The sequence below is a fragment of the Gobius niger genome (assembly GCF_951799975.1).
Source record: "Gobius niger genome assembly, chromosome: 23".
Lineage (NCBI taxonomy): Eukaryota > Metazoa > Chordata > Actinopteri > Gobiiformes > Gobiidae > Gobius > Gobius niger.
The window spans coordinates 1,100,174-1,169,700 of NC_136874.1; the positions used below are offsets into that span (position 1 = coordinate 1,100,174).

General features: G+C 47.1%; 4 protein-coding genes and 2 long non-coding RNA genes across 6 annotated transcripts in view; 1 reads left to right on the forward strand and 5 right to left on the reverse strand.

Annotated features, from left to right (window-relative positions):
* The first annotated feature begins 3,260 nt into the window (after nt 1-3,260).
* On the forward strand, nt 3,261-44,849 carry LOC306981884 (CLIP-associating protein 1-B-like). Its single transcript, XM_079581614.1, has 39 exons — nt 3,261-3,477; nt 7,857-7,935; nt 18,537-18,640; nt 18,783-18,874; nt 19,895-19,970; nt 20,044-20,141; nt 20,219-20,289; nt 22,587-22,685; nt 22,759-22,880; nt 22,963-23,055; nt 23,149-23,294; nt 28,011-28,146; nt 28,637-28,707; nt 28,777-28,836; nt 28,903-28,980; nt 29,061-29,228; nt 29,372-29,415; nt 29,480-29,659; nt 30,461-30,541; nt 30,723-30,902; nt 31,357-31,461; nt 31,867-31,923; nt 32,002-32,099; nt 32,172-32,195; nt 34,112-34,380; nt 34,565-34,628; nt 34,992-35,155; nt 35,227-35,449; nt 35,682-35,771; nt 37,132-37,284; nt 37,482-37,567; nt 37,636-37,738; nt 37,818-37,947; nt 38,233-38,286; nt 38,359-38,561; nt 41,074-41,202; nt 41,290-41,496; nt 43,968-44,084; nt 44,749-44,849. Exons 1-39 carry the CDS (start codon nt 3,265-3,267, stop codon nt 44,830-44,832), a joined length of 4,551 nt encoding a protein of 1,516 aa, XP_079437740.1. The 5' UTR covers nt 3,261-3,264; the 3' UTR covers nt 44,833-44,849.
* On the reverse strand, nt 9,994-12,373 carry LOC306981886. Its single transcript, XR_013794154.1, has 3 exons — nt 12,217-12,373; nt 10,250-10,390; nt 9,994-10,150 (listed from the first exon to the last, which is right to left on the reverse strand). It is a non-coding gene; the product is annotated as an uncharacterized lncRNA (long non-coding RNA).
* LOC306981914 (zinc-binding protein A33-like) lies at nt 12,505-13,957 on the reverse strand (the record flags this gene model as incomplete). The annotated part of the gene is made up of 2 exons (XM_079581653.1): nt 13,834-13,957; nt 12,505-13,734 (listed from the first exon to the last, which is right to left on the reverse strand). The coding sequence occupies exons 1-2, from the start codon at nt 13,945-13,947 to the stop codon at nt 12,505-12,507; spliced, it is 1,344 nt and encodes a 447-aa protein (XP_079437779.1). The 5' UTR covers nt 13,948-13,957.
* On the reverse strand, nt 14,744-16,697 carry LOC306981915 (erythroid membrane-associated protein-like; the record flags this gene model as incomplete). Its single annotated transcript, XM_079581654.1, has 4 exons — nt 15,683-16,697; nt 15,213-15,366; nt 15,105-15,163; nt 14,744-14,981 (listed from the first exon to the last, which is right to left on the reverse strand). Exons 1-4 carry the CDS (start codon nt 16,240-16,242, stop codon nt 14,744-14,746), a joined length of 1,011 nt encoding a protein of 336 aa, XP_079437780.1. The 5' UTR covers nt 16,243-16,697.
* Nucleotides 16,776-17,962, reverse strand: LOC306981885. The gene is made up of 3 exons (XR_013794153.1): nt 17,940-17,962; nt 17,002-17,142; nt 16,776-16,902 (listed from the first exon to the last, which is right to left on the reverse strand). It is a non-coding gene; the product is annotated as an uncharacterized lncRNA (long non-coding RNA).
* An 18,539-nt stretch (nt 44,850-63,388) lies between the features above and the next one.
* The window catches only part of LOC306981945 (zinc finger protein GLI2-like), a gene marked incomplete at its 3' end in the record, with an annotated part of 25,699 nt that continues 19,560 nt past the window's right edge, over nt 63,389-69,527 (reverse strand). The window contains exons 9-13 of the mRNA XM_079581685.1: nt 68,761-68,904; nt 68,441-68,590; nt 66,779-66,943; nt 64,671-64,862; nt 63,389-63,403 (exon numbers count right to left, since the gene is read on the reverse strand). Of these exons, the coding sequence (XP_079437811.1) occupies nt 63,389-63,403; nt 64,671-64,862; nt 66,779-66,943; nt 68,441-68,590; nt 68,761-68,904 (666 nt within the window). The remainder of the gene's footprint in view (nt 63,404-64,670; nt 64,863-66,778; nt 66,944-68,440; nt 68,591-68,760; nt 68,905-69,527) is intronic.

The following is a 69,527-nucleotide window of genomic DNA, read 5'->3' on the forward strand; positions in this document are numbered from 1 at the left end:
TTATTGCCGAAATATCGGCTGAAGTTGTTGCTAAACTTGTTAACGACCTGAGCTTTGGCTAGTAGTATGTTGTCAATGTAATTATAAAGCATTTTTGTACATTTTATGAACTTTCAGGTTAATTTTTAGGCTAACTGAACTTTCAGGTTAATTTTCTTGCATTTCTGTGAAATAAACCCTGTCAGAAATGTTCATAGAAACTCCCTGTACCAGAAATATGTGCGGAGTGAATTCTGACATCAAGTAATATTTTAATTTATGAAGTGTCTGTGATCCTGGGACGGTTCCGGGTTTTATATATTAAAATATTAAATTACAAAAACAGGCAAACTTCCTCTTCATTTCCCACCTACATCTTCAGCCTCTGGTTTAAACAGTGTGACTCACTTCACCTGCAGCATCTCGCCTGAACCTGGTTCATCTTGGGTTTTATTCGGTTAATTTCTGGTTTAGACACTCATTCACACTATCTGTCTGTTACACAACCTTCCTTCAACAGATTCGTGATTTTATACCGTGTTTATGTGTTTTATTGTGCCTCTTTTGTCCCGTTATTTGCGCCTCAGATGCAGTTCCCTCCTCGGCCGCCAAGTGTTGTCGTTTCCCCCTGTTCACCTGCTGCATCTCACCTTCTGGTTCATCTTGGGTTTGGTTTTATTTGGTTAATTTCTGGTTTAGATACTTTCTGGTTTCTCTCAGCTGATTCTTGATTTTATACCTTATTTATGTGTGTTTTAACTCCTGCTTTTGTCCCGTTTTCTGCTGAATTGTTTTGTTTTTCCGCTTCAGGTGCAGTTCCCTCCTCGGCCGCCAGATGCCGTCGTTTCCCCGCTTCACTCTGCAGCTCTACGGCGCCCGCGCTGGGACATCCCGCATCTCCTGCAACAAATCGAGCCTTTTCTCCCTTTTTTCCCCGTCAAACCCTCGCTTTACGGCGGCGGAGTCTTAAATCTTCGGGATGAATGAGCCGTGGAGCCTCGGGCCGCGGTGTGACCCCCCCAGCGCCGGATTCCGGACCTAAAAACGCACATTCGTGGATTTTTTTTCGGGGTGTGAATTCCTGGTGAGTACAGCTGGATCGATAACTGATCAATTAGCAGCCAATCAGCGCGTGCAGGGCCAGGGCTCGTGGGCATATAGCCTGTAGCTTTCACTTTAGCCCCGTCCCAGATCCAGATGTGCGTCCAGATGAATGAGAAATAAAGGTTTTGCAGAGCTAGCACCGTGAGCTAACGGGCATTTATCACAGAACTGTTATAATTCTACGCATTTGGGATGTTTCTTGGAATATCCTTTATGTACCTTTATGTATTTAATCAGTTATTTTTCATTCGACAAGTCCATATTTTAGTCTCTCTTTGAGTCTCTCTATTATTGTTATTTCTATTGTGGCATTAAAGCAACATTTCTTGGGAAACAGTAATAAACCTCATACGTGTTTCCAGCACATGTTCATCTAAAACACAAAGAAAGATGATCCTGAAGTGATTCAGCTGCAGTTTTGGCTGAAATTGTTCACCTTTTTCCACTTAAAAGTTTCCCATTTGGTCATATTTGCTTTTGAATATTAAAATGTCCCCATATTCCTCCTAAGCAATTTATGATGGGCAGATTTATTTTGCATTTGTGGCATTCAAATGATAGTATTTGGCATTAAAGGGACATTTAAGCATCTGTGTAATACTTTGGCCATGCATGTGTAGTTAAACCTTTGTAACACCGGGTCTACGAAGGTCAGTAAATGAATAGTCATCATTAAACTGGATCCAAACTGGCATTGAATCTACTTTTTTGTGGAATATATTTGTGTGTTTGCAGAAAGCTGGACATGTGGCCCATGAGCCGCCGCGTCCCGTCGTCTCAGCGCGAATCACCTCCGTCCGCGGCGCTTCCTCCTCACAAATAAACGCCGCTGAGGGGAATCTCCCAGAGCTGCGGATCTGAGGCGACGCCATCTTGACTTCACCTGTTTTAGGGCAGAAAAGGTGAGAGCAAGTCGTGACGTGGTTATTGACGCCGCCCGTGGTTATTACACACTGATGTAGAGGGTGAGGCGTCGTCTACAAGATCACACGGAATTACAGCACATTTACAATATCGAGGTGATCTCACATGTCAAAAAATGCAGTGGAAAATGATGGTAAATTGAAAATAAATTGGGACAAATTTGGGGAAAAAAACAGGCAAAAAAGGGAGATTTTTAATAAACATGGCATGTCCTATCATTTCTATGCGGACGACTGTCAAATTTATATGCCAATTACCAAAAACAGCCACTGCCCCCTGACACCCCTGCTCGACTGCCTCGGTGACGTCAAGGCTTGGTTATCCCAAAATGTCTTAAAATTAAATGAGGGAAAGACAGAAATTGTTCTGTTTGGAAATGCCCTCACTGACTTGGGACCCCCAGAGCATTATGTGCGTCCCAAAGTCACCAGCCTTGGCGTCACCATAGACAGCGATTTTAAACTAGACAAGCAGGTCAATGGCGTTTTAAAATCAAGTTTTTATCAGCTTCGTCTTTTATCGAAAGTGAAGCCGTTTTTATCTTTTAATTTGCTTGAACAGGTCGTGCAGGCTTTTATTTCTTCTCGTCTGGACGACTGCAACGCCCTTTATTCAGGCATTGGCCTCAAAACACTTTCCCGATTGCAGCTAGTCCAGTGTCTTTATTTATTTTATCTTGTTGATTTTATTGTTTTATTCAATGTTTTTAATTATTTTATTGTTTTATCTATTTTATTTTTATTAATGTCTTTTACGGACTATTTATTGTTTTATGCAGGTTTTATTCTATTCTTTTTTTTTTTTTTTTTTTGAGCTAATAAGTATTGTATCTGTTTTTAGGATCTCATGTGCAGCACTTTGGAAACATCTTTGTTGGTTAAATGTGCGATACAAATAAAGTGGATTGGATTGGATTGAAAAAAGAAAAAAAACCTAGAAATTTGTTTTTATAAATTGGGGGAAAATAAGCAGAAAAAAAGCAGCAAAAATTGTTAAAAGAAAAAAAAAAAATTCAGAAAAAAAAAGAAATTGAGAAAAAAGTGTAAAGGTAAAAATGTAGGAAAAAAGTGGAAAGAAATGGGGGAAAAAAAGTGAATATATGTGTAAAGTGTTTTAATGTGCCGTTTTGTCGTCTGTTTTTAATCGACAAACTAAAGTCGAAGTTTGCAGCACGTTTTTGCATATTTCTGATGTTTTATAAGAATGTCGCTTCACCATGTCTGAAGCTCTCTCTGGCGGTCTCCTGCAGGCGCGCTCATGGAGCCACAGGGGGCGACGGAGCGCTCGGTGGAGGGGCTGCTGGATCTCCTGATGCAGAAGGACTTGGGGACCAGGACGCAGACCGGGCAGGAGATCATAGACCGCGTCCTGGACCCGGAGAAGAGCCCGGGTCTGGAGGACGACCAGAGTGCCATGGACCGCATCGTGGACACGGCGGTCTGCTCCTGGGTCAACTCCTCCAACTTCAAGGTCCGTCCACTTCATTCACTAATACTGGCATGTTTGGTGTCCACGTGTAGCAGGAAAGGCTGTGACCGAGATGACGCTGTAATCCAAATATGGTCATAAGACTCCACACTGGGATATTTAAACCTTTCCACTGTAATAGACTGATAACACGGATATTAAGCAGGTTGGACGTAAAGAAGTAGAAGATTAAACCAAAGTAACATCAGGGCGGGACTGAAACGTGATATTTCTGTTTGTCATTCATATAATCATGCGGTCAGGTGACGAGGAAGCGTCCAATCAGAGCTCAGGGTTCAGAAGCAGGTCAGGCTTATTTTTACCAAAGGCCCAGTTTCCTGTTCCTTGCAGTCTGTGTCGGACAGACTTCCTGTGACAGAAACTAAACCAGGTCGAAATGAAAGGAGAGCAGTGGAAAACAGCAGCCGGGTCTCGCTTTAGTCCCGGTTTAGACCAGCTTTAGTCCTGGTTTAGACCCGCTTTAGTCCTGGTTTAGACCAGCTTTAGTCCTGGTTTAGACCCGCTTTAGTCCTGGTTTAGACCCGCTTTAGTCCTGGTTTAGCCCCGCTTTAGTCCTGGTTTAGACCCGCTTTAGTCCTGGTTTAGCCCCACTTTAGTCCTGGTTTAGACCCGCTTTAGTCCTGGTTTAGACCCGCTTTAGTCCTGGTTTAGCCCCACTTTAGTCCTGGTTTAGACCCGCTTTAGTCCTGGTTTAGCCCCACTTTAGTCCTGGTTTAGACCCGCTTTAGTCCTGGTTTAGACCCACTTTAGTCCTGGTTTAGACCCGGTTTAGTCCTGGTTTAGACCCGCCTCAGTCCTGTTTGGTCCCGGTTTAGCCCCACTTTAGTCCCAGTTTAGACCCGCCTCAGTCCTGGTTTAGCCCCACTTTAGTCCTGGTTTAGCCCCACTTTAGTCCTGGTTTAGACCCACTTTAGTCCTGGTTTAGACCCGGTTTAGTCCTGGTTTAGACCCGCTTTAGTCCTGGTTTAGCCCCACTTTAGTCCTGGTTTAGCCCCACTTTAGTCCTGGTTTAGACCCACTTTAGTCCTGGTTTAGACCCGGTTTAGTCCTGGTTTAGACCCGCCTCAGTCCTGTTTGGTCCCGGTTTAGCCCCACTTTAGTCCCAGTTTAGACCCGCCTCAGTCCTGGTTTAGCCCCGCTTTAGTCCTGGTTTAGCCCCGCTTCAGTCCTGGTTTAGCCCCGCTTTAGTCCTGGTTTAGACCCGCTTTAGTCCTGGTTTAGCCCCACTTTAGTCCTGGTTTAGACCCGCTTTAGTCCTGGTTTAGCCCCGCCTCAGTCCTGTTTGGTCCCGGTTTAGCCCCGCTTCAGTCCTGTTTGGTCCCGGTTTAGACCCGCTTTAGTCCCAGTTTAGACCCGCCTCAGTCCTGGTTTAGCCCCGCTTTAGTCCTGGTTTAGCCCCGCTTCAGTCCTGGTTTAGCCCTGCTTTAGTCCTGGTTTAGCCCTGCTTTAGTCCTGGTTTAGCCCCGCTTCAGTCCTGGTTTAGACCCGCTTTAGTCCTGGTTTAGACCCGCTTCAGTCCTGGTTTAGCCCCGCTTTAGTCCTGGTTTAGCCCCGCTTCAGTCCTGGTTTAGCCCCGCTTCAGTCCTGGTTTAGCCCTGCTTTAGTCCTGGTTTAGCCCCGCTTCAGTCCTGGTTTAGACCCGCTTTAGTCCTGGTTTAGACCCGCTTCAGTCCTGGTTTAGCCCCGCTTTAGTCCTGGTTTAGGCCCGCTTTAGTCCCGGTTTAGGCCCACTTCAGTCCTGGTTTAGACCCGCTTTAGTCCTGGTTTAGGCCCACTTCAGTCCTGGTTTAGACCCGCTTTAGTCCTGGTTTAGCCCCGCTTCAGTCCTGGTTTAGACCCGCTTTAGTCCTGGTTTAGACCCACTTCAGTCCTGGTTTAGACCCGCTTTAGTCCTGGTTTAGGCCTGCTTCAGTCCCGGTTTAGACCCACTTCAGTCCTGGTTTAGACCCGCTTCAGTCCCGGTTTAGACCCACTTCAGTCCTGGTTTAGACCCGCTTTAGTCCTTGTTTGGACCCACTTCAGTCCTGGTTTAGACCCGCTTTAGTCCTTGTTTAGACCCGCTTCAGTCCTGGTTTAGACCCGCTTTAGTCCTGGTTTAGACCCACTTCAGTCCCGGTTTAGACCCACTTCAGTCCTGGTTTAGACCCGCTTCAGTCCCGGTTTAGACCCGCTTCAGTCCCGGTTTAGACCCACTTCAGTCCTGGTTTAGACCCGCTTTAGTCCTGGTTTAGACCCACTTCAGTCCTGGTTTAGACCCGCTTTAGTCCTTGTTTAGACCCACTTCAGTCCTGGTTTAGACCCGCTTTAGTCCTTGTTTAGACCCACTTCAGTCCTGGTTTAGACCCGCTTTAGTCCTTGTTTAGACCCACTTCAGTCCTGGTTTAGACCCGCTTTAGTCCTTGTTTAGACCCGCTTCAGTCCTGGTTTAGACCCGCTTTAGTCCTGGTTTAGACCCACTTCAGTCCCGGTTTAGACCCGCTTTAGTCCCGGTTTAGGCCTGCTTCAGTCCTGTTTAGTCCTGTTTTAGCCCTGCTTGGTCTGTAAGCAGTGATTCAGTGTCTGAGTAACAGGGAATCGAAGGCCGAGCTGTGAACAGTCGGAAACATAAATCCTCCTGAAGTGGAGCTGAATTCACCGAGACAAAGCATCAGCGACAGGAGCCAAAACCGTGTGTTACCGACTTTCAGACAATGAGTCTGAAACACACAGGGATTTTATTAAAAACCTTTTAAACATCAACAAAACAGAGGCAAGATTACACAGAGTTTATCCAGGCAGAAGCAGGTCAAATGTATTACCTGTTCTCCATCAGGCCTTTGCTCATTTCCAAAAATAAAAGATACAAAATCTAAATAATGTTCAGAGCCAGGTTTAAACAGGTGCTTTTCTTTTGTGACATATTAGTTCCAAAGATCAGAGGGATTTTGGATCTGGTTTAGATTTTGAATAAAGTCGTTATTCGTGAAACAGTGTGTCAACATTCCAGGCTCAATAAGTCCATCAGAATCTGTCTGTAAAAACCTTCCAGATGTGGCTGAGTGGAGTCTACTGAGCGACTCAAGTGCAGATGTTGTTAAAGTTTAGTCTCTTTGTTTGCACATGTGTACATTCCTCCCCGTCTCACACAAATGAAACTTTCGTGAAATCGAAGCCTTCACTTTTTTCATAGTTGTATTTTTTGGTGTTTTTTATAGTGATAATACAGACTTTGTACTGCATGTGGCTAATGTATAACACCACAAACATTTATATACTGTATATATATATATACATCACGTATCTCACAATATAGATATTTGGTGATGTGAACACGAGTGTTTGGTAAGTGGTTGTAATGTCCTGCAGGCTCCACTGTCGTCCACATTTTGACAGTATTTTAGTTTAGTTTAGTTTATTTATTTGAACAGGGATGTTGTACAATGTACATTAACCTCAAAAGGGAGATGCTTTGTACCAGGTTGTAGCACTTGTGCTATTTTCCACCTGTTTTTTATATTTATTAAATTATCTTATATGTTTACAGGTTAACATACAAAGAAAAATTATACTTATAAAACAAGAGGCAAAGATAAAATAAAACAATAGTAAGTGAAGTGCTCCCCTTAGTGGTTGTTAATGGTTTTGCACCCTCCTCTTTGACTGCCTGACAGGGTTTATTAGCTTTAGGTTTTCGTTTAGATGTTTCGCCCACACTTATTGATACTGATTAGTTTGAGGACACGGTAGTGCAGTGGTTAGCACTCTCGCTTCACAGCTAGAAGGTCCGGGTTCCATTCCCACCAGGGACGGGGCCTTTCTGTGTGGAGTTTGCATGTTCTCCCCGTATCTGCATAGGTTTCCTCTACCACTAAAAACATGTACAATAGGTGAATCCTCCAGCCAGGTGTTTCTGACCCACCAGCCTGGCTGCGCACCATGGAGATGGGTCCCTGAGCGCCGGCCCACGCTGGCTCCTACAGGTCACTCCAGCGGCATTGAGGATGGGTCAAATGCAGAGAATGAATGTCCCTAATAAAGTATACCTTAACCTTAACCTTAACTTACCGTAATATTCTTCTTTATTAAACTCTCACTGATATTAAGCCCAACATCGGCTGATTTTCAACACAATTTGTATTTCATTCAATACGTTTTCCCAGGTTATTGTTAAATATGGAAGTGCAGTTTGCTATTTCTCTCCAGAGAATCTTCAACATTTTGAGAGATTGAAGCCTTTATTTAACTGCATTTGGAAGATGGATAAAAGGCACGAGGCGAGCGCTCAGTTTGACTTTTTATTATCAATGCAAAAAGTACAACAGAATTTAAAGTGCGACGGTCATTCATCGATAAGAAACCAATCTGAAACCCTTGTGTTCCAGATCGTGCTGTGTGGGATGGACATTCTCTCGGCTCTCGTCACTCGCCTTCAGGAAACGTTCAGGACTCAAGTGGCGACCGGTAAGAACTCTCTTTAAGGAGCCGGTGTAAGAATGATAAATGATATGTTCTGTTTAATCCGTACCTTTCGCCTTTACTCAAAGTGCTTTCAAACAACTGTCACACGTTATTCAAGTCCTGTCATTGTTTATAAAATCTCATCCCTTTATCCACGTCCCTTTAAATAGTGTTAACCCCAGAATGTTTGAATGGTTTTCCACAATAGTTATTTATGAATCAACAAGAGGCAGGTCCTGAGCACGCGTTGAAATATTTACCAAAGTTAAAGGTCCTGTATCATGAGCAGTGAGCCAATCAAAACACAGCTCATGGTGATGATGATGTGTGTTATTTATGAAGCTGTGTTGCATAATGTCAACTCTCTCACAATGCGATGTCAGGAAGTACCGGAGAGAGGGGCAGAGTTAACTGAATACTTGTATTTCTAAAAAAAATGAGTACTCCGTAGTATTAGAGGTACAGTTTACCGTGTACATGCCTATGGTTTACTTTGGTAAGGCTCAAATAGCATGATAAAGGCTCTTTAAAACAATATCCATTAGGGCAAAAATTAATATCTCAATAACGATGATGAAGCGACGACAAAACAGCAGAAAAAACACTTTTTAAACTTTCAATTGTTTCCCCCAATTTTCACCCATTTGTTTAAATTTTTTAAAATATTTTTTTCAAAATTTTTTTTAATTTTTTTTCTAAATTTTTCCCAAATGATTCCCTCTGACTAAACTAATGTCGGCTCTAAGTCTAAGACACACTGGCGACGCTTCATGCGCGCGTGCTTCTGTGGTTCTGTGTTGAGGGATGCGTCGGGGGCGTTGCCCCGCGTTACACTCAGCTCAGTGCGGCCGCTCCATTTCACCTTCAATGAAATATATGAGAAAATGCATCAAAAAGCAAAGCTTTTAGGCAGAGCAGGGTCATAAACGCGGCTGAGGTGAACTCCCTCAGATGTGCAGACCCCACATGAAGGAGACAAACTCCCCCAGAGAGTTTGTCTCCTTCATGAGCTCAGATCTTCACAGACTTTGAGCTCTGTGGGTTTTCCGTTAAAGTCAGGTTCTACCCATAAATAAGGAAACAGCTTCTCGGTGAAGGAGCCGGTGTAGGAGCAGATGGGGGTCATGTGATCGGCGTCAGTGAAGGTCAGCCGACCCTCGTCGTAGTCCAGCGTGACTCGGACCTTCTGCGGACACCTCTTAGGGGTGAAGGTACTGTAGGAAACATCATGGTAGACTCCGCTGTAGAGTCCGAGGCACCAGTGTCCGTGGTCTGGTCCGAGCGTGTCCATGTCCACCTTCTCAAACGACTCTTTAACCACGCCCACCGCCCAGTCCTGGTGCCGTCCCACCTCCACGTCCCACTGATGGACCCCCGAGCTGAAGCCCTCGTGGCCCAGGACCGAGGCGTAGTTCTGGAAGCGCTCCGGGTTCAGAGGCAGATCTTCGTTCTCATCCGGTTCTACTCTCACGGTGCTCAGGTCGTCAGACAGACGCAGATATTTGCCGGCCGTGTTTGGATCCAGCACCACCGCTCTGTGCTTCACTTTGCTCCTCATGCTCCTCCACACTCTGAAGCCCAGGTTGCCCAGCACTTTGGCCTGGTCCAGGAGCAGGCCTGCTTTGGGCTGGAGGCGGGGCGGGACGGCCAGTGGTTGGTACTGGGTGTAGGCTCTGCTCTGCAGATGTTCCTCCAGCTCCTTGATGCTGTTGGACACAGAGGTCAGCGTCTCCTTGACCTTCCTCAGCTCTGGGCCCAGGCTCTGCTTCTGTCGGAGCTGCTCCTCTCTCAGAGCAGATAAGCTCCTCTGCTCCTCCTCCTGAAGGAACCCGTGCAGCTCCGAGAACACGGCCTTGATGCACCGCTCGCAGTGACCCGCCTGCTCCTCCTGGTGGCGCTGTATCTTCCCATAGATCTGTGAGAGCTGTTTACAGTGGAGTTTCTCCTCCTTCAGAGCCTGGAGCTGAGAGGAGATGAGCCCCTTCAGCCGCTCCTCAGCCTCCTCTTTGCTCTCCTGCTGTGGGGGCTCGGTCTCCTCTGAAGCTCTCACAGACTCCTCTGAGACTCTCACAGGCTCCTCAGAGCGAGGAGGAGGAGCCTGCGAGAGCCTCAGTCTGAACTGCTCACTCAGCTTCTTCAGAGCAGAGTTCACTCGTGGTTCTTCTTCAGACGATCTGCTGCAGACGGGGCAGGTCCTGCTGGGCTGCTGGCTCCAGAGCTGTGGAGACATTTGGGTCAAATAACGCTCAGTTAAGACGTGTGTAAAAAGGAAAGTCTTGAGGTCACAGATTGTGTGGATTAAAGGACAGAGTTGTACCTGCTGGAGGCAGCGGCTGCAGAAGCTGTGGTCACAGTCCAGAGACACAGGCTCGCTGTAGGTCTTCACACAGAGGAAGCAGGTCAGAAATGAATCCAGAAGAGTCTCAGCCATCACTGATCCAACAGGAGCTCACCACAGCTGCAGGATATGAGGAGGAGAGTTACCTTTAATATGATTACATATTATTACAATATATGACCAGGGAGGAGAGCGAGGGCAGAGTCCACCAGGGGCGGCATGACTCAGCTGTAATAAACAGGAAACAGAGGAAAGAAGGCGAAAGAATTAGGGAAAACCATGGGAAGAAATTGGGGGAAAAAGTGGGAAAAAATTGTGGTATAAAAATTGGGTAATAAATAAATAAAAATGTGAAAATGTAGTTCCTGCCCCTTTTTTCATCTGCTCAGGTCAGTTCTCTTCTTGAGTGACAAATCGATGTAAATGTCGATGTTTGCAACACATTTCTGCATATTTCTGATGGATTGCAAGAATATCACTTCATCATCGTTTTCTAGAAAGTGCCAAAACTATTGAGATATTCGTTTTTGTCAATATCCCGGCTGAGTTTCTGCACAGGATTGAAGCCACACTGCAGAATATTTAACTTTAAAGTTTATTTGGTTACGTGTTTGTGACTCATCTGCTGATTCTCCGCTGGGCTGGGCGGGTTTTAATTACACGACCAGAGAATACAACACTTGACCTTTGCTTTATTTTGGCCATAAACTTTTATCCTTATGTTGTAATACATTGAAATGACATACTGTAAGTGTGAAGGACACTTAAAATCACTCAGAATAAGGGACAAAATACAAAAATGCGAGAGCAAACGGACAGAGATATTTCAGAGAACATGGGAACATTTCTTCTTCCTTCTCAATTGATTATTTTATCATTTTAAAATACTTTTTCTGGTCACGGCTATTTTTTTTACCTGTGTTTAAGTACACTGCGGTGTCTATGGAAAAAGAACTTCATATCCACCCATTGCTGCATAAACTGTTTTTTATTACGTTGCGTCATCATAGAAGGTGATCACACCCTTTATACAGAATACACAGTCTTTTTTTTCAACAATATTTCGTAAATGGGAAACTCGGGAAGGAAATATGTTGGATGTGTAATGTCAAACAAGAAGATTACTCGTAGTATTTCATGTGTAATGTGTGCTTTACAGAATAGACTCTGTCGTTCTGACTCTATCGTGCTGAATCAGAAATGTAAAGGTTAATTACATTGATTACGGTGAGTCAACTCCTTTTGAGCTTCTATAACTGGATAATGTGAATGTTGTAAAAAGTTAAACTGCTCAACTAAACTAAACTACATTTTAGCGATAATTAAAGACAGGTTAACTTGCCAGTGTGACCAAATCCTTTTTATAAATCATTACGGAGCGGAAGACGATGTCACAGTTAGGCTTTGAGGACTTTCTCTAACATTGATTATCTGCCATGTTTTTTGTTTTTTCCCCACCCACGATTTCTTTAAAATCCACTTTCTTTTCCCCAGGTTTTGGCCCATTTTTTCTCAACTTTTTTTTATTTTTTTTAACTTTTTTTTTACTAATTCTTTACCCTTTCCCCACATTTCTTGACTTTATAGATACACTAGATATATTGTACATTTACATATCTTCCAAATCTGATCTTTAGACTAAACATTGTCCAGATCTAATCACAGTTTGTTTGTTTTGCTCCTTTTTCTTCAAGATCTTTTCAGGTTTGGCTTTCAGAGACACTTTACTAAACCGTTTCTACTCATAAACATACATGTGCAGAAGTTTGTTGTCTAATGTTTCCATATCCACACTTTGTTTATATTTTGTGAGCCCTTTAGTCCTCTGGCTCACAGCCCGGTTACTCTCACTGTCAGCTGCTCGGAAGTAACAGGACCCCTCTCTAAACCTAAACTCCAAACCTGAACTAACCCTAGTGTAAATGTTTTAAGTAAAGCAGACTCACGGCAGCAGGATCCGTCTGAAGAGGTGCTTTAGAAAGACCAACGTCCAAAATGCAGCCACTCCCGTGTTCACAAATACTAAAGTCATTCTTCCTGTTTGAGTCACTCCCAGGGCGTGTTTTGCAGCTCTCCAGCAGAGGGAGCAGTTTCCTCATGCACACGTCAGTCTGTTTCACCCCCTCAGGGAATGGGGAAAAATGGGAAAATTAAGAAAAATAAGGAAAAAATTGGGGGGGAAATGTGGAGGAATTGGGAAAAAAATAAGTCAAATAAAATACTTTCTGCTTGATCTACTCTGATTCTTCTCTGAGAGTCAGGTCTTCGCAGACTCTGAGCTCTGTGGGGTTGGAGTCCAAGAGACATTCCAGCCAAAAAAAAGGAAACATCTTCTCGGTGAAGGAGCCGGTGTAGGAGCAGATGGGGGTCATGTGATCGGCGTCAGTGAAGGTCAGCTGACCCCCGTCGTAGTCCAGAGTGACTCGGACCTTCTGCGGGCGCCTCTGAGGGGTGAAGGTTTTGCTGTGAACATTGAAGTATTCTCTGCCGTAGAATCCGAGGCACCAGTGTCCGTATTCCGGTCCAACTCCCCCCACCACCCCCCTCCAATACGACTCATTAACCACACCCACCGCCCAGTCCTGGGGCCCTTGCACCACCTCCACGTCCCACTGATGGAGCCCCGAGCTGAAGCCCTCGTGGCCCAGGACTGAGCCTTCGTACTGGAAGCGCTCCGGGTTCAGAGGTAGATTTTCGTCCTCCTCTTCTACTCTCACGGTGCTCAGGTCGTCAGACAGACGCAGAGATCTTTCAGCCGTGTTTGGATCCAGCACCACCGCTCTGTGCTTCACTTTGCTCCTCATGCTCCTCCACACTCTGAAGCCCAGGTTGCCCAGCACTTTGGCCTGGTCCAGGAGCAGGCCTGCTTTGGGCTGGAGGCGGGGCGGGACGGCCAGTGGTTGGTACTGGGTGTAGGCTCTGCTCTGCAGATGTTCCTCCAGCTCCTTGATGCTGTTGGACACAGAGGTCAGCGTCTCCTTGACCTTCCTCAGCTCTGGGCCCAGGCTCTGCTTCTGTCGGAGCTGCTCCTCTCTCAGAGCAGATAAGCTCCTCTGCTCCTCCTCCTGAAGGAACCCGTGCAGCTCCGAGAACACGGCCTTGATGCACCGCTCGCAGTGACCCGCCTGCTCCTCCTGGTGGCGCTGTATCTTCCCATAGATCTGTGAGAGCTGTTTACAGTGGAGTTTCTCCTCCTTCTGAGCCTGGAGCTGAGAGGAGATGAGCCCCTTAGGCGGCTCCTCAGCCTCCTCTTTGCTCTCCTGCTGTGGAGGCTCGGTCTCCTCTGAAGCTCTCACAGGCTCCTCTGAGGCTCTCACAGGCTCCTCAGAGCGAGGAGGAGGAGCCTGTGAGAGCCTCAGTCTGAACTGCTCACTCAGCTTCTTCAGAGCAGAGTTCACTCGTGGTTCTTCTTCAGATGATCTGCTGCAGACGGGGCAGGTCCTGCTGGGCTGCTGGCTCCAGAGCTGTGGAGACATTTGGGTCAAATAACGCTCAGTTAAGACGTGTGTAAAAAGGAAAGTCTTGAGGTCACAGATTGTGTGGATTAAAGGACAGAGTTGTACCTGCTGGAGGCAGCGGCTGCAGAAGCTGTGGTCACAGTCCAGAGACACAGGCTCGCTGTAGGTCTTCACACAAAGGAAGCAGGTCAGAAATGAATCCAGAAGAGTCTCAGCCATCACTGATCCAACAGGAGCTCACCACAGCTGCAGGATATGAGGAGGAGAGTTACCTTTAACATGATTACATATTATCACAAACATTTCCACATAAAAAAAAAAAATCCACTTTTTTGTTCCAATTTCCCCCCAATTTTTGTCAACCCTTTTTTTTAATAATTATAATTTTTTCCCCCTTTTACAGTGAATCTCGATATTGTCAATTTGCATATCTTCCAAATAGCGCTTTTGTATGATTTTTCAACAAAATATTGTCCAGATGTAATCACAGAATCGTCAGTTTTAGAGTTTTGAGAGACACTTTGTTAAACCGTTTCCACTCAGTGCATTCCATTAGATTTTAACAAAAATCTACAGCGTTTTCTTCATATGAGCCTTTGATCCTCTGGCTCACAGCCCAGTTACACTCTCACTGTCAGCTGCTCGCAAGTAACAAGACCCCTCTCTAAACAAGAACCCTAGTGTAAATGTTTTAAGTAAAGCAGACTCACAGCAGCAGGATCCGTCTGAAGTGGTGCTTTAGAAAGACCAATGTCAAAATGCAGCCACTCCCGTGTTCACAGATACTAATGTTATTCTTCCTGTTTGAGTCACTCCCAGGGCGTGTTCTGCAGCTCTCCAGCAGAGGGAGCAGTTTCCTCATGCACACGTCAGTCTGTTTCACCCCCTCAGGGAATGGGGAAAAATGGAAAGTAAAAGGGGGAAAACATGGAAAAGAAAATGTGAATAATGGGGAAATAAATTGGAAAAATAAGGAACGAATTGGGAATAAATTGGGGGGAAATAGGAACGACTCTCATAGAGTCAGGTCTTCGCAGACTCTGAGCTCTGTGGGGTTGGAGTCAAAGAGACATTCCAGCCATAAATAAGGAAACAGCTTCTCGGTGAAGGAGCCGACGTAGGAGCAGATGAGAGTCATGTGATCTACGTCTGTGAAGGTCAGCTGACCCTCATCGTAGTCCAGCGTGACTCGGACCTTTTTCGGACGGCTCTTAGGGGTGAAGATTCCGTGGGAAACATCGAAATAAAGTCCACTGTAGAATGTGAGGCACCAACGTCCGTGATCCGGGCCGACCCCAACCCGCTCCCCCTTACAATATGTCTCTTTAACCACGCCCACGGCCCAGTCCTGGGGCCCTTCCACCTCCACGGCTCACTGATGGAGCCCCGAGCTGAAGCCCTCGTGGTCCAGGATGGTGCCTTCTGTCTGGAAGCTCTGGATTAAGGGGCACATTCTCACCCATTATGGGTTCTGTTCTCATAACACTCAGGTCGTCAGACAGATGCAGATATTTGCCGGCCGTGTTTGGATCCAACACCACCGCTCTGTGCTTCACCACGCTCCTCATGCTCCTCATGCTCCTCATGCTCCTCATGCTCCTCCACACTCTGAAGCCCAGGGTGCCCAGCACTTTGCAGCTTCACCCACTCAGGAAATGGGGAAAATCGTTAAAACTGGAACCAATTGTCTCTGATTAAACGACTCTCTGATTAAACGACTCTGATTAAACGACTTCCTGATTAAACGACTGATTAAACAACTCTGATTAAATGACTCTGATTAAACGACTTCCTGATTAAACGACTGATTAAACGACTCTGATTAAACGACTCTGATTAAACGACTCTGATTAAACGACTGATTAAACGACTCTGATTAAACGACTCTGATTAAACGACTCTGATTAAACGACTCTGATTAAATGACTCTGATTAAACGACTCCCTGATTAAACGACTCTCTGAGAGTCAGATCTTCACAGACTCTGAGCTCTGTGGGTTTTCCGTTAACGTCACATTTCAGCCATAAATAAGGAAACAGCTTCTCGGTGAAGGAGCCGGTGTAGGAGCAGATGGGGGTCATGTGATCGGCGTCCGTGAAGGTCAGCCGACCCTCGTCGTAGTCCAGCGTGACTCGGACCTTCTGCGGACACCTCTTAGGGGTGAAGGTACTGTAGGAAACATCATGGTAGACTCCGCTGTAGAGTCCGAGGCACCAGTGTCCGTGATCTGGTCCGAGCGTGTCCATGTCCACCTTCTCAAACGACTCTTTAACCACGCCCACCGCCCAGTCCCGGTGCCGTCCCACCTCCACGTCCCACTGATGGAGCCCCGAGCTGAAGCCCTCGTGGCCCAGGACCGAGGCGTAGTTCTGGAAGCGCTCCGGGTTCAGAGGCAGATCTTCGTTCTCATCCGGTTCTACTCTCATGGTGCTCAGGTCGTCAGACAGACGCAGATATTTGCTGGCCGTGTTTGGATCCAGCACCACCGCTCTGTGCTTCACTTTGCTCCTCATGCTCCTCCACACTCTGAAGCCCAGGTTGCCCAGCACTTTGGCCTGGTCCAGGAGCAGGCCTGCTTTGGGCTGGAGGCGGGGCGGGACGGCCAGTGGTTGGTACTGGGTGTAGGCTCTGCTCTGCAGATGTTCCTCCAGCTCCTTGATGCTGTTGGACACAGAGGTCAGCGTCTCCTTGACCTTCCTCAGCTCTGGGCCCAGGCTCTGCTTCTGTCGGAGCTGCTCCTCTCTCAGAGCAGATAAGCTCCTCTGCTCCTCCTCCTGAAGGAACCCGTGCAGCTCCGAGAACACGGCCTTGATGCACCGCTCGCAGTGACCCGCCTGCTCCTCCTGGTGGCGCTGTATCTTCCCATAGATCTGTGAGAGCTGTTTACAGTGGAGTTTCTCCTCCTTCAGAGCCTGGAGCTGAGAGGAGATGAGCCCCTTCAGCCGCTCCTCAGCCTCCTCTTTGCTCTCCTGCTGTGGAGGCTCGGTCTCCTCTGAAGCTCTCACAGACTCCTCTGAGGCTCTCACAGGCTCCTCAGAGCGAGGAGGAGGAGCCTGTGAGAGCCTCAGTCTGAACTGCTCACTCAGCTTCTTCAGAGCAGAGTTCACTCGTGGTTCTTCTTCAGATGATCTGCTGCAGACGGGGCAGGTCCTGCTGGGCTGCTGGCTCCAGAGCTGTGGAGACATTTGGGTCAAATAACGCTCAGTTAAGACGTGTGTAAAAAGGAAAGTCTTGAGGTCACAGATTGTGTGGATTGAAGGACAGAGTTGTACCTGCTGGAGGCAGCGGCTGCAGAAGCTGTGGTCACAGTCCAGAGACACAGGCTCGCTGTAGGTCTTCACACAGAGGAAGCAGGTCAGAAATGAATCCAGGAGAGTCTCAGCCATCACTGATCCAACAGGAGCTCACCACAGCTGCAGGATATGAGGAGGAGAGTTACCTTTAACATGATTACATATTATTACAATATATGACCAGGGAGGAGAGCGAGGGCAGAGTCCACCAGGGGCGGAGTTTAATAACCAGAAAATAAAACACTTTACCTTTGCCTTATCTTGGTTTGGCAACAACTACAGTAGCTGATACACTTAAAATCAGAAACTATCACTCAAAATAAGTGACACAATACACAAATTCAGAGAAAATGGGAATTTTTCTTTTCATGTGTTTTTTTCTGGTCTGAACTAATTGTACCTGTGTTTAATAAGCAATAATAAAAGGCAGGTTAACTTGCCAAGTTTTGGAGCGGATGACTGCATACGCCTATGATGAACAATGATCAAGCATTTTTTGCGCCCCCACCCATATTATTTCTATTTTATCCCCCCAAAAATTTCCCTATCATTTTTTTTTAGACCTTTTAAAAAGCTTTTATCATTATTTATTCCATACACATTACAGCTAAACTGACATTACAGTTAAACTCGATTTTGTAAATTAGCATATCTTCCAGTAATTTCATCATGATCTTTAGACTAAACATTGGCCAGATCTAATCACAGAATCACAGAATGTTTTACTTTAACATCTTTTGAGGTTTAGCTTTGAGAGACTCTTTACTAAACCATTTCCACTCAGTGCGTTCCTTTAGATTTAAACAAAAATCTGTCTTCTTCATAGCCTTTGATCGGTTACTCTCTCGCTCTGGAGTAACAGGACCCCTCTCTAAACCTAAACCCTAGTGTAAATGTTTTAGGTAAAGCCGACTCACAGCAGCAGAATCCGTCTGAAGAGTGACCTGTGTGAAAGACTTCCTGTTTGAGTCACTCCCAGGGCGCGTTGTGCAGCTCTCCAGCAGGGGGAGCTCGTTCCTCATGCTCATGGTCAGACTCAAGAAATGGGAAAAAATTAGAGGATGAAATGGGGGGAAATATACAGGAAAAAATAGGGACAAATTAGAGCAAATAATGAAGAATCTTTGGGGAAAATTGGGGAGAAAAAAAAAGAAAATAATGAGGAACAAATAAGGAAAGATTTGTGAAAAAAATTGGGAAAAATTAGGAAAAATAATCGAGGAAGTGATATGGAAAGATTGGGGGAAACAATAACGTAAATATCACGAAAATAAAGATTTTTTTTTTTGAAAAATGGGGAAATTGCAGAAAAAAGTACAGGAAACAAGGAAGGGACAAACGAGGAGCGGAGGGAGCTGACCAGTGCAGGACACCACGCTCTTAATTTTTGTGACGTTCTCCTGAATGTGTATCATAACAGGTGTTTGTAACATGTAGCTGTGGGGTTGTGTGTCGTGGCTGTGTGCTCCTGGAATGTTCCGCATTGTTCCACTCTGTTCTTCTCTGTGTCTCAGTTCTGCCGAGCCTCATGGATCGTCTGGGAGACTCCAAAGACCAGGTCAGAGAACAAGACCAGGCTCTGCTGCTGAAGATCATGGACCAGGCGGCCAACCCTCAGGTATTTACCAACTCAGGGCTTTTTAATGATATTTAAGGCCTTCATTTAAAAAAGACATTGATTTTCGGTAGTTTTAACCGAGTAAAAAACGGAGCAAACTCTCCCTTTCCGATGTTTATTCTCTGACGTCTTGATGTTTCAGTTTGTGTGGGAGCGGATGATGGGAGGCTTCAAACATAAAAACAGCCGAACCAGAGAAGGCCTGTGCCTCTGCCTCATCGCCACGCTCAATGTGTGAGTCTCCTTCTCCCCGACGCCCCCCCCCTCTTCCTGTGCTCCTGTTTATGACTCTGTTTCTGCCTCCTTCTTCTTGTAATTGACTCTGTCTCCTCCTATTGTTTCTGACTCTGTGTCTGTCTCCTCCTCCTCCTCCTGTTACTGACTGTTTCTGTCTCCTGTTACTTACTCTGTCTCCTCCTCCTGTTTCTGACTCTGTGTCTGTCTCCTCCTGTTACTAACTCTGTGTCTGTCTCCTCCTGTTACTGATGCTGTTTCTGTCTGTCTCCTCCTCTCCCCCTCCTCCGTTTACTGACTGTTTCTGTCTGTCTCTTCCTCTCCTCCTCCTCCTCCTGTTACTGACTGTTGCTGTCTCCTGTTACTGACTCTGTGTCTGTCTCCTCCTCCTGTTACTGACTCTGTGTCTGTCTCCTCGTCCTGTTACTGACTCTGTGTCTGTCTCCTCCTGTTACTGACTCTGTGTCTGTCTCCTCCTGTTACTGGCTCTGTGTCTGTCTCCTCCTCCTGTTACTGGCTCTGTGTCTGTCTCCTCCTCCTGTTACTGACTCTGTGTCTGTCTCCTCCTCCTGTTACTGATGCTGTTTCTGTCTGTCTCCTCCGCTCCTCCTCCTGTTACTGACTCTGTGTCTGTCTCCTCCTGTTACTGACTCTGTGTCTGTCTCCTCCTGTTACTGGCTCTGTGTCTGTCTCCTCCTCCTGTTACTGGCTCTGTGTCTGTCTCCTCCTCCTGTTACTGACTCTGTGTCTGTCTCCTCCTCCTGTTACTGGCTCTGTGTCTGTCTCCTCCTCCTGTTACTGACTCTGTGTCTGTCTCCTCCTCCTGTTACTGATGCTGTTTCTGTCTGTCTCCTCCGCTCCTCCTCCTGTTACTGACTCTGTGTCTGTCTCCTCCGCTCCTCCTCCTGTTACTGACTCTGTCTCCTCCTCCTGTTTCTGACTCTGTGTGAGTCTCCTCCTCCTCTCCACCTCCTCCTCTCCACGTCCTCCTGTCCATGAGTCTGCTTGTGTCTCCTGCAGGTTTGGATCTCAGAGTCTGACTCTGAGTAAGATCGTCCCTCACATCTGTAACCTGCTGGGAGACCCCACGAGCCAGGCAAGAGGAAACCCCTGAACGTGTCATGAAAGCTCTGAAACGCTCTTTAATGCGCTGCTGTTTCCACATTCAGGTGCGGGACGTGGCGCTCAACTGTTTGGTGGAGATTTATCGTCACGTCGGGGAAAAAGTGCGGATCGATTTGGGCAAAAAGGGCCTCCCCCAGTCCAGGTGAGGGGCGGGACCCACAGCGATTCAGGACGGCGCTCACTGTAGCTTCATGGTCCTGATTTAATCCTCTGTCACAGGTTAAACGTCATCTTCAGCCGCTTTGACGAAGTGCAAAGGTCCGGGACCATGGTGCTGTCTCCGCTCTCTGGTAAAACATATCATGTTTTATACTAGTGTCAAGAAACTACTACAAAATAATGTAGGGAAATAAGTGTGCACAAAGGTAAGCACTGAGGGGAGCATTCTGGGCAAAAGTGGAAAAAATAGGAGGAAACTTAGTAAGGGAGAAAATGTATTATTGTTGTGAAATCAGAGGTGCTTTTATTGTGAAAGCAGAGTTTTTATTGTGAAAGCAGAGGTTTTTATTGTGAAAGTAGAGGGGCTTTTATTGTGAAAGCAGAGGTTTTTATTGTGAAAGCAGAGTTTTATTGTGAAAGCAGAGGGGCTTTTATTGTGAAAGCAGAGGGGCTTTTATTGTGAAAGCAGAGGGGCTTTTATTGTGAAAGCAGAGTTTTATTGTGGAAGCAGAGGGGCTTTTATTGTGAATGCAGAGGGGCTTTTATTGTGAAAGCAGAGGGGCTTTTATTGTGAAAGCAGAGGGGCTTTTATTGTGAATGCAGAGGGGCTATTATTGTGAAAGCAGAGGGGCTTTTATTGTGAAAGCAGAGGGGCTTTTATTGTGAAAGCAGAGTTTTATTGTGGAAGCAGAGTTTTATTGTGAAAGCAGAGTTTTATTGTGAAAGCAGAGGGGCTTTTATTGTGAAAGCAGAGGGGCTTTTATTGTGAAAGCAGAGGGGCTTTTATTGTGAAAGCAGAGGGGCTTTTATTGTGAAAGCAGAGGGGCTTTTATTGTGAAAGCAGAGGGGCTTTTATTGTGAAAGCAGAGTTTTATTGTGGAAGCAGAGGTTTTTATTGTGAAAGCAGAGTTTTATTGTGAAAGCAGAGGGGCTTTTATTGTGAAAGCAGAGTTTTATTGTGGAAGCAGAGGGGCTTTTATTGTGAAAGCAGAGTTTTATTGTGGAAGCAGAGGGGCTTTTATTGTGAAAGCAGAGGGGCTTTTATTGTGAAAGCAGAGGGGCTTTTATTGTGAAAGCAGAGGGGCTTTTATTGTGAAAGCAGAGTTTTATTGTGAAAGCAGAGGGGCTTTTATTGTGAAAGCAGAGGGGCTTTTATTGTGAAAGCAGAGGGGCTTTTATTGTGAAAGCAGAGGGGCTTTTATTGTGAAAGCAGAGTTTTATTGTGGAAGCAGAGGGGCTTTTATTGTGAAAGCAGAGGGGCTTTTATTGTGAAAGCAGAGGGGCTTTTATTGTGAAAGGCCTGTGTCAGCGCAGCACAGAGGCGCGTGTATCGAGCTGTGCTTCCTGCAGTCACAAGACCCGTTTGTGGACAGTCAGGGATCTCTGGGAGTGTTCACGGCTCAAGGTAAAGCTCAGAATAATGAAGATTTTTACATTTTCACAGGTTTAGTCTTTGCTAAATATCAGTTACAGAATAGTTTATGCATCGATGCTTTTATGTTGAAGTTGGGATGAGAAGTTCTTATTTAAATCTGATGTTTTTAATGCAGTGTTGTGAATGAAAACGTGCAGCAGTTGTAGTATTTGTGTACATGCTATTTCTTGCTCTGTAGTATTAAAACGTCACAGTATTTGTACATTTACTCCAGTGCTTTGACTTTTGTGGGAACCTGAACTTTAGCTCGTCGCGCCTCATTTGAGCCAAACGAAGCGGAGTTAATCCGGGAATCCTCATCATTAGGGCAATTATAAACCAAAGACCTGACTCTGACCAGGCTCAAATCAGGAGGAAACCGACGCTTTTAATCAGCTGTTAGAGCAAAAACGATCTTATGGGAATCACTGTTTGGAGAAAAACTCAATATGTATAAGAACTACATGTCTTCCAATCCCAAGAAATGTGGAAAAATGTTTTAACAAAAGTGATATATTGGAGGAAAATGTGGGGGAATAGGGGAGGAATTAGGGAGAAAGGTGAGTAAATAATTGGGAAAATATTGGGAAAAATATTGGAGACATTTTGAGGAAAATTTGAAAAAATAGGGGAAAAATTGGGTAAAATAGTGTAATAACTGGAGAAAAGAGACGGGAAAATTGGGGTAAAAAATAGAAAAATAGGGAGAATTTTTTTTGTATGAAAGACACTTTATAAATAAAGTTCGAATTGATTTGATGAGAGAAAAATTTGTGATCATTGTGAAATATGTTCCTGTACTGGAGAAGTTTGTGCTTCATTATCGCCCAGCCCTGTATTTGAGAAAGCGTCTTATTTGAGATGAGAATCGTGGTTCAGGTTTAGACGCTGCTTCAGTGGAGTCGTGTTGGTGAATAATGAGCAGTCGGACACAGAGCGGCTCTTTGTCTTTGGTCTTACTATACTATAAACCATCCCCCTGCTCCGTCATCACCTTCTCCTTGTGGTTTGCAGATAAAACGTTTGAGGATGAGGACTCGTCTTCGTCTCGGGGTCTGTCTCTGGGTAAAAAGTCTCTGAGTATGGGCTCCTTCAGACGCTCCACAAAAGCAGGTGGGACTCGTGGGATTCCTACGGTGCAGTTGCTCTTTTCACTGGGAACTTAACCCTGTGATCTTCATCTCAGGGCGCGATGGCGGAGCAGCCGGAGCCGCCGGAGCCGCCGGAGCCGCCGGAGCCGCCGGAGCCGCCGGAGCCGTGGATGAGGAGGACTTCATCCAGGCGTTTGAGGACGTCCCCACGGTGCAGGTAAGACTCCGCCTGCTCTGCGTCTGAGGGAGGCTCAGCTCCCGTGACAGGTCAGGGAAGTCTGATCTTAATCCTGTTTCAGATCCAGTCCAACCGAGAGCTGGAGGAGGCCATGTCCAAAATCAGAGACGTTCTTTCAGACGACAAGCGCGACTGGGAGCTGCGAGTGGCCGCGGTGAGAGACAGCTCCACAGTTTCTTTGTATGAATTAAGAAAGTTTAAGAAGAGCTGTTGGATTGAGGGGCTGTTCTCTTATCTCTCTCTGCAGCTGAAGAAGGTTCGCTCGTTGCTCCTGGCCGGAGTCGCAGACCTGGACACATTCCTTCCTCAGCTGAAGCTCCTGGAGGCGCCGTTCAAACTGTCGGCCAAAGACCTGCGCTCTCAGGTCGTCAGAGAGCTCTGCATCACCGTGGGGTCAGTCACACACAGACTAAACTATAGAGAGCTCTGCATCACCGTGGGGTCAGTCACACACAGACTAAACTATAGAGAGCTCTGCATCACCGTGGGGTCAGTCACACACACAGACTAAACTATAGAGAGCTCTGCATCACTGTGGTGTCAGTCACACACAGACTAAACTATAGGAGCTCTGCATCACTGTGGGGTCAGTCACACACACAGACTAAACTATAGAGAGCTCTGCATCACTGTGGTGTCAGTCACACACACAGACTAAACTATAGGAGCTCTGCATCACCGTGGGGTCAGTCACACACACAGACTAAACTATAGGAGCTCTGCATCACCGTGGGGTCAGTCACACACACAGACTAAACTATAGAGAGCTCTGCATCACTGTGGGGTCAGTCACACACACAGACTAAACTATAGGAGCTCTGCATCACCGTGGGGTCAGTCACACACACAGACTAAACTATAGAGAGCTCTGCATCACTGTGGGGTCAGTCACACACACAGACTAAACTATAGGAGCTCTGCATCACCGTGGGGTCAGTCACACACAGACTAAACTATAGAGAGCTCTGCATCACCGTGGGGTCAGTCACACACACAGACTAAACTATAGAGAGCTCTGCATCACCGTGGGGTCAGTCACACACAGACTAAACTATAGGAGCTCTGCATCACCGTGGGGTCAGTCACACACACAGACTAAACTATAGGAGCTCTGCATCACCGTGGGGTCAGTCACACACACAGACTAAACTATAGGAGCTCTGCATCACCGTGGGGTCAGTCACACACACAGACTAAACTATAGAGAGCTCTGCATCACCGTGGGGTCAGTCACACACACAGACTAAACTATAGGAGCTCTGCATCACCGTGGGGTCAGTCACACACAGACTAAACTATAGAGAGCTCTGCATCACCGTGGGGTCAGTCACACACACAGACTAAACTATAGGAGCTCTGCATCACCGTGGGGTCAGTCACACACACAGACTAAACTATAGAGAGCTCTGCATCACCGTGGGGTCAGTCACACACAGACTAAACTATAGGAGCTCTGCATCACCGTGGGGTCAGTCACACACACAGACTAAACTATAGGAGCTCTGCATCACTGTGGGGTCAGTCACACACACAGACTAAACTATAGAGAGCTCTGCATCACCGTGGGGTCAGTCACACACAGACTAAACTATAGAGAGCTCTGCATCACTGTGGGGTCAGTCACACACAGACTAAACTATAGGAGCTCTGCATCACCGTGGGGTCAGTCACACACAGACTAAACTATAGAGAGCTCTGCATCACTGTGGGGTCAGTCACACACAGACTAAACTATAGGAGCTCTGCATCACCGTGGGGTCAGTCACACACAGACTAAACTATAGGAGCTCTGCATCACCGTGGGGTCAGTCACACACAGACTAAACTATAGAGAGCTCTGCATCACTGTGGGGTCAGTCACACACAGACTAAACTATAGGAGCTCTGCATCACCGTGGGGTCAGTCACACACAGACTAAACTATAGGAGCTCTGCATCACCGTGGGGTCAGTCACACACACAGACTAAACTATAGAGAGCTCTGCATCACGTGGGGTCAGTCACACACAGACTAAACTATAGAGAGCTCTGCATCACCGTGGGGTCAGTCACACACAGACTAAACTATAGAGAGCTCTGCATCACGTGGGGTCAGTCACACACAGACTAAACTATAGAGAGCTCTGCATCACTGTGGGGTCAGTCACACACAGACTAAACTATAGAGAGCTCTGCATCACCGTGGGGTCAGTCACACACAGACTAAACTATAGAGAGCTCTGCATCACCGTGGGGTCAGTCACACACAGACTAAACTATAGGAGCTCTGCATCACCGTGGGGTCAGTCACACACACAGACTAAACTATAGGAGCTCTGCATCACCGTGGGGTCAGTCACACACAGACTAAACTATAGAGAGCTCTGCATCACCGTGGGGTCAGTCACACACAGACTAAACTATAGAGAGCTCTGCATCACCGTGGGGTCAGTCACACACAGACTAAACTATAGGAGCTCTGCATCACTGTGGGGTCAGTCACACACAGACTAAACTATAGGAGCTCTGCATCACCGTGGGGTCAGTCACACACAGACTAAACTATAGAGAGCTCTGCATCACCGTGGGGTCAGTCACACACACAGACTAAACTATAGGAGCTCTGCATCACCGTGGGGTCAGTCACACACAGACTAAACTATAGGAGCTCTGCATCACCGTGGGGTCAGTCACACACAGACTAAACTATAGGAGCTCTGCATCACTGTGGGGTCAGTCACACACAGACTAAACTATAGGAGCTCTGCATCACCGTGGGGTCAGTCACACACAGACTAAACTATAGGAGCTCTGCATCACTGTGGGGTCAGTCACACACACAGACTAAACTATAGGAGCTCTGCATCACCGTGGGGTCAATCACACACAGACTAAACTATAGAGAGCTCTGCATCACTGTGGGGTCAGTCACACACAGACTAAACTATAGGAGCTCTGCATCACTGTGGGGTCAGTCACACACAGACTAAACTATAGGAGCTCTGCATCACCGTGGGGTCAATCACACACAGACTAAACTATAGAGAGCTCTGCATCACCGTGGGGTCAGTCACACACAGACTAAACTATAGGAGCTCTGCATCACTGTGGGGTCAGTCACACACAGACTAAACTATAGGAGCTCTGCATCACCGTGGGGTCAGTCACACACAGACTAAACTATAGGAGCTCTGCATCACCGTGGGGTCAGTCACACACAGACTAAACTATAGAGAGCTCTGCATCACGTGGGGTCAGTCACACACAGACTAAACTATAGAGAGCTCTGCATCACTGTGGGGTCAGTCACACACAGACTAAACTATAGGAGCTCTGCATCACCGTGGGGTCAGTCACACACACAGACTAAACTATAGGAGCTCTGCATCACCGTGGGGTCAGTCACACACAGACTAAACTATAGAGAGCTCTGCATCACCGTGGGGTCAGTCACACACAGACTAAACTATAGAGAGCTCTGCATCACCGTGGGGTCAGTCACACACAGACTAAACTATAGGAGCTCTGCATCACCGTGGGGTCAGTCACACACACAGACTAAACTATAGGAGCTCTGCATCACTGTGGGGTCAGTCACACACAGACTAAACTATAGAGAGCTCTGCATCACTGTGGGGTCAGTCACACACACAGACTAAACTATAGAGAGCTCTGCATCACCGTGGGGTCAGTCACACACACAGACTAAATTATAGGAGCTCTGCATCACTGTGGGGTCAGTCACACACAGACTAAACTATAGGAGCTCTGCATCACCGTGGGGTCAGTCACACACACAGACTAAACTATAGAGAGCTCTGCATCACCGTGGGGTCAGTCACACACACAGACTAAACTATAGAGAGCTCTGCATCACTGTGGGGTCAGTCACACACACAGACTAAACTATAGGAGCTCTGCATCACTGTGGGGTCAGTCACACACACAGACTAAACTATAGAGAGCTCTGCATCACTGTGGGGTCAGTCACACACACAGACTAAACTATAGAGAGCTCTGCATCACCGTGGGGTCAGTCACACACACAGACTAAACTATAGGAGCTCTGCATCACCGTGGGGTCAGTCACACACAGACTAAACTATAGAGAGCTCTGCATCACCGTGGGGTCAGTCACACACACAGACTAAACTATAGGAGCTCTGCATCACTGTGGGGTCAGTCACACACAGACTAAACTATAGGAGCTCTGCATCACCGTGGGGTCAGTCACACACACAGACTAAACTATAGAGAGCTCTGCATCACCGTGGGGTCAGTCACACACACAGACTAAACTATAGGAGCTCTGCATCACTGTGGGGTCAGTCACACACAGACTAAACTATAGGAGCTCTGCATCACTGTGGGGTCAGTCACACACACAGACTAAACTATAGGAGCTCTGCATCACTGTGGGGTCAGTCACACACACAGACTAAACTATAGAGAGCTCTGCATCACTGTGGGGTCAGTCACACACACAGACTAAACTATAGAGAGCTCTGCATCACCGTGGGGTCAGTCACACACACAGACTAAACTATAGAGAGCTCTGCATCACTGTGGGGTCAGTCACACACACAGACTAAACTATAGAGAGCTCTGCATCACCGTGGGGTCAGTCACACACACAGACTAAACTATAGGAGCTCTGCATCACCGTGGGGTCAGTCACACACACAGACTAAACTATAGAGAGCTCTGCATCACCGTGGGGTCAGTCACACACACAGACTAAACTATAGAGAGCTCTGCATCACCGTGGGGTCAGTCACACACAGACTAAACTATAGGAGCTCTGCATCACCGTGGGGTCAGTCACACACAGACTAAACTATAGAGAGCTCTGCATCACCGTGGGGTCAGTCACACACAGACTAAACTATAGAGAGCTCTGCATCACCGTGGGGTCAGTCACACACACAGACTAAACTATAGGAGCTCTGCATCACTGTGGGGTCAGTCACACACAGACTAAACTATAGGAGCTCTGCATCACCGTGGGGTCAGTCACACACACAGACTAAACTAAATTTGGAAAACTAGGGAAACATTTGGGGGAAAATGGTAAAAGTCTGAAAGGTTTTAAAGTCGGCGTTAACCTGTTTTATCCTCTTGTCTCCGCAGTTACCTGTCGTCTCTGCTGCGTCTCCGCTTCGACCACGCGGCGGAGACGCTCCTGCCTTCGCTCCTCAACCTCGTGCCCAACAGCGCCAAGATCATGGCCACGTCCGGAGTGGCCGCCATCCGCCTCATCCTGCGGGTACGGGAAGACCACACAGGCCAAATGAAGGATTAGATCAAAACCTTTTCTCTCATTAAAGTCATTCAGCTGCAGCTCTGGCTGAAATAAGACTGAAAGAGGAAAATCTAGTGTTTGGGCACTTAACGACCTGCTGTAGCCTGGATAAACCCTGTTATCAGGTCATGTTTATATATTCTCCTCCTCTTTTGATCGAATTATCTTCAGAATACGGAGAATCAGAACATTTCTAAGTTTTCTCTGAACGCCACGAGTGCAGCACACTCTTCCAGAAGCGCCGCAATAAAGTTAACTCTGAACAATTTGGGTTTAACAAATCTAATTTAACACGGAGCTAATTCAATAAACATGTCACTGACTTTAGGAGAAGAGGAAGCCCTGACGAGGAGTTTATGAGAGGCATATCTTTGTCTTTCATGTTTGATATTCTTTCCTTGATTAAAGAGGTTTCTATGGGCTGCCCCATTGATCGATGTATCTGTGTTTTCAGCACACTCATTTCCATCGCCTGGTTCCCATCATCGCCGGCAGCTGCTCGTCTAAATCCGTGGCTGTTCGCCGGTAAGTGTGTGTTGTAGTACTTTATACTGCGCAGTACTTTTGCAGTGACTGGTGCGTGTTCATCCCCAGGCGCTCGTTTGAGTTCATGGATCTGCAGTTGGAGCAGTGGCAGACGTCGGCTCTGGAGCGGTGAGGGAATGTGTATGATGTGTCTCGCTGTAAACAGAAATGTGACATGTTGGTGTTTGTTTTCAGACACAGCGCGGTTCTGTCGGAGACCATAAAGAAGGGGATCCACGACGCCGACTCCGAGGTTCGATCCGTGGCCAGGAAGTGAGTACGGGGTTTGGATTTGTGTTTTAAGGCCTCATTAAAAGTCATTATTGAATTGTTTTTGTCTCCTCTCTTCGCAGGTGTTACTGGTCCTTTCACTCGCACTTCGCTCGGGAGGCGGAGCAGATGTTCCACGGCCTGGAGTCGTCCTATCAGAGAGCTCTGCAGGCCCATCTCCGCGGCAACGACAGCGTCACGTCACTTCCTGCTTCAGACCGCTCCTCGTCTTCCTCCCAGGAGAGTCTCAGGTCAGAACTGCGGTTACTACAACTATTTGTACTACTTTCTTACTCCATTAGTTCATAAAGATAAACCCTGTGCTTCCCCTGTACTTCCTGCTGCAGCTGATCTGAATCCTAAACATATCTGTAAACTGTTTCCTCTGTTCCAGTCGCCCGTTCTCCGCCAAGAGCTCTGCTGCTCCGCCGCGCTGCTGTAAGTCTCTCTAAAGTGAATCGAAACTCTGCGTCTCCTGAACTCACGTCCTGCTCTTGTTCAGCCAAAGCCTCGCGCTCGTCCTCGGGCCTCTCTCCCGCCGCTCTCAACCGCTCCCGCTCCGACGTGGACGTGAACGCCGCCGCCACCGCCTCCAACAGGAACAAGATGGCCGCCGCGCCGTCCTCGCTGCACAGCTTCGGCGCCGCGTCCGCTCTGCCGCCGGGATCCTACGCCTCGCTGGGTGAGGAAACGAGGAGAGCAGAGCTGGGCCATAATGACAACCCAGTCTGAGATATTTGCATTTACTTTGTCCTGAACAGACGACAAAAGGCCAGAAATTTGCCACAAATTTCCCCAAATTTTTTCTCCCCCAATTTCCCCACATTTCTCTCCATTATTTCTACACTTTTTCCCCCCAATGTTTTCCATTTTTCCTTGAATTTGTTGTTAATTTTGCTCCTTTTTCCATTGTTTCTCACTTTTCCACAAATTTATATATAAATAAACCTTCCCCAATTTTTCCCAATGTTTTCCCCTTCGCTTCCCTGGCTTTTTGCTTGTTGCTGCTTTTTCCTCCCATTTTTCCACGTTTCTTGACATTGGAGATAAACTGGATGTTGTACATTTGCAGATCCTCCAAACAGCTGTTTCGATATGATCTTGTAGATGAAATATGGCCCAGCTCGAGATACTCGTTATGCTAAATGTGCAAAAAGAGTTTGTGAACAAAAAGCAGGTTCAGGACCATGGACAGCTAACACATTTAAGGATCACAGCTGAACTTTTGGACTTCATTAACAATATTTGCTCCTCTAACTAATTTAACTAACTAACTAACCCTCTGTGCGCTTTCTTTCCACTAACCTCTGACCTCTGCGTCTCCACTTCCTGTCAGAAACTTCCTGGGGGCTCAACTCCGACGGTAAGACTTTCACAATAAAAGTCTTCATTTCAACCTTTTCAACTCGCTCCGTCTCTGTCTTTGAACGTAAACCTGTAGCGGATTATTCACTGAGCGATAATGGATTTGTTTCTGCCTCAGGGCGAGTGCGGACGGTCCGGACCAGCTCTGGCTCTGACAGCAGGGGGCGCTGCCGAGGCAAGCCCAACTCACAGTCACAGCGTAAGACATTTCAGCTTTTATCACAGAAATGCAGGTGTTTTATGGGAGGGACGCTCGACAGTGAGGCTTAGAGCGCCCTCTACTGGCTGCAGGGGGATTACAAATGATGACAATAAGATACAAGCTTTCATTTTCAGATCAGTTTTAACTTTTGATTCTCTGACGTGTTGTGTTCTCTCAGCTGGCAGCAGGTCTGGTTCTCCCGGGCGCTTACTGGGCTCCACTTACGCCAGAGTCCAGAGGAGCACCATCTCCTCCGCCTCCTCCACCTCCATGCAGCACGCGAGCGAGCAGACCCCAGGGAGAGGCCACCGCAGTCAGGGCTGCAGCCGCGAGACCAGCCCCTCCAGGAGCGCCGGAGGTGAGGAGAGCCAAAGCATCGTCTCACTCACAGGGCTTAAAGCTCCACTTCAGTTTTACCCAAATCTAAATGGTTACAACCTACAGGCCGGTGCAACAAAACTGATCTAAACTCATCTTTTTCCTTGCATTGTCACAACCTTTTGCAGCGTTTTTGTAACTTTTTCATTGCGTTTTTGTCACTATTTCGCTGCTGCTCGACATCTGAATGCTTAAGATCTCACACCTGGCTGCACCTCTTTGTATTTGGACAGGTGTATGTGCACTTCGGTACCGGACGCCGTGAAGTTCAGTTAGTTCAAAACAACTTTCTGTCAGATGGAAATGTCTTTAACCCCTGCACTAACTTTGTCTGTCGCTCTGAAGCCTAACTCTCTAACTCACTCTTGCTTCCTCTCTCCTTGTCTCCTTCCTCCTTGTCTCCTCGTCTCCTCCTCCTGGCGTCCCGTCGTCAGTGCGCAGTAAGATCCCTCGGCCCAGTCTGAGTCAGGGCTGCTCCCGGGAGAACAGCCGCGAGAGCAGCCGAGACACGAGTCCCACCACAGGCCTGTCCCCCAACAGTGAGTCAGCCCTGTTTGGAGAAGGAAACGGCTCCTACAGGCTCCTCACTTTACCATCTCAGGCTCCACACTTTACCGGCTCAAACTCCACACTTTACCGGCTCAGACTCCACATGTTACCAGCTCAGACTCCACACTTTACCGGCTCAGGCTCCACACTTTACCGGCTCAGACTCCACACTTTACCATCTCAGACTCCACACTTTACCATCTCAGACTCCACACTTTACCATCTCAGACTCCACACTTTACCGTCTCAGACTCCACACTTTACCGGCTCAGACTCCACACTTTACCGGCTCAGGCTCCACACTTTACCGGCTCAGGCTCCACACTTTACCGGCTCAGGCTCCACCACATCAGGAAGGATTATCACAAATCTAACGTCATGTTTTTCTGTTGCAGCGTCGCGGCGTGTTTCCCGTTCCACCAGTGCTTTGACCTCCACAGACGGATACGCAGGTGACAGATGGATTTACACATTTACATTAGTCTTTAGTCATTTCCATCGTCAGAAAGTGAATGAATCTTTGTTTTCAGAGCGGTATTCGCAGCAGGCTCGAATCTCCGCCTCCGTCAACGCCATGAGGATCCTGAACACGGGCACCGAGGTGGAGGCGGCGGTGGCGGACGCTCTGGTGAGGACCAGGATGTACAGATGCTCAGTTATAAAGAGCTGCTGTTCTTAATCCCTGTGTCTGTGTTTGCAGCTCCTGGGAGACTCCAGGACTAAGGTACGGCTGCTCCTCACACGTTCACAGATCCAACAGTGGAGCAGAACAAAAGATGATCAAATCCTCTGGGGCATAGATGACAGAAGGAGGAGTTTTTCCATCTTTTTCTTTTTTTTTTTCACTTCTTTCCCAATTTTTGGGCATTTTACCCCCAAATTTCAGCCCATATTTCCACCCCCCATTGCTTTCTACTTTTGTTTCCCATTTATTTCCCCATCCAACCCCCCCTTTTTTTCTCCCCCTTTCTCTTAAGTTTACCCCCCAGTGTTTCTTCTACATCCCTCCTTGAAAACACTTGACCCGTGAAAAGAAGTTAATGTAACTTCAAAGCTTCCTGTCTCTCCTCTGTCTCACCTCCTCTGTCTCTCCTCTGTCTGTCCTCTGTCTCACCTCCTCTGTCTCACCTCCTCTGTCTCACCTCCTCTGTCTCACCTCCTCTGTCTCTCCTCTGTCTCACCTCCTCTGTCTCTCCTCTGTCTCACCTCCTCTGTCTCTCCTCTGTCTGTCCTCTGTCTCACTTCTGTCTCACCTCCTCTGTCTCTCCTCTGTCTTACCTCCTCTGTCTCACCTCCTCTGTCTCACCTCTGTCTCACCTCCTCTGTCTCACCTCCTCTGTCTCACCTCTGTCTTACCTCCTCTGTCTCACCTCCTCTGTCTCACCTCCTCTGTCTCACCTCCTCTGTCTCACCTCTGTCTCACCTCCTCTGTCTCACCTCCTCTGTCTCACCTCCTCTGTCTCTCCCTTGTCTCACCTCTGTCTCACCTCTGTCTCTCCTCTGTCTCACCTCCTCTGTCTCGCCTCTTCTGTCTCACCTCCTCTGTCTCTCCTCCTCTGTCTCACCTCCTCTGTCTCGCCTCTTCTGTCTCACCTCCTCTGTCTCTCCTCCTCTGTCTCACCTCCTCTGTCTCACCTCCTCTGTCTCTCCTCTGTCTTACCTCCTCTGTCTCACCTCCTCTGTCTCACCTCTGTCTCACCTCCTCTGTCTCACCTCCTCTGTCTCACCTCTGTCTTACCTCCTCTGTCTCACCTCCTCTGTCTCACCTCCTCTGTCTCACCTCCTCTGTCTCACCTCTGTCTCACCTCCTCTGTCTCACCTCCTCTGTCTCACCTCTGTCTCTCCCTTGTCTCACCTCTGTCTCACCTCTGTCTCACCTCCTCTGTCTCACCTCCTCTGTCTCACCTCTGTCTCTCCCTTGTCTCACCTCTGTCTCACCTCTGTCTCTCCTCTGTCTCACCTCTGTCTCACCTCCTCTGTCTCACCTCCTCTGTGTCTCCTCTGTCTGTCCTCTGTCTCACCTCCTCTGTCTCTCCTCTGTCTCTCCCTTGTCTCACCTCTGTCTCACCTCTGTCTCACCTCTGTCTCACCTCTGTCTCACCTCCTCTGTCTCACCTCCTCTGTCTCTCCTCTGTCTCTCCCTTGTCTCACCTCTGTCTCACCTCTGTCTCACCTCTGTCTCACCTCTGTCTCACCTCCTCTGTCTCACCTCCTCTGTCTCACCTCTGTCTCTCCCTTGTCTCACCTCTGTCTCACCTCTGTCTCTCCTCTGTCTCACCTCTGTCTCACCTCCTCTGTCTCACCTCCTCTGTGTCTCCTCTGTCTGTCCTCTGTCTCACCTCCTCTGTCTCACCTCTGTCTCTCCCTTGTCTCACCTCTGTCTCACCTCTGTCTCACCTCTGTCTCACCTCTGTCTCACCTCCTCTGTCTCACCTCCTCTGTGTCTCCTCTGTCTGTCCTCTGTCTCACCTCCTCTGTCTGTCCTCTGTCTCGCCTCCTCTGTCTCACCTCCTCTGTGTCTCCTCTGTCTGTCCTCTGTCTCACCTCCTCTGTCTGTCCTCTGTCTCGCCTCCTCTGTCTCACCTCCTCTGTGTCTCCTCTGTCTCTCCTCTGTCTCACCTCCTCTGTCCCTCCTCTCAGACCCGGCCGGTGCGGCGCAGGTTTGACTCCCCGGGCCTGGGACACTCGGACGACGAGGGGAACAGCGACGCGTCCAGCGCCTGCTCCGACCGCTCCTACAGCTCACGTAACGGCTCCGCGCATCACTTCCTGCGCCAGAGCGACGACTTCCTGCGGCAGACCGAGGACGTGGCGGACATTTTGAACCGCTGTGCGAGCGCCAACTGGACGGAGAGGAAGGAGGGGCTTCAGGGACTGCAACTGCTGCTGCACCACAACAGGATCCTCAGGTTTTCACTTTGAATACGTTTATTCCAAAACCAGATCCAAAAAAAACCGTCTGAGCAAATCTTTGGAAGTAATATGTCACAGAATAAAACATTACACCCGGCTTTTTAAAGGTTCATTTTCTTTTTTTTTTTATCTTGTTTGAATTCCGTCTCCTGCTGTGCTGAGGTTGTTCCTGTGTTTCAGCCGCGTGGAGCTGAAGAGACTGTGTGAGATCTTCACTCGGATGTTCGCAGACCCTCACAGTAAGGTACGTGTCCTTTCTTCTTCTTCCCGTGTAAACGTGTAAACGATATAAAAGTGTGAATCCTCTGCATGTGCACAGACTAACTCTCCGCTCTGACACTCACATGTTTCTCTGTCCTTCCGCATGGCCTTCCTCCTGCTGCCGACTCACGCAGAGAGTAAGTGTTTCATCCACTGTCTTACATTTGAATCTTTGTGGTATTTGACCTGCAGTCTAGAGCTGAGTAATAAACTCCCAAAGAGCCTCATGTTGCTTGGTTTGTTTTAAAAATCGTCTCCACTTTTGGACGCCTTCATGAGACTGTTGTGAGCGAAGGTTTGGCCCAGTTCTCAGTCTGATAATAACCAGGCTGTGTGTGTGGGTCAGGTGTTCAGCATGTTCCTGGAGACGCTGGTGGACTTCATCGCGCTGCACAGAGACGACCTTCACGACTGGCTCTTCGTGCTCCTCACGCAGCTCCTGAAGAAGATGGGAGCCGACCTGCTGGGCTCCGTCCAGGCCAAGGTCCAGAGGGCGCTGGAGGTCACCAGGTCTGGACGCCTCACATATACTTTCTTAAACACAAATGACATCAGTGACATGTCTCTTGTCTCTTTTGCAGAGAGTCGTTCCCGTGCGAGCTGCAGTTCAACATCCTGATGCGCTTCATCGTGGACCAGACGCAGACGCCGAGCCTGAAGGTGAAGGTGGCCATCCTGAAGTACATCCAGGGCCTGGCGGCGCTCATGGACCCCTCGGACTTCAGCAACAGCAGCGAGACCAGGCTGGCCGTGTCCCGCATCATCACGTGGACCACGGAGCCGCGCAGCGCCGACGTACGCAAGGTAATCCAGAACTAAAGCATGTTAGTGCGGGGAGGGGGGTCATGGGAGTAAATTTACCCAGTTTTTCCTCATATCCAGATGTTGGGTTACAAACGAGTCACGGCGAAACGCTGCAAGTGAGACAAATGAACGTAGAGAGATGTTTAGGCAGAATGTTTTCACTGGCAGCGTCTCGACGATAAAGTGTGAGGAGAAGCGTAAAGTGATTGATGTGACATTTTGTGGACCGCAGTTCTATAACACTTGGTCTGGGGAGGAGCACCGGCCGAGCATCGTGTCCTCTCTGCCAGGAGAGGGCAACCTGGAGCAGAGGTGCAAACAGGTACAGCAGAATAAACCGAGGGATAACTTCACCTCCCTGACTCTGGACTAACTGCAGCTCTCTCTTCTAACCCGGGATAACTTCACCTCCCTGACTCTGGACTAACCTGCAGCTCTCTCTTCTAACCGGGATAACTTCACCTCCCTGACTCTGGACTAACCTGCAGCTCTCTCTTCTAACCCGGGATAACTTCACCTCCCTGACTCTGGACTAACCTGCAGCTCTCTCTTCTAACCCGGGATAACTTCACTTCCCTGACTCTGGACTAACCTGCAGCTCTCTCTTCTCACCCGGGATAACTTCACCTCCCTGACTCTGGACTAACCTGCAGCTCTCACTTCTAACCCGGGATAACTTCACCTCCCTGACTCTGGACTAACCTGCAGCTCTCTCTTCTAACCCGGGATAACTTCACCTCCCTGACTCTGGACTAACCTGCAGCTCTCTCTTCTAACCCGGGATAACTTCACCTCCCTGACTCTGGACTAACCTGCAGCTCTCTCTTCTAACCCGGGATAACTTCACCTCCCTGACTCTGGACTAACCTGCAGCTCTCTCTTCTAACCCGGGATAACTTCACCTCCCTGACTCTGGACTAACCTGCAGCTCTCTCTTCTAACCCGGGATAACTTCACCTCCCTGACTCTGGACTAACCTGCAGCTCTCTCTTCTAACCCGGGATAACTTCACCTCCCTGACTCTGGACTAACCTGCAGCTCTCTCTTCTAACCCGGGATAACTTCACCTCCCTGACTCTGGACTAACCTGCAGCTCTCTCTTCTAACCCGGGATAACTTCACCTCCCTGACTCCGGACTAACCTGCAGCTCTCTCTTCTAACCCGGGATAACTTCACCTCTCTGGGCGATATATCGTCTGCAAGATAAAATGGCTGTTTGGAAGATCTGCAAATTTGCAATATTGAGTTTATCTACAATGTCAAGAAATGGGGGTGAATATTACGGAAAAAATAGAAATAATGAGGAAAAAATTGTGTGAGTGTTTCTTTCTTCCCATTTTGTCGTCTGTTCAGGGCAATTATTTTTCGGAGCAACAAATGTATGTAAATTCAGATGTTTCATCATCGTTATCGAGAAAGTCCCAAAAAACATTGAAACATGATTTTTTCTTTGTCGATATCGCTCAGCTCTACCAACATTCATCTGTCAAACGTCTTCTTCACTTTCCTAACACATTTGTAACATCATGCCTTTAATCTGAAGACACTCCTCCTCAGCTCTGCTCTGACCTCACCTCCTCCTCCTCAGCTCTGCTCTGACCTCACCTCCTCCTCCTCAGCTGTGCTCTGACCTCACCTCCTCCTCCTCAGGTCTAAACCGTGTTTTGTCTCGTCTCCACAGGCGGCGCAGGTCGTGCTGATCGCGCTGTTCGAGCTCAACACGCCTGAGTTCTCCATGTTACTGGGAGCTCTGCCCAAAACCTTTCAGGACGGCACCACCAAACTGCTGCACCACCACCTGAGGAGCAGCAGCGCCACCACGGGGATCCCACCGGTACTGCACTCACACAGTAACAGGACAATAAGGCCTTTAATGTCCACACGGAGCAGGGGATTTAGAAAACCTAAAGGTTTTGTTGCTCCTTTAACAGTACCCAGCTCTGTTTGTGATACTCTGCTCTGTGTGGACACGGCCTAAAGCTTTTCTAACGCCTGAGTCTCTGAACTTTCCTCTGGTTTGTGGCTGTGCAGACGTCCAGCTCCTCAGGACGAGCTCCTCTGCAGAGACCTGGGAGCAGAGGGAGTCCGCTCCTGTCCCCCACCAACCACTCACACAAGTACAGCAGCTTTATATTCATATTTATACTTCTGCTCTGGCTCTTACTCTGCTCCTGTTTGTGTCCAGTGTGACGTTTGAGTCTGACCCCGAGAACCTGAACTGTGACGAAGCGTACGGCTCCAAGAGTCCAGACGACGACAACAGACGGGAGCCCAGCAGGGACACAGCGGTGAGGAGGGCACTTCTATTATTCACTCTCTGGCTCTCAGCTCTTCAGACTGGCACTAGATCTAAATTCCCTCCTGCAGTTCTCTCAGGGCGGGTCATGGGACGCCTCTCTTCCACCTCGCGCTCTGATCGGTCCACGCTTCAAAGACTACAACCCCCAGAACTACAGCGACGGCTCCTCCCCCGACCGCAGCCACGAGGGCGAGGAGGGTGAGTCACCGCCGCTTTAAGTCTCATTTAAGGCTGAGTTAAGTCTCATTTAAGTCTGAGTTAAGTCTGAGTTAAGTCTGATTTAAGTCTGAGTGAAGTCTGATTTAAGTCTGATTTAAGTCTGAGTCAAGTCTGAGTTAAGTCTGAGTTAAGTCTGATTTAAGTCTGATTTAAGTCTGATTTAAGTCTCATTTAAGTCTGAGTAAAGTCTGAGTTAAGTCTGAGTTATGTCTGAGTGAAGTCTGAGTGAAGTCTGCTGTGCCGCGTTAAACCTGGTGTTTTCAGGTCAGAAAGACGACGCTGGAGAAAACCGGCTCCCGAGTCCTAAAGGATTCCCAGGTACCACCACAGATCATGAAACCCCCCCTGCTGTTTGTGCGTCATGTGAACGTGATGTTGTGTTTGTGTCAGCGTCGCCGTCGGAGCAGCTGGAGCTGGTGGGGGGTCTGCTGAAGACTCTGGCCCAGGCCGAGGCCGGAGAGCGGGGCCTGGAGCACAGGAGGAGCAGCCTCCTGGAGCTGCTGAAGGTCTGCAGAGAAGAGAACTGTGCCGTGTGGGAGGAGCACTTCAAGACCACACTGCTGCTGCTGCTGGAGACGCTCGGGCACAATGAGGTACTAATACTACTACTATAACTATTACTACAACTACTACTACCACTATAGCCACTGCTGCTGCTGCTGCTGGAGACGCTCGGGCACAATGAGGTACTAATATAACTACTATAACTATTACTACAACTACTACTACCACTATAGCCACTGCTGCTGCTGCTGCTGGAGACGCTCGGGCACAATGAGGTACTAATATAACTACTATAACTACTACAACTACTACTACTACTACTGCTGCTGGAGACGCTCGGGCACAATGAGGTACTAATACTACTACTATAACTATTACTACAACTACTACTACCACTATAGCCACTGCTGCTGCTGCTGCTGGAGACGCTCGGGCACAATGAGGTACTAATACTACTACTATAACTATTACTACAACTACTACTACTGCTGCTGCTGGAGACCCTGGGACATAACGAGGTACTAATACTACTATAACTACAACTACTACTATTATAGCTACTGCTGCTGTTATCTCTGTGTTGCAGCCGTCTGTCAGAGCCCTGTCTCTGCTGTAGTTAGTAGTATTAGTAGTATTTGTAGTATTTGAAGTATCTCTGTCCGCAGCCGTCCGTCAGAGCCCTGTCTCTGCTGGAGTTAGTAGTATTATTAGTATTTGTAGTATTTGAAGTGTCTCTGTCTGCAGCCGTCCGTCAGAGCCCTGTCTCTGCTGTAGTTAGTAGTATTAGTAGTATTTGTAGTATTTGAAGTATCTCTGTCCGCAGCCGTCCGTCAGAGCCCTGTCTCTGCTGTAGTTAGTAGTATTAGTAGTATTTGTAGTATTTGAAGTATCTCTGTCCGCAGCCGTCCGTCAGAGCCCTGTCTCTGCTGTAGTTAGTAGTATTAGTAGTATTTGTAGTATTTGAAGTATCTCTGTCCGCAGCCGTCCGTCAGAGCCCTGTCTCTGCTGTAGTTAGTAGTATTATTAGTATTTGTAGTATTTGAAGTATCTCTGTCCACAGCTGTCCGTCAGAGCCCTGTCTCTGCTGTAGTTAGTAGTATTAGTAGTATTTGTAGTATTTGAAGTATCTCTGTCCACAGCCGTCCGTCAGAGCCCTGTCTCTGCTGTAGTTAGTAGTATTATTAGTATTTGTAGTATTTGAAGTATCTCTGTCCGCAGCCGTCCGTCAGAGCCCTGTCTCTGCTGTAGTTAGTAGTATTATTAGTATTTGTAGTATTTGAAGTATCTCTGTCCGCAGCCGTCCGTCAGAGCCCTGTCTCTGCTGTAGTTAGTAGTATTATTAGTATTTGTAGTATTTGAAGTATCTCTGTCCGCAGCCGTCCGTCAGAGCCCTGTCTCTGCTGGAGTTAGTAGTATTATTAGTATTTGTAGTATTTGAAGTATCTCTGTCCGCAGCTGTCCGTCAGAGCCCTGTCTCTGCTGTAGTTAGTAGTATTATTAGTATTTGTAGTATTTGAAGTATCTCTGTCCGCAGCCGTCCGTCAGAGCCCTGTCTCTGCTGTAGTTAGTAGTATTATTAGTATTTGTAGTATTTGAAGTATCTCTGTCCGCAGCCGTCCGTCAGAGCCCTGTCTCTGCTGTAGTTAGTAGTATTATTAGTATTTGTAGTATTTGAAGTATCTCTGTCCACAGCCGTCCGTCAGAACCCTGTCTCTGCTGTAGTTAGTAGTATTAGTAGTATTTGTAGTATTTGAAGTGTCTCTGTCCACAGCCGTCCGTCAGAGCCCTGTCTCTGCTGTAGTTAGTAGTATTAGTAGTATTTGTAGTATTTGAAGTGTCTCTGTCCACAGCCGTCCGTCAGAGCCCTGTCTCTGCTGTAGTTAGTAGTATTTATTTGTAGTATTTGTAGTATTTGAAGTATCTCTGTCCGCAGCCGTCCGTCAGAGCCCTGTCTCTGCTGTAGTTAGTAGTATTTGTAGTATTTGAAGTATCTCTGTCCACAGTCGTCCGTCAGAGCCCTGTCTCTGCTGTAGTTAGTAGTATTTATTAGTAGTATTTGTAGTATTGCTGGGTTGCAGGTGACATCACAGCGTTCTAAAGGCCTATACTATTATATAGAGGAAAAATTATTTTGTTTTTGAGGAAATTTTTGGTCTTGTACAGAGAGATCTTGGACCCAGTGACTGATATTAAAGATCATTTTTTAAATTCATATATTTTCTTTTTAGCTATGACTTGTGAAAGTGTAATGTTATTAATAGGAAAAACTGGCTCTTGCCCCCCGCTGGGTCCGATGACATCATCACATTCTAGAACCTGCAACCCAGCAATTTGAAGTGTCTCTGTCCGCAGCCGTCCGTCAGAGCCCTGTCTCTGCTGTAGTTAGTAGTATTTATTAGTAGTATTTGTAGTATTTGAAGTATCTCTGTCCACAGTCGTCCGTCAGAGCCCTGTCTCTGCTGTAGTTAGTAGTATTTATTTGTAGTATTTGTAGTATTTGAAGTGTCTCTGTCCACAGCCGTCCGTCAGAGCCCTGTCTCTGCTGTAGTTAGTAGTATTTATTTGTAGTATTTGTAGTATTTGAAGTATCTCTGTCCACAGCCGTCCGTCAGAGCCCTGTCTCTGCGCGTCATGAAGGAGCTGCTGAGGAACCAGCCGCTGCGTTTCAACAACTACACGGAGCTGACCGTCATGAAGACGCTGGAGGCCCACAAGGACTCGCACAAAGAGGTCAGATGCCCTTCCTCAGTTTGGAATGTGAAAGACTTCATGAGGACTTTCATCTTTGTTGCTGAGGGTTTGGTTCTTCTGTGGCAGGTGGTCCGCGCTGCAGAGGAGGCGGCCTGTACTCTGGCCTCGTCCCTCGTCCCGGAGCAGTGTCTGAAGGTCCTGTGTCCCATCGTCCAAACGGCCGACTTCCCCGTCAACATGGCCGCCATCAAGATGCAGACGAGAGCCGTGGACCGAACGAACCGCGAGACGCTACTGCTGCTACTGCCAGACCTCATACCAGGACTACTGCAGGTACTACTACTGCTACTGCTACTGCCAGACCTCATACCAGGACTACTGCAGGTACTACTACTGCTACTGCTACTGCCAGACCTCATACCGGGACTACTGCAGGTACTACTACTACTGCTGCTACTGCCAGACCTCATACCAGGACTACTGCAGGTACTACTACTACTGCTGCTACTGCCAGACCTCATACCAGGACTACTGCAGGTACTACTACTACTGCTGCTACTGCCAGACCTCATACCAGGACTACTGCAGGTACTACTGCTACTGCTGCTACTGCCAGACCTCATACCAGGACTACTGCAGGTACTACTACTACTGCTGCTACTGCCAGACCTCATACCAGGACTACTGCAGGTACTACTACTGCTACTGCTACTGCCAGACCTCATACCAGGACTACTGCAGGTACTACTACTACTGCTGCTACTGCCAGACCTCATACCAGGACTACTGCAGGTACTACTACTACTACTGCTGCTACTGCCAGACCTCATACCGGGACTACTGCAGGTACTGCTACTGCTACTGCCAGACCTCATACCGGGACTACTGCAGGTACTACTACTACTACTGCTACTGCTGCTACTGCCAGACCTCATACCGGGACTACTCCAGGTACTACTGCTACTACTGCTACTGCCAGACCTCATACCAGGACTACTGCAGGTACTACTACTACTGCTGCTACTGCCAGACCTCATACCAGGACTACTGCACGTACTACTACTGCTACTGCTACTGCCAGACCTCATACCAGGACTACTGCAGGTACTACTGCTACTACTGCTACTGCCAGACCTCATACCAGGACTACTGCACGTACTACTACTACTACTGCTACTGCCAGACCTCATACCAGGACTACTGCAGGTACTACTACTACTGCTGCTACTGCCAGACCTCATACCGGGACTACTCCAGGTACTACTACTGCTACTGCTACTGCCAGACCTCATACCGGGACTACTCCAGGTACTACTACTGCTACTGCTACTGCCAGACCTCATACCGGGACTACTCCAGGTACTGCTACTGCTACTGCTACTGCCAGACCTCATACCGGGACTACTCCAGGTACTACTACTACTGCTGCTACTGCCAGACCTTATACCAGGACTACTGCAGGTACTACTACTGCTACTGCTACTGCCAGACCTCATACCAGGACTACTGCAGGTACTACTACTACTGCTGCTACTGCCAGACCTCATACCAGGACTACTGCAGGTACTACTACTACTGCTGCTACTGCCAGACCTCATACCAGGACTACTGCAGGTACTACTACTACTACTGCTGCTACTGCCAGACCTCATACCGGGACTACTGCAGGTACTGCTACTGCTACTGCCAGACCTCATACCGGGACTACTGCAGGTACTACTACTACTACTGCTACTGCTGCTACTGCCAGACCTCATACCGGGACTACTCCAGGTACTACTGCTACTACTGCTACTGCCAGACCTCATACCAGGACTACTGCAGGTACTACTACTACTGCTGCTACTGCCAGACCTCATACCAGGACTACTGCACGTACTACTACTGCTACTGCTACTGCCAGACCTCATACCAGGACTACTGCAGGTACTACTGCTACTACTGCTACTGCCAGACCTCATACCAGGACTACTGCACGTACTACTACTACTACTGCTACTGCCAGACCTCATACCAGGACTACTGCAGGTACTACTACTACTGCTGCTACTGCCAGACCTCATACCGGGACTACTCCAGGTACTACTACTGCTACTGCTACTGCCAGACCTCATACCGGGACTACTCCAGGTACTACTACTGCTACTGCTACTGCCAGACCTCATACCGGGACTACTCCAGGTACTGCTACTGCTACTGCTACTGCCAGACCTCATACCGGGACTACTCCAGGTACTACTACTACTGCTGCTACTGCCAGACCTTATACCAGGACTACTGCAGGTACTACTACTGCTACTGCTACTGCCAGACCTCATACCAGGACTACTGCAGGTACTACTACTACTGCTGCTACTGCCAGACCTCATACCAGGACTACTGCAGGTACTACTACTACTGCTGCTACTGCCAGACCTCATACCAGGACTACTGCAGGTACTACTACTACTGCTGCTACTGCCAGACCTCATACCGGGACTACTGCAGGTACTACTACTACTGCTGCTACTGCCAGACCTCATACCGGGACTACTGCAGGTACTACTACTGCTACTGCTACTGCCAGACCTCATACTGGGACTACTGCAGGTACTACTACTACTGCTGCTACTGCCAGACCTCATACCAGGACTACTGCAGGTACTACTACTACTGCTGCTATTGCCAGACCTCATACCGGGACTACTGCAGGTACTAATACTGCTGCTGCTGCTACTGCCAGACCTCATACCGGGACTACTGCAGGTACTACTACTACAACAGCATTTGGCTAAAGTTTGTATTTTTGTTTTGTTTGTGTGCAGGGCTATGATAACACGGAGAGCAGTGTGAGGAAGGCCAGTGTGTTCTGTTTAGTGGCCGTTTACTCTGTGATCGGAGAAGATCTCAAGCCTTTCCTGTCCCAGCTCACAGGCAGCAAGGTAACAGACCTACTCATGGGTTTCACTGTTTATACTGACCCAGACCCCTGTCCAGCTCACAGGCAGCAAGGTAACAGACCTACTCATGGGTTTCACTGTTTATACTGACCCAAACCCCTGTCCCAGCTCACAGGCAGCAAGGTAACACACGTTTATACTGACCCAAACCCCTGTCCAGCTCACAGGCAGCAAGGTAACACACCTACTCATGGGTTTCACCGTTTATACTGACCCAAACCCCTGTCCAGCTCACAGGCAGCAAGGTAACAAACCTACTCATGAGTTTCACCGTTTATACTGACCCAGACCCCTGTCCAGCTCACAGGCAGCAGGTGAAACATATGAACAGATCAAACTAGAATATACTGAATAAAATGTCGAGGTTGGTTAGAGGAGCAAATGTTCAGACTGAACCGTGTCCTCTGCTTCTTTACCGGCTGCTCCACAAACACGAGGGACAGATCCAGGTTTGATCCTCCTCCTGATGTTCACAGATAGTGATGCTTCTCTAGTTAATATCCTCAGTAGAATCCTCCTTTAATCCCAAACTAAAGAGAACAGTGATATTCGTTTCCCTCCTCCTCGTCTCAGGCGTAGCTTTGCTGATGTTTGTGGAGTTTCTTCTGTTCAATAACGTGATCTGTCTCTGATTGTGTTTCCACAGATGAAGCTGTTGAACTTGTACATAAAACGAGCACAAACCTCGGCCAGTAACAGCAGCTCCTCCTCCGACATCTCCTCCTACTGAACACTCTATACTCCTACGACAAATACTACTACTACTACTACTACTACTACCACTACTCCTACCACACACTACTGCTCCAAACATGGCGCCTGCAGGAACCTTAAAACGTGAAAGAAGGTGATCTCGCTCGATATCGGGCCTCTTAACCTCCGCCATAACCAAGTACGTTTTCTCCACTTTGGCTTGACCCAAATCTAAAAAGCATCTTGGAAGAAAAAGGTCAAAATGACAGAAGAGCAACAAAAAAAGTGATGAAAAATGGCAGCAAAAAAGTGATGATGAGGGTGATGATGATCAGTTTTGTAGGCCTATAGTCGAGAAACGTTTAGATTTGGGTAAACACTGCAAAAAGTGGATTCTAAGCAAGTAAAAAATGTCTTATTTTTTCCCTAAAAAGTAATAATGTCTCACTGAGTAAAGTTTTCTTGAGAAAAAAAATCTTATTTTAGGAAAAAAATCTAGCCATTTCTTGTTCAGATACATTTGCTAAAAAACATGCTAATGTGTGTGTTTTTTCACTAAAAACATGTACAATAGGTGAATCCTCCAGCAGGTGATTCTGACCATCAGCCTGGCTCCACATCATTGGGCACACCTAAAATTAGTATTTATTAGGAACATTTTGCTCAAAAATGGGTATTATTTAGAACATTTTACTCAAATCAAGCAACATTTAAGTAAAATACCCCACAATTTTTCACTAAATAAGAATGTTTTCCTTAAATTACTCCATTTTCTGAGAACATTTTGCTTAATTCTAGCTATTTATTTGCTTAAATTTCTTGCAAATAAATAGTGTTTTATGGATAAGAAAAATATTCTAGAAATAAGAATTCTTAGCAAGAAAAAAATGCTTACCCCATTGGCAGAATTGTTATCCTTAAAACAAGACAAAACGTCTTATTTTAAGATTTTTTCCCTTGTTTTTAGTAGGGTACTTTTTGCAGTGAAGTCAGAGAGAAAGGTCGGGGTTAGAGGTTTTAAACGAGCAGAACATGGTGTGGGTTTTTAAACAAAAATATACTGATCCCTGTGTGTCCTGCAGGTGCCAGAACCACTACTGCAATACACACTACTGCAATACACACTACTGCTGCAAGTACTACTACAAATACTACTGTAACTACCACTGATTATATTCATGTCAGCACCACTACGACCGAGACGTCCACTACAGCTTTTCTTCTTCCTTTTATTTTGAAAACACTACTCTATTTATTTAACCACGCCCTTTTCTCTACTTTTATTTTGAAAGGTCATTGTTTTACTGTGCGCAGGGAAATGTTTAAATGCAGTCGTCGTTCGGGAGAGACTTTTCAAATCGTTTTAATCGTTTTCTTCTTTGTCGGGAAAAGTGTTTTTTAAAACCACAACAGCACAAACAGAAGAGTTCAATCTGTGGCCGGGAATATGAAGTCAGAGGCATTTTGGCTTAAAAGAGACTAAAACTGTATGAAAGCTACAGGACGTTTACATTCAGTTACTTTATCGTTAGAGGCAGGCGATATATATCGTCTACAAGATAATATCGAAATTTACAATATCGAGAAGAGGTGGGGAATATAGTGAAGAAATTGGGAAAGAAATAGGAAAAAGTTTGAGGAAAGTGGGGGGGGAAATGGGGGGGAAAAAATTGAAAAATATGGAGAAATTGGGGGGAAATGTTTGAGGAAAAAGTGGGAAGAAATAAAAGAAAAATTTGGGAAAAATTGTAAAATTTGTGGAAAAATAAGAACAAATTTGGGAAAAAGGTTTTTTTTTTTTACAATTTTGGAATAAAAATGGCAGTAATGTGTGGAAAAAGATGGGGAAAAATATGAAAAAGTTTGAGGAAAGTGGGGGAAAAAAATTAAAAATATGGAGAAATTGTGGGGAAATGTTTGAGGAAAAAGTGGGAAGAAATGAAAGAAAAATTTGGGAAAAATTGTAAAATTTGTGGAAAAATATTGAGAAAAGAAAAAAAAAATAGGGAACATTTGGGATAAATGGGGAAAGTAGAATAAGACATTGGGAAAATAGTGGTAAAAATAGTTTTAAAAAAATTGCCCAAAAATTAGCTTCATCATCATTATGGAGAAAGTCCCACAAGCACTGACATTCATTTCTGTCTCTAATAATCATGGAAAAGCCTAAACGTAAATAACACGTGGTCATAATGAACTGCAGGGAGAAGTGGCTTCTTTAACCACAGGATCAACGCACTTTTTTTTTCGTCCGAACTGAAGGATTCTGCAAAAACATGTACACTAGGAAGTATTAGGAAACCGCACACACTCCTTTGACGTCGTCTTCCTTTGAAAACTCCGGCGTGCGTTTCACTCATGTTGTATTTGCTTTGACACATCAGACGTTTCTCCTTCATAAATCCACTTTTTCAGAGCGAGGCGTTAGGTATTTATAATCATCCTGTAAGATACTGAAGAAAAGGCGCTGGACGTGTTTCTCAAATGTGAAGTTTTTGCCAAATTCAACAAAAATAAGCTGGAAATGTTTGAAAATGTGAATGTTGTTTCGTGGCCAATGATGGAGTGTTTCCGTGAGCTCCAGAACACGGCGACACGGAAGATAAAACCAGCACAAACAAACCGTATTGAACCTGAAGCTGATTGTAAAAGCTGTGAAACTAATTCCAATCGGACAATCCAAAACGGGAATGTGAATGTATCGCGTGAAGTGCCAGCATTTGAAGAGAAGCGGTTGTAAATATTAGCAATAACTCGTTTGTTTCCTGTTCGTTCTTCAGTGAAAGCTTCGGATTCGTGCCTTTGCTTTGAGTCTGAACCAGGGACTCGTCCTTTTTACCAGAAACGTGTCGTGAAGCCAGTAGTTTTAGACCAATCACTGATATTTGGTGGAATTCTGTGTAACTTTGATGATCTATAAATGAATGTAAAACACAAACGCTGCTAATGGATATTTAGGACGAGCGTCTCCGGCTTTTCTCTACCTTCAGAAAAGCCTCGTCTGGTGAATGTATAGAAGCTCTGGAGTCGCTGAAATAGGCTTTTTAAATTAAGACATAGATTCGTTCAGTTTAGTCGTTGTAGATCTAGTTTTCGTCCTGATTTGGGAACAGTTTTTTAACCCGAGTTTGACATATTTCAGCCGCACTTTAAAGTTACTTCCCAAACCTCCAGCTCTCGCCAAAACCTTCTCTTTGTATCTTTAAGATGTGCTTTAGGCGTAGTTAGGCCCTGGACCTGTCCCTGGTTCAGACGGATCCTCCTGGTCCGGACGGATCCTCCCGGTCCGGACGGATCCTCCCGGTCCGGACGGATCCTCCCGGTCCGGACGGATCCTCCCGGTCCGGACGGATCCTCCCGGTCCGGACGGATCCTCCCGGTTCAGACGGATCCTCCCGGTCCAGACGGATCCTCCCGGTCCGGACTGATCCTCCTGGTCCGGACGGATCCTCCTGATTCAGACGGATCCTCCTGGTCCAGACGGATCCTCCCGGTCCAGACGGATCCTCTTAGACGGATCCTCTTAGACGGATCCTCCCGGTTCGGACGGATCCTCTTAGACGGATCCTCTTAGACGGATCCTCCCGGTTCAGACGGATCCTCCCGGTCCAGACGGATCCTCCTGGTCCAGAAGGATCCTCCCGGTCCAGACGGATCCTCCCGGTCCAGAAGGATCCTCCCGGTTCAGACGGATCCTCCCTGTCCAGACGGATCCTCTTAGACGGATCCTCCTGGTCCTGGTCCAGACGGATCCTCGTGTCGCTCGTTGGCTCTCATATAAACTGCATGGCTCTGTCTTTTTCTATTTAAACTCTGTGTACATATTTATTATATCATTGTGTGTGCTGTTCTTAATAAACTGGAATCTACTGAGATCTGACTCTGGGGAGTTTCTTTCTTAGACTTTTCTTCTGGAGGTGAGTAGAGGAGCCAGAACATCACTTTAAAATCATTTTTACTCCAGCAGAAGGAAAAAGTCGAGGTCCAAATATAAGCTACAAAAGTGAAAGCTTCAGTTTTTACATAAATGGTGAGAAACATGAAACACTCGTACTTACAATGTCACATTAAGATTGTCCCGTTTCTTCCCTGCAGCGTCTCTGTAGGGCTATTGTGCATGTTTTAGGCTGATCATCTGGAGCAGTGTTCCTGAACATGTGAGTACTCCAGCCATTATTTGGGCCAGTACTTTTCCCCAGTCATTTATGTTTAATTGATATAAAAGGTTGAGTTGAAAGTCTGTGGTGTTATGCCCTCAGTGTCCAGCAGAGGGAGCTGTTACTCCGTGTGTCAGTGCAGCGTCAACATCATGAGAAAAGGTCAGAAATCACTTAAAAACCAGCATTGTTAGAGGATTAGGGTTTAATAAAGACCTTAATGTTGTGGTTTAGTCTGGCTTTAGTCCAGTTTTAGTCCGGTTTTAGTCCCAGTCCAGTGTTTGTGCTCCCCTTGACCTCCACGCGGCTCTTTCTCTCCGGCCGCACGGCGTTTAGTCCACATTAAGTCCCATTAAAGTCTGGTTACGGTCCCGGTCCAGGACTTGGCTCGTGTCCTGAGGTCGAGGGCCCGTCATCCATCATCACAAACCGCCTCTGAACGGCAGCAGATGGAGAGAGCGCCCCCTGGGACCGGACTGAAGCGTGACTGGAGCGGTATCTGTACTTTTACTGGAGTCACGAAACCGAGTACTTTGTAAATCCAGGATCGAGACATTTGGACGTTCCTGTGCTGGAGACATGACTCTGAGGATGGACTTCTGTAATCCTCCTCATCTGTGTTTCTGGGGACTTTCTAGAACAATAATGAAACCACATTTTTGCAGAAATATGCAAAAAACAGCTGTAAACATCTAGCTTTACATTTTTTTCCCCACTTCTATTCCACATTTCTTGACACTAGAGATAAACTCGATGTTGCACATTTGCATAATCCTCCAAACAGCATTTCCGATATGACCAAAAGTCACCACTGACGGCTTCACCTGGCCATTTCAGCACTCAAATTCCCTGAACTTGTTTATAAACAGACTTGTTGAACTCTCTTTACACCTCAGGTCTTTGTGACTGCACAGGTGAGATCAGACTATGGGCGTCGGCCGAGACTTTGCAGTGGGTGATGTGTTTGTCAGTGGGCGGAGCTGACGTATGGACGGAGGCTTGAGTGCGTCCGGGTCAGGAGTTGGAGCGTCCCAGGTGGGGAGGCCGGTGCTGACGTCCTGGAGCCAATGGTCCTAAAGTCCGGGCTCCGGCCAGAGCCAGCCCTCCTGGTGGAGCCCGTCCTGCAGTTGCTGGTGCCGGTTTACAATTCCAAAGAATGGGACAGATTTGTTTAAACCAGTGTTCATTTTGTCGACTTAAATATTTAGTCATAATTTTACTCAGTCATTTTTTTGCAGACTAAAACTAAAGTTAAAGTTTTTTATGACAGATATTTCCGTTGATTAAAATATGACTAAAAAAGAATGAAAAATCCTTCAAACAAGGGGAATGAGGGAGAAGCTTCATAACGAGGGCCATGAATAAACATGATTATATTAAATATTATAAACGAAAAGTTGACTAAATTTACATGCAATTCTAAAACTAGAAATTGAAGAAAATTATTTGGCTAAATCTTTACCAAAAGTGAATGACATTTTCATCAAAAGACCTTTTGTAAATCCCTCTGTCCTCAGCGTTTGGGTCATTACGGGTCAGTTTGGATTAGTCTGAACTAGTGTTTTGTAGAGGTGACGTCATGCTGTGAAGCTCCACTCGGGACCCGGTGGAGCAGAAGAAACCTGGCTGTCCTCTGATCCTCTGAAGCGGTGCAGCGCCTCCTGGGTTTGTCCCTGTTCCAGAGCGTGGTGTCCTGCACTGGTCTGCTCCTCCTTCCTCTTTCTCTTTCTCCTGCAGCTCCCTCTGCTCAGCATGGCCCAGTGGAGGAGAGTGGCCCCAATGGAGGAGAGTGGCCCCAGTGGAGGAGAGTGGCCCAGTGGAGGAGAGTGGCCCGGTGGAGGAGAGTGGCCCAAGTGGAGGAGAGTGGCCCAGTGGAGGAGAGTGGCTCAGTGGAGAGTGGCCCGGTGGAGGAGAGTGGCCCAAGTGGAGGAGAGTGGCCCCAGTGGAGGAGAGTGGCCCAGTGGAGGAGAGTGGCCCCAGTGGAGGAGAGTGGCCCAAGTGGAGGAGAGTGGCCCCAGTGGAGGAGAGTGGCCCCAGTGGAGGAGAGTGGCCCCAGTGGAGGAGAGTGGCCCAGTGGAGGAGAGTGGCCCCAGTGGAGGAGAGTGGCCCAGTGGAGGAGAGTGGCCCAGTGGAGGAGAGTGGCCCCAGTGGCCCAGTGGTGGAGAGTGGCCCAGTGGAGGAGAGTGGCCCAGTGGAGGAGAGTGGCCCAGTGGAGGAGAGTGGCCCCAGTGGAGGAGAGTGGCCCCAGTGGAGAGTGGCCCAGTGGAGGAGAGTGGCCCAGTGGAGGAGAGTGGCCCAAGTGGAGGAGAGTGGCCCAGTGGAGGAGAGTGGCCCCAGTGGAGGAGAGTGGCCCAGTGGAGGAGAGTGGCCCAAGTGGAGGAGAGTGGCCCAGTGGAGGAGAGTGGCCCCAGTGGAGGAGAGTGGCCCAGTGGAGGAGAGTGGCTCAGTGGAGAGTGGCCCAAGTGGAGGAGAGTGGCCCCAGTGGAGGAGAGTGACCCAGTGGAGGAGAGTGGCCCGGTGGAGAGTGGCCCAGTGGAGGAGAGTGGTCCAGTGGAGAGTGGCCCAGTGGAGGAGAGTGGCCCAGTGGAGGAGAGTGGCCCAGTGGAGGAGAGTGGCCCAGTGGAGGGTGGCCCAGTGGAGGAGAGTGGCCCCAGTGGAGGAGAGTGGCCCAGTGGAGGAGAGTGGCCCAGTGGAGGAGAGTGGCCCCAGTGGAGGAGAGTGGCCCCAGTGGAGGAGAGTGGCCCAGTGGAGGAGAGTGGCCCCAGTGGAGGAGAGTGACCCAGTGGAGGAGAGTGGCCCAGTGGAGGAGAGTGGCCCCAGTGGAGGAGAGTGGCCCCAGTGGAGGAGAGTGGCCCAGTGGAGGGTGGCCCAGTGGAGGGTGGCCCAGTGGAGGAGAGTGGCCCCAGTGGAGGAGAGTGGCCCCAGTGGAGGAGAGTGGCCCAGTGGAGGGTGGCCCAGTGGAGGGTGGCCCAGTGGAGGAGAGTGGCCCAGTGGAGGAGAGTGGCCCAGTGGAGGAGAGTGGCCCAGTGGAGGAGAGTGGCCCAGTGGAGGAGAGTGGCCCAGTGGAGGAGAGTGGCCCCAGTGGAGGAGAGTGGCCCCAGTGGAGGAGAGTGGCCCCAGTGGAGGAGAGTGCCCCAGTGGAGGAGAGTGGCCCAGTGGAGGAGAGTGGCCCCAGTGGAGGAGAGTGGCCCAGTGGAGGAGAGTGGCCCCAGTGGAGGAGAGTGGTCCAGTGGAGAGTGGCCCCAGTGGCCCAGTGGAGGAGAGTGGCCCAGTGGAGGAGAGTGGCCCCAGTGGAGGAGAGTGGCCCAGTGGAGGAGAGTGGCCCCAGTGGAGGAGAGTGGCCCAGTGGAGGAGAGTGGCCCAGTGGAGGAGAGGGGCCCAGTGGAGAGTGGCCCCAGTGGAGGGTGGCCCAGTGGAGAGTGGCCCCAGTGGAGGAGAGTGGCCCAGTGGAGGAGAGTGGCCCAGTGGAGGAGAGTGCCCCAGTGGAGGAGAGTGGCCCAGTGGAGGAGAGTGGCCCCAGTGGAGGAGAGTGGCCCCAGTGGAGGAGAGTGGCCCCAGTGGAGGAGAGTGGCCCCAGTGGAGGAGAGTGGCCCAGTGGAGGAGAGTGGCCCAGTGGAGGAGAGTGGCCCCAGTGGAGGAGAGTGGCCCAGTGGAGGAGAGTGGCCCAGTGGAGGAGAGTGGCCCAGTGAAGGAGAGTGGCCCAGTGGAGGAGAGTGGCCCCAGTGGTGGAGAGTGGCCCAGTGGAGGAGAGTGGCCCAGTGAAGGAGAGTGGCCCAGTGGAGGAGAGTGGCCCCAGTGGAGGAGAGTGGCCCAAGTGGAGGAGAGTGGCCCAGTGGAGGAGAGTGGCCCAGTGGAGGAGAGTGGCCCAGTGGAGGAGAGTGGCCCAGTGGAGGAGAGTGGCCCAGTGGAGGAGAGTGGCCCAGTGGAGGAGAGTGGCCCAGTGGAGGACAGTGGCCCCAGTGGAGGAGAGTGGCCCCAGTGGAGGAGAGTGGCCCAGTGGAGGAGAGTGGCCCCAGTGGAGGAGAGTGGCCCCAGTGGAGGAGAGTGGCCCAGTGGAGGAGAGTGGCCCCAGTGGAGGAGAGTGGCCCCAGTGGAGGAGAGTGGCCCCAGTGGAGGAGAGTGGCCCAGTGGAGGAGAGTGGCCCAGTGGAGGGTGGACCATGCTTCTCGGTGCAGGACCCTGGGCCGGCCCACTGTGGTGCGTTTGCAGGTCTCTTTATGGGGCAGTAAGTTGTGTGTATTAAACACAGTTTTTTTCCTGGCCTCAAATATATTTTTCTTCTCACTTTGAGCCTCTGGAGGAAAGTGGATTGAGTGAAATAATAGATATATTTTTGTTTGTTTAGGTTCAGAACAAAAGTAATAAAATCTTTTCTTTCCAGGTGGAGTTTCGTCAGAAGCGTGTGGAGCGGTTCTGAAGGTGCTTGTTTTTGGATGAATGATGTAAATGATGTAAAAGAACGAGGCGAACGCGCCTGAAGGATTTAAACACGTCAGAGTTTCATCAGAAAAACGTCTTTATCTTAACGAGATGCTGAAGTGACAGCCAGGATCTGCGGGCGACATCTGCGCCTTCCATTCCCCGGGAGTCACGTGACCTGAGGGGGTCACATGACCGCGGGGGGCCAAGGGCATCGTGGGTAACATGGCCCGTCAGCGGCGCATGCTAACGAGCTAACGCTAATTTAATTTACGCCAGTTTAGACGGAGTCCGGGAGGAACGAGGAGAACATCAATCATCGAGGAGCGGGAGGATGACAGGGGGGGAGAGGGGGAGGAAGAGGAGGAGGGAGAGAAGAGGAGGAGGGGTGGGAGGAAGAGGAAGAGGGGGAGAGAAGGAGAAGAGGAGGGAGAGAGAAGAGGAGGAGGGGTGGGAGGAAGAGGAAGAGGGGGAGAGAAGGAGAAGAGGAGGGAGAGAAGGGGAGGAAGGAGAGAGGAGAAGAGGAGGGTGAGAAGGAGAAGAGGAGGGGGAGGAAGAGGAGAAGAGGAGGGGGAGGAAGAGGAGGAGGGGAGAAGAAGAGGGAGGAAGAGCACACGTTTTTCTTTGAGCAGAAGAAAACTTTTTCCCAATCCGATGCTCTCAAAGTGCCTGGATCGGCTGTGGAGATCGATACTGAGTATCGGATCGAGACGTCCCTGTTTCAGCAAAGACACGCAGTGAAAGTGACGGGATCATTACGAACACTGACTACATTTTAGTCCCTCTTTAGTCCTGGTTTAGTCCCTCTTTAGTCCTGGTTAAGTCCCTCTTTAGTCCTGGTTTAGTCCCTCTTTATTCCTGTTTTAGTCCCTCTTTAGTCCTGGTTAAGTCCCTCTTTAGTCCTGGTTAAGTCCCTCTTTAGTCCTGGTTTAGTCCCTCTTTATTCCTGTTTTAGTCCCTCTTTAGTCCTGGTTAAGTCCCTCTTTAGTCCTGGTTAAGTCCCTCTTTAGTCCTGGTTTAGTCCTGGTTTAGTCCTGGTTTAGTCCCTCTTTATTCCTGGTTTAGTCCCTCTTTAGTCCTGGTTAAGTCCCTCTTTAGTCCTGGTTAAGTCCCTCTTTAGTCCTGGTTTAGTCCCTCTTTATTCCTGTTTTAGTCCCTCTTTAGTCCTGGTTAAGTCCCTCTTTAGTCCTGGTTAAGTCCCTCTTTAGTCCTGGTTTAGTCCCTCTTTATTCCTGGTTTAGTCCCTCTTTAGTCCTGGTTTAGTCCTGGTTTAGTCCCTCTTTAGTCCTGGTTTAGTCCCTCTTTAGTCCTGGTTTAGTCCCTCTTTATTCCTGGTTTAGTCCCTCTTTAGTCCTGGTTTAGTCCTGGTTTAGTCCTGGTTTAGTCCCTCTTTAGTCCTGGTTTAGTCCCTCTTTATTCCTGGTTTAGTCCCTCTTTAGTCCTGGTTTAGTCCCTCTTTAGTCCTGGTTTAGTCCCTCTTTAGTCCTGGTTTAGTCCTTCTTTAGTCCTGGTTTAGTCCCTCTTTATTCCTGGTTTAGTCCCTCTTTAGTCCTGGTTAAGTCCCTCTTTAGTCCTGGTTAAGTCCCTCTTTAGTCCTGGTTTAGTCCCTCTTTATTCCTGGTTTAGTCCCTCTTTAGTCCTGGTTTAGTCCTGGTTTAGTCCCTCTTTAGTCCTGGTTTAGTCCCTCTTTAGTCCTGGTTTAGTCCCTCTTTATTCCTGGTTTAGTCCCTCTTTAGTCCTGGTTTAGTCCTGGTTTAGTCCTGGTTTAGTCCCTCTTTAGTCCTGGTTTAGTCCCTCTTTAGTCCTGGTTTAGTCCTGGTTTAGTCCCTCTTTAGTCCTGGTTTAGTCCCTCTTTAGTCCTGGTTTAGTCCTGGTTTAGTCCTGGTTTAGTCCCTCTTTATTCCTGGTTTAGTCCCTCTTTAGTCCTGGTTTAGTCCTGGTTTAGTCCTGGTTTAGTCCCTCTTTAGTCCTGGTTTAGTCCCTCTTTAGTCCTGGTTTAGTGCCTCTGTAGTCCTGGTTTAGCCCCTCTTTAGTCCTGGTTTAGTCCCTCTTTAGTCCTGGTTTAGTCCTGGTTTAGTCCCTCTTTAGTCCTGGTTTAGTCCTGGTTTAGTCCTGGTTTAGTCCCTCTTTAGTCCTGGTTTAGTCCTGGTTTAGTCCCTCTTTAGTCCTGGTTTAGTCCTGGTTTAGTCCTGGTTTAGTCCCTCTTTAGTCCTGGTTTAGTCCCTCTTTAGTCCTGGTTTAGTCCTGGTTTAGTCCCTCTGTAGTCCTGGTTTAGCCCCTCTTTAGTCCTGGTTTAGTCCCTCTTTAGTCCTGGTTTAGTCCTGGTTTAGTCCCTCTGTAGTCCTGGTTTAGTCCTGGTTTAGTCCCTCTTTAGTCCTGGTTTAGTCCCTCTTTAGTCCTGGTTTAGTCCCTCTGTAGTCCTGGTTTAGCCCCTCTTTAGTCCTGGTTTAGTCCCTCTTTAGTCCTGGTTTAGTCCTGGTTTAGTCCCTCTGTAGTCCTGGTTTAGTCCCTCTTTAGTCCCTCTTTAATCCTGGTTTAGTCCCTCTTTAGTCCTGGTTTAGTCCCTCTTTAGTCCCTCTTTAATCCTGGTTTAGTCCCTCTTTAGTCCTGGTTTAGCCCCTCTGTAGTCCTGGTTGAGTCCCTCTTTAGTCCTGGTTTAGTCCCTCTTTAGTCCGTCCTGTTTCCGTGTTTAACACATTCCGCTCTCGTCGGGACCCGGGTCGTTCTGATCTGGATTCCAGCTCCTCGTGTGACTCTGGGGTCCCGCGGGTTTAGGGAGGTCTGTGAGAGTCTGGGGGGGTCTGTGGAGGTCTGGGGGGGGGTCTGTGGAGGTCTGGGGGGGGGTCGAGGTCCGGGGCCCCGGGTCTGTGGAGGTCTGGGAACAGGTCGGGGCCCCGGGTCTGTGGGGGCCTCTCTAACGAGCCCCTGCAGACGAGCCCCGCCCCCTGAGCCCCATAATGAAACCAAATGAAGCAGCTCTGAAATGTCTCCGTTTAGCTCCGACCTGGACTCTGGACTCTGGACTCTGAGATCCGTGAATGAACAGGGGAAGTTTGGAGAAGTGAAGCCGCTCTGAAGCCGCTGTTCCCCTGTTTCATTTACAAACTCATTACTTTATGAACCTCCTCCTCCTCCATCGTTTCTGCTCAGTCTGTAATTCCTCAAAGCCGTTTGTTCCGCTCGGAGCTTCGTCCCTGGGCAGCGATGGGTCTTTAGTCCACGTTTAGTCCGCGCTCTGGCCCCGGGCCGCGCTCCGGCGTACGCGTCCCCGAAGCAGATGGCGCCGCCGCTGGAACAGACGCCGTTTTGCATAAATTTAAAGAATAATATGAAAAACAGGCGGCGGGAACTTATCCGGGAAATATGTTTGGAATTATAATAGGAGTCGCTCGGAGAACGTGAGGACGTGAGGAGCGATCAGTGACTGTGGGACAGTTCAGGCTTTTAACGTCCTTAAAAAGCTCTGTAAGTTTGTCCAAAACTGTTCTGTTACCATGGAGATCCGCCATGTTTGTGGGAACTCAAGCGAATGTTTTATTGATCTATAGATTCAGCTACTTTTGTTAAAGATTTTCCTCTTTGCAAGAATCTACATTTACATACAGTCCAGAAGAAACACTTTACACATTTTCCCCCACATTTTTATTTTTACTTTTGGCCATAAAAAATGTAAAAAAAAAAAAAAAAAAATCCACTTCCCCCCATTTTGTCTTGATTATTTGTTTTTCAAATTTCCAATTTTCTTCTACTTTTTTCCAGATATTTTTCCTAATTTCCCCCATTTTTTCCAATATTCCAGATTTTTTTTTTCCTAATTTTTTCCCTTTTCTTTCTTTTTTTCCACCAATTTTTTTTAAATTAATTTTCAAATATTTTCCAATTTTTGCCTTTTATTTTTCAATATTGCACCGATTTTTTCCCCCTACATTTTTTTTTTCTCTCTAAAATGGTCCCTTTTTTATTTTCATGTTTCCAGATTTTTCCCAATATTCCACCATTTGTTTCAATATTCCACAGAGTTTTTAATTTTAAATTTCTATTTCTTTCCTACATTTTTCTTTTTTTTTTTCTTTTTTCCCCCAATTTTTCCACATTTCTTGACATTGGAGATAAACTGGTTATTGTAAATTTGCAGATCTTCCAAACAGCTGTTTCAATATGATCTTGTCGACTCTCAGTCAGAGCCAGTTTCAGCTCAAGATACAAAATAAATGTCACAGAAATCATATTCAGCTGCTGTTTTTGGCTGAAGTTGTTCATAAGTTTTGTTTTTAGATTTGGGTAAAGCTGTAGAGAATGTGCTGGGTTCAGTCTGGGTTTTGTGTGGTAAAAGCCTGGGTTCAGACTCGCTCTGGTTATGAATTCCGCCTGAGTTTGGACGGATCAGAGTCCAGAGCCCCGGCGCGGCCCACAGGGGGCGCTCTCTCGGGGACGTTCATGTTTAATTCAGCCTCCTGCTCATTGGGATCCCGTCCGCAGACTCCGAGGTGATGAGAGCTGACGAGGCGTTCGGGGAGCGCGGGGACATTACTGTCACTGATGAAATGTAAATGGAGCCATTATGATTACGGGACGTTTGTGACGCGGCGATGATGGATGCGGCGAAGTCTCACAGGCGACACACGACTGGACCGGTGTCAAACCACCACCGCGGGAATAATGGAGCCCTGATTTCAGTCAGAGGCAGGTTTCTGAGCAGGGTTTATCCAGGCACAAGCAGGTCAAAGGGTAAACGTGTGAGAAGCAGAGAGAGGAGGAGGAAGAGAAGAAGAAGAGAGGAGGAGGAAGAGAAGAGAGGAGGAGGAAGAGAAGAAGAGAGGAGAAGAAGAGAGGAGGAGGAAGAGGAGGAGGAAGAGAAGAAGAAGAGAGGAAGAGGAGAAGGAGAAGAAGAGAGGAGGAGGAAGAGAAGAAGGAGTAGAAGAGAGGAGGAGGAACAGAAGAAGAAGAAGAGAGGAGGAAGAGGAGAAGAAGAGAGGAGGAGGAAGAGAAGAAGGAGAAGAAGAGAGGATGAGGAAGAGAAGAAGAGAGGAGGAAGAGGAGAAGAAGAGATGAGGAGGAAGAGAAGAGAGGAGGAGGACAAGAAGAAGAGAGGAGGAGGAAGAGAAGAAGAGAGGAGGAGGAAGAAGAAGAAGAGAGGAGGAAGAGGAGAAGAAGAGAGGAGGAGGAAGAGAAGAAGGAGAAGAAGAGAGGATGAGGAAGAGAAGAAGAGAGGAGGAGGAAGAGAAGAAGAGAGGAGGAGGAAGAGAAGAGAGGAGGAGGACAAGAAGAAGAGAGGAGGAGGAAGAGAAGAAGAGAGGAGGAGGAAGAGAAGAAGAGAGGAGGAGGAAGAAGAAGAAGAGAGGAGGAAGAGGAGAAGAAGAGATGAGGAGGAAGAGAAGAAGACACGAGGAGAAAGAGAAGAAGAGAGGAGGAGAAGAGAGGAGGAGGAAGAGAAGAAGAGACGAGGAGAAAGAGAAGGAGAAGAAGAGAGGAGGAGGAAGAGAAGAAGAGAGGAGGAGGAAGAAGAAGAAGAGACGAGGAGGAAGAGAAGAAGAGAGGAGGAGAAGAGGAGGAATTGAAGAAGAGACGAGGAGGAAGAGAAGAAGAGACGAGAAAGGGAAGAAGGAGAAGAAGAGAGGAGGAGGAAGAGAAGAAGAGAGGAGGAGGAAGAAGAAGAGAGGAGAAAGAGAAGCCGAGAGAGGAGGCAAAGGAGAAGAGAGAGGAGGAGAAGGAGAAGAGAGAGGAGGAGAAGGAGAAGAGAGAGGAGGAGAAGGAGAAGAGAGAGGAGGAGAAGGAGAAGAGAGGAGGAGGAGGTGTACTGACTGGGCAGAGGAAAAAGCATTTTCTCTGTAGTTTTTGAGTTTCTGCATGGTCATTACCATCAGGACCTGGAGCTTCAGCGTTTCTCCTCAAACCTCAGGCTTGGGCCTGGTGTTTGATCTCGTGGGAAGGTCAGAGGATCTGATGAAGTTTGAGACGTATCTGATCCTCGTCTCGTTCGCCGTCTCCTCCTAATGCTCGCTGACAGGCTCAAAATGGCCGCTCCGTTCTGCTCCGGCGCGTCTGCAGAAACATGGTAATCATGGAGGGAGAATCTGAGATCAAATTAAATTCATTTATCGTCCGAGCGTGAACGGACTCAGGAAGACGACCACACAACCCACGCACTTCACACAACTTTATGTTTCAGAGTTTTCATTAAACAACAAAGGTGAGAACATTCCCAGGAACATTTCTGAGGTAGAACAAAGAATAGATTTGATTAATTTCCAACAAATTCTAGAGGAAAAAGCAAACGGCTTCTACAAATGTGTCACATTTATGTTTTACTTTCTTTACCCCCGCAGGGAGAGTCTTCCTCTGCCTTTGCTGTTGGGCCCGGCACTCGGGGAGCCAGACTAAAGGTCACAAACAGCTGGCTGGAGGATTCACCTGTTGTACATGTTTTTAGTGCTAGGGGAAACCGGAGGAAACCTACACAGACACGAGGAGAACCTGCAAACTGCAGTATAAGTATTTTAACAGAGGAAACGTGTAGAAGGATTCATGACAGTTTCTGACCCAAATGTTCAGCTGATACGGGCAGTGTCCGAGTGTTCACCCTCGTCCTGACTAGTCACTGTATAGTCACTATATAGTGACTGATTCTGTTGGTGATTCGGACAGAAGCCTCTACTTTCTCTGAGCCCTGTGACGTCACACAGGCTGCGGCTGCAGATTGACTTACTGTTACAAATGTTTATTTTATGAAACAGAACGACAGTTGTGGCACTTTTGCAGGCGTTTTATTGATTGACGCAGTCAATTATTGGTTTTCATGTTCTTTATTATTATTCCTCTTCCATCTTTTTCCCGATTTTCTAGAGCTTTCAGCACCTTCATGCTTTGTGCAATTTATGCAAGTTATGCATCAAAACGTTCCGCATGTTGAGGAGAAGGTGCTGTTACTTTTGTTCCGCATGTTGAGGAGAAGGTGCTGTTACTTTTGGGACTTCTGCAACTTACGGTTTTTCCGCAATCGGCCAAAATGTCGGAGATTTTTCCCATTGACTTATAATGGGGCTGTCGCAAATCCATGCTTTTCTGCACTTTTTTCTGCATTTTATGCAATTTCTGCACTTTGTGCATGTTCAGCTTCTGCAACTTGTGGGTTTTGAGAAAAAGTTGTCCTTCTGCAGTTTTCCAGTTTTTTTATACGAGAGTTTGACATTTTTGCATTGGTGTGTATGTGCGAATCCAGCCAATCAGGAGACTCCAGGCCTTTCAGCCATTTGTGCAGCTTCTGCCAATCAAGCACTGAGGCCATTTCAACAGTTTGACCAGTTTATGGAATTTAAAAAGTTTATGCAATATTAATAATTTATGCAAATGAACCACTTTATGGGATTTAACCAGTTAATGCATTTTAAAGCGTTTATGCAACTTAAGAGTTTATGCCATTTAGGATTCATGAATTTTAAAGAGTTTATGCAATTTACATAATTTATGCAAATTAACCCATTCATGCATTTTACCAGTTTACGCAGTTTATACAGTTTATGCAACGTGACATTTTATGCATTTTACCAGTTTATGCAAATACGATTATGCAAATTAAGCAATTTATGCAATTTAAACAGTTTATGCAATTTCTGCATTCGCTTCCCGCAATTCCGCAGTCAATCGCAATGGCGCATTTCTAGTTTGACATTTAAATTAAAATTAAAATTAAAACTATCATCACAATAAAAATTAAAAAAAAGACTCCAGCTTTAGCTCAAAGACGTGCAGACAGTGGGTCAGCCCGGGGTCTGAGCTCCAGCAGAACGAGCGACTCCGTCTGATAAAAGTCACTAAACTCCGGGAATAAAGACCAAACTCAGAGACAGTGGAACGTTTATGGATAAATACGAGTCAGATACTTATATTTAAGATGGATTTTACATGAATGGCTTGGATTATTCCAGAGAAAGCTATCGGTCGGTTAGCGTGAGCTAAAGGTTCGCCGCTAACGTTAGCATGAAGCTATCGGTCATTTAGCTCGAGTAATTTATTTATGAGAAATACAAACACACGCCTGAAACCACTGATTTCATTCAGTCGTGTTTAGTTCACAGACCTGTCGCTGTCAGGCTCTTCTCCCACTCTCGCAGTGCATTGTGGGAAATTTTGAGTGCACTGCTTATTTCTCTCTGGACATTCAGACACCCCTGCAACATGGCCTGGACATTCAGACCCCCCTGCAACATGGCCTGGACATTCAGACACCCCTGCAACATGGCCTGGACATTCAGACACAGCCCATGTGTTTGTGCTACTCACAGTTATCTGTAATGTTTTAATAGAGTTCAGGAAATTCCACAGTTACCATGGAGATCCGCCATCTTTGCAGCTGAAGAAGTGGAGAAAGAAGCCGTGGAGCAGCTCCTTTATCTGCTGAGTTACTGCTGGTAAAAACATCTAACACACTGTGGGGTCCAAGTGTTTTAATGTGAACAGTAACTTTTGAAACCTTCATTAGTTTATTATTGCTGCTAATCCCATGAAGCTTAGCGATATGACGTCACATTCCTGAACTCTCCCCCGTGTGCTTCTGCAGATGGAAACGCTCTCCTGGTCCTCTTACCCCCCGCCTGAATCAAGCACGTTTTCTCCAGTTCAGATTCATAATAAATGAGACACAGTCAGAAAAAGCACATGTTTAATGAGTGGATCACATCTGTACATTCAAAAGACGAGGCTCAAAGTGCAGCGTTTTGGTTTAACAGTTCATTTGGAGAATCTGACGAAGACGATCAGGGAAGTCCGAGAATCCGAGACCGAGACGTGAAGCAGGACCTTCCCACTCGCAGGAACCTGGAAACACAGAAGGACCAGACTTTGACTTTTCATCTCCTTTGTATTTGGGTGAAGAGAACGGGAGAAAGTCTGGTCTCGTCTCAGATCAGATAAAACCTCTTTTCACCAACGGAACAAGTACATTTGTTTCTTCGTTTCCTATTATTTTGTCTCAGTCCAAGTCAAAAAGTCATTTATTTAAATGTAGAAGGAATTTCTGCTCGTTCACTCAAACCGATAAACCTTCATTGAAGTGATTTTTTTTAACATTTATCTCATTAAAGACGATTTAAAGATTTATATTTAAAGATTTATTTGTGTTGTTTTTTTTTTCCCAAAAAAATTTCCCCAATTTTTGTTCCTCGTTTCCTATTTTTGCCTATATTCTTTTCTCCTTTTTTTTTTTTAACAATTTTTTTACTACAATGTTTTCTCCACATTTTTCCAATTTTTTGCATTTTATTTTCTATCCCACAAATTCTTTTATACTTTTCCCACAATTTCCCCCCCAATATTCCTGATTTTTTTTCTTCTTTTTTTGACCTATTTATTCGCGATTTTTCAGAGTTTTAAATTTCCCACTTCCTTATTTGATGAAAAACCACACGCAGGAGAGACGAGGGAGACGTAAGTAACTGATGTTCAGAGTCAGGTTTAAATGTGCTTTATTTTGTGTCAAAGCTCTGAGGGATTTTGGATCTGTTTTTTTTTTAAGTAAATCTGTTTGGATTCCAGCTCGTCCTCACACTGACCGTCCGAGAGTCCGTCTGTGAGAAGTGTCCGCTGTCCTGACCCTCCTCTTCCTCTCGGCCTCTGCCCGGGCTCCGCTCTGTCTGCCGCTCTACTGCGCCGTCATCGCGGAGAAGAGGCGCGAGTTCGAGTCCCGGTGCTTCCTGCAGCGAGGACGGAAACGGCGTCAAACACACTCGGTAAGGACTTTGTAAAACTGAAGAAGCAATAAGAGGAGAACGTGCTGCGGTTATTGGGAGGAGGGCGGTTCAGGACCACGGACAGCGCTCCCTGTTTAAACACATTTAACATGTATGTGACGTATCGAGTCCTTCTCCGTGGTTTTTCCAGACTCTGTAAACCTTGGCGTGACCTTCTCTTTCCTCCTGTGACGAGTCTAAAGTCGGGCTCCGTTAAAAGAATTCCCACAGTTTGAATATTAATGTCTCAGCGTGAGACTGTCAGCTCAGACGGATAAAGGTGAGACGGATCTTACCTCAGTGACGTCTGTCCGTTTGGGGGAAGCACAAAGAGGAAGAAAAGCCTTTACATTCACTTAATCACCAACAAATAACTTTACACTTCTGTCTGGGCTCGAGGCGAGACTCTGCAGGTGAGACGTGGAGCTCAATAAATCAGTGTTAATTTTGACATATTTTAATTTAGTCTTAGTCTTTTGACGAAAATGTAATTCGATTTTAGTCTAGTTTTAGTCGACTGAAATTGCAAGTAAATGTAGTGGACTTTGCATTGATAATATTCATTATAATAATATTTAATGTTGTTCCTCTGCTTCATGGAGCTGCTCCACATGAACAAAGCTCAGAGCTGATCCTTTGGCAGAGAATTTACATATGAGGCTCTTTCAGATGCTCAGTAGAAGTTTGGATGATTTTAGTCTCTCCCTTTCATTTTTATTTAGTCTTATTTTAGTCGACTACAGGGCTGAAACGACTAATCAATTAATTGACGACTAATCGATTATTGAAATAGTATTTTAGTAATCGATTAATCGTTTTCTGGTTCACACAGACTAAAAAATGACATAAAAAATGTAGTATTTTTGATGAAAACCTACTTTGATTTTATATTTAGGGTCTGTAGTGTTTTGTACATTGTAAATTTCATTAATAGAGCCTTCAAAAAACATTTCCCTTTTGTTTACTCCATCAACACATCCTCAAGCAGCGCCACTTAAGCTATAATGTGATAAAAAAAATGGAAAAAATACAATTTTCCTACACCATTCACAGCCAAGCGATTAATCGATTAACCGTAAAAATAATTGATAGATTAATCGTTTAAAAAATAACTGTTAGTTGCAGCCCTAGTCGACTAAAATATCTGGACATTTTAGTCACAGTTTTAGTCTCATGAAAAAGGTTTAATTTAGTTTTAGTCCAATTTTAGTCGTCAAAAATATCACTTTGACTAAAATTAAGACTAAATATTTTAGTCGACGAAATTAAAACTGCAATAAATCAGACAAACTCCAAAATCGAGCACATTTTCTCTAGTTTGGCTTTACCCAAATCTAAAAGCAAAAGAGCGACAAAAATACACGACTAAAGAGAGACGATAAAAGACCACAACAGAAACACAATTCCACAATGTGACAAAAACATGACTAAAGATGGACAAACAAGAAATGCAGTTTAGTAGGTCTTAGCTTTCAAATGTTGCGCTCTAGTCCAGAAGCTTTTAGATTTGGCTAAAGTTGAACCTGGTAAAGAGAGTCCTTCAGCGTCTCTCTCTCTCTGACTTGGTGACTCACCGCAGACTCCTCCGTCTTCACGCGGCGCTCCCTGCAGTACCGCTCGTGTCCTCTGTGCGGCGCCGTGCTGTGCGGGGTCTGTCGCCGGGTCACGTGTGCGTCCGGTCCGTGCACCGTCTTCACGTGTTTCCGCAGAGAGCTGGGGTCGGTGTAACGCTTCGTACAACCGGCCAGTTTACACACGTACGGCTTCTGTCGCACACAGGACACGTTCAAATAAGTACTTTTACTTCAGGTACTTCCTACTGCAAATACTTCAGTCATGAGCTGGAGTAATAACGGAACAGCATCTGTACTTTTAGTCCCGTACTGAAACCAACACCGGCGCTTAGGGACCGTCAACAAGTTCTCAAGCCCAAAGTTTGAAAACAGAAATGTGAGGGGAAAATGTAACAAATGGGGAGGAAATTTGGAGAAATAGAAATAGTCAGGGACCCAAAGTCTCAAAAGCTCTTTACATTGGGCTGAGCCTGACATGGTCTGCTATACTTTTTGTTTGTGTTTTTTCTTTTAACTTTGACCCTAAGGACCAATAATTGGAGGGTCTGCTCTGATGGAAACATCGCGCAAAAATATTGTGGCCATTTTAGTGCATGCACCCTGTATATTTATCAGAAAAATCTGAAAAAATATTTTTTTCCCTCAAATCCTCAGTGGGTTGGGTAGACTGTCAGTAAATGCATTCCAGATACACAGAACACATGTGCTGAGAACATCCACTGAAAAAAACGCTCTTAAAAAACATTTCTACACATTTCCTACACAATTTAATGCAAAACAATTAGGCGTTTTCTCACTTTTTTCCAATATTTTTATTTTTTCTTCATTGGCAATCATCTATTCCACCCAGTTGTGGCATCAGTCAATATGCCATTATTTTCAACAGACTGTAGACACATTCCACAGAAAAAATGATCAATATTCGACCAAAATCATTGGATCTGTGATGATTTAAAGACCAATCAGCGATCAACAGACTCTACACTGGTCTATATTTTGGCTGAGGCCATTCCAGCCCATGAGATAATGATTTACACCATTGCATTTGGTATCATTTTAAAGAAGACATTGTCATGTATCATTTGAGCTGAATTACTGTGGTAACCAAAGCTCCTCAGACTCAAATGTGAGAACATTTTTTCACAATTTTCACAAAAAAATGTTTTACTACGTTTAACGCTGTTTCTTCCAGGAACATCACAGACACAAATCTCTGATACTGGGCAACTCTCTAGACTCTGAGGGTTCAGGAAATGTATAACATGTCAGAACTTTCTCAGCTTAAGGCCTCACTGTGAGCCATGAAGTAAAAGAATGTCCACCTCATATGAGGTTGGAACAGCTGGTGGGGCTTTCTGTTCAGGACAGGCCCAACGTAGCTTGAAATTACATTTTATTTTTATTTATTTATTTATGGAGAAGAACAGTTCTGTATTTTGACATAAAGTTTTTCATCTATTTTTTTAGATTATGTAACTCATTATCTATCTTTTACTCTGCCATGCACACAATGTAAGTCTGTTGATTTCACTCCAATATACATCCCTTTAAATCTGTAAAAATAAATCCTCAATAATCCAAGATAACACACAGTTTGGCTTTGTAGACACCACATGGTTATGCCTAAAATAGTACACATTTGTTGTACATTAGATAGTAACGTGGTTGGTAATGTATTTGCTGAGGAATTTGCTGTGCTCTGAAGCTGGATTTTAAACCACATGTTTACAATGAACAAAACCCTTTTTACTGTTTAGTAAATTAATCAAGTCAATCATTTGATATAGTCCTTTCACTAAAGTGATTTATTACATTGCTAATACACGAAGAGTCACCACAAAACTAAAGCTCAGGGCTCGTCCAGGACTAAATCACAGTGGCAGTCGTCGAGCAAAACAATCCAGATTTTTACTGGATTAAACCATTTCTCTTGGCTTTTCTGAAGTTGTTTTAAGTTCTTTGTGGAACTGTGGTCTTTGTTAAAATTGTCACACTGGATTTTTTTTTACTTTAATAGCGCTAGATAGCGATAGCGTTCGATAGCGATAGATAGTGATAGATAGAGATAGCGATAGCGTTAGATAGTGATAGCGATAGATAGTGATTACCTCGCTGGAGTGCGTGCGGTTCTGGTGCTTGGCGCGGTCCGAGGCGTTGGAAAAGGCTTTGGGACAGTCCTGATGTTCGCATAGATACGGCTTCTCCCCGGTGTGGGACCTCAGGTGGGTCTTCAGGTTCTCCAGGCGAGAGTAGGCCTTCGAGCAGCCCTCAAACTGATGCAGAGACGAGAGGAGCCTTTATATATCGAGGATATACTGCCCAGTTCTACCTCCTCATGTGAACTACCAGCATGTACTGTAGTAGTATTATAGTAGTACTGTAGTATTTACCGTACATTTGTGTGGTTTCTCCCCCGTGTGCCTCCTCATGTGAACTACCAGCATGTACTGTAGTAGTATTATAGTAGTACTGTAGTATTTACCGTACATTTGTACGGTTTCTTCCCCGTGTGCCTCCTCATGTGAACTACCAGCATGTACTGTAGTAGTATTATAGTAGTACTGTAGTATTTACCGTACATTTGTGCGGTTTCTCCCCCGTGTGCCTCCTCATGTGAACCACCAGCATGTACTGTAGTAGTATTATAGTAGTACTGCAGTATTTACCGTACATTTGTGTGGTTTCTCCCCCGTGTGCCTCCTCATGTGAACTACCAGCATGTACTGTAGTAGTATTATAGTAGTACTGTAGTATTTACCGTACATTTGTACGGTTTCTCCCCCGTGTGCCTCCTCATGTGAACCACCAGCATGTACTGTAGTAGTATTATAGTAGTACTGCAGTATTTACCGTACATTTGTGTGGTTTCTCCCCCGTGTGCCTCCTCATGTGAACTACCAGCATGTACTGTAGTAGTATTATAGTAGTACTGTAGTATTTACCGTACATTTGTGCGGTTTCTCCCCCGTGTGCCTCCTCATGTGGACTACCAGCATGTACTGTAGTAGTATTATAGTAGTACTGTAGTATTTACCGTACATTTGTGTGGTTTCTCCCCCGTGTGCCTCCTCATGTGAACTACCAGCATGTACTGTAGTAGTATTATAGTAGTACTGTAGTATTTACCGTACATTTGTGTGGTTTCTCCCCCGTGTGCCTCCTCATGTGAACTACCAGCATGTACTGTAGTAGTATTATAGCAGTACTGTAGTATTTACCGTACATTTGTGTGGTTTCTCCCCCGTGTGCCTCCTCATGTGAACTACCAGCATGTACTGTAGTAGTATTATAGCAGTACTGTAGTATTTACCGTACATTTGTGCGGTTTCTCCCCCGTGTGCCTCCTCATGTGAACTACCAGCATGTACTGTAGTAGTATTATAGCAGTACTGTAGTATTTACCGTACATTTGTGCGGTTTCTCCCCCGTGTGCCTCCTCATGTGAACTACCAGCATGTACTGTAGTAGTATTATAGCAGTACTGTAGTATTTACCGTACATTTGTGCGGTTTCTCCCCCGTGTGCCTCCTCATGTGAACTACCAGCATGTACTGTAGTAGTATTATAGCAGTACTGTAGTATTTACCGTACATTTGTGCGGTTTCTCCCCCGTGTGCCTCCTCATGTGAACTACCAGCATGTACTGTAGTAGTATTATAGCAGTACTGTAGTATTTACCGTACATTTGTGCGGTTTCTCCCCCGTGTGCCTCCTCATGTGAACTACCAGCATGTACTGTAGTAGTATTATAGCAGTACTGTAGTATTTACCGTACATTTGTGCGGTTTCTCCCCCGTGTGCCTCCTCATGTGAACTACCAGCATGTACTGGGCCTTGAACGGCTTCTGCTCGCGCTGACACTGGTCCCAGCGACAGACGAACTCCTTCTTGTCTCCGTGGATGTGCGCCGTGTTCAGGTGCTGCACAGACGTGGAGGAGGAGGAGGGACAAAAGGAGGAGGGACAAAAGGAGGAGGAGGAGGGACAAAAGGAGGAGGAGGAGGGACAAAAGGAGGAGGGACAAAAGGAGGAGGAGCTACAGCAGAAGTTTCACACTGATATCTTTACTTTTAAAGGTTTTTCTTCTTCACCTGCACCAGCTGGTCCTGGCAGTCGAACTCGCGGCCGCAGTCGTCCCACAGACAGTTGGTCTCGTAAACCGCCTCAGATCCTGGTCTGGACTGGTCCTGGTCCTGGTCCTGGTCCTGTTCCTGGTCTGCGCTGCTCACTGTGACCTGAGGGGGCGCCACCACACATTACTGCCTTACACCCTGGTGTAGCTATGAAGTACTCTCACTACTGTGTCCCTGTAGTAGAAGTACTCTCACTACTGTGTCCCTGTAGTAGAAGTACTCTCACTACTGTGTCCCTGTAGTAGAAGTACTCTCACTACTGTGTCCCTGTAGTAGAAGTACTCTCACTACTGTGTCCCTGTAGTAGAAGTACTCTCACTACTGTGTCCCTGTAGTAGAAGTACTCTCACTACTGTGTCCCTGTAGTAGAAGTACTCTCACTATGTGTGTCCCTGTAGTAGAAGTACTTTTGCTGCTGTGTCCCTGTAGTAGAAGTACTCTCACTACTGTGTCCCTGTAGTAGAAGTACTCTCACTACTGTGTCCCTGTAGAAGAAGTACTCTCACTACTGTGTCCCTGTAGTAGAAGTACTCTCACTACTGTGTCCCTGTAGTAGAAGTACTCTCACTACTGTGTCCCTGTAGTAGAAGTACTCTCACTACTGTGTCCCTGTAGTAGAAGTACTCTCACTATGTGTGTCCCTGTAGTAGAAGTACTTTTGCTGCTGTGTCCCTGTAGTAGAAGTACTCTCACTACTGTGTCCCTGTAGGAGAAGTACTCTCACT

Coding starts and splice junctions, on each gene's coding strand:
- LOC306981884 (XM_079581614.1), top strand. CDS start 3,265: ATGGAGCCACAGGGGGCGACGGAGCGCTCGGTGGAGGGGCTGCTGGAT. Junction 3,478..7,856: donor TCAACTCCTCCAACTTCAAG/GTCCGTCCACTT, acceptor CTTGTGTTCCAG/ATCGTGCTGTGTGGGATGGA. Junction 18,875..19,894: donor CTCATCGCCACGCTCAATGT/GTGAGTCTCCTT, acceptor TGTCTCCTGCAG/GTTTGGATCTCAGAGTCTGA.